The sequence below is a fragment of the Coregonus clupeaformis genome, unplaced genomic scaffold (assembly GCF_020615455.1).
Source record: "Coregonus clupeaformis isolate EN_2021a unplaced genomic scaffold, ASM2061545v1 scaf1357, whole genome shotgun sequence".
Taxonomy (NCBI): domain Eukaryota; kingdom Metazoa; phylum Chordata; class Actinopteri; order Salmoniformes; family Salmonidae; genus Coregonus; species Coregonus clupeaformis.
The window spans coordinates 2,647-70,473 of NW_025534811.1; the positions used below are offsets into that span (position 1 = coordinate 2,647).

Consider the following 67,827-nt stretch of genomic DNA (forward strand, 5'->3'; position numbering starts at 1 on the left):
AACCTGTAGATAATTGTGTCAGTGAGATAAACTGTAGATATATTGTGTACAGGGTGAGATCGGTAACTGTAGATAATTGGACAGGGTGAGATAGAAACCGTAGATACATGTGTACAGGGTGAGATCAGAAAACCTGTAGATACATTCTGTAAGGGTGAGATCAGAAACCTGTAGATACATTGTGTACAGGGTGAGATCAGAAACTGTAGATACATTGTGTAATGAGGGGATCAGAAACCTGTGATAATGTGTACAGGATGAGATCAGAAAACAGTAGATAATTGTTAGGGTGAGATCAGAAACCTGTAGATACATTCCGTACAGGGTGAGATAGTAATGGAATAATTGTGTAGCAGGGTGAGATAGTAATATAATTGTAGGGGAGATGAGAAACCTGTAGATACATTCTGTACAGGGTGAGACTCAGTAACGTAGATACATGTACATGAGAACTCAGAAACCTGTAATACATCGTTGAGATAGAAACGTAGATAATCGTACAGGGAGATCAGTAACTGTAGACATTGACATTGTGAACAGGGTGAGATCAGGATAATGTGTTCAGGGTGAGATCAGAAACCTGTAGATAATTGTGTACAGGGTGAGATCAGAAACCTGTAGATACATGTGTACAGGGGATAGAAAACTGTAGATAATGAAGGGTGAGATAGTAAATAAGGTACAGGGTGAGATGAAAACCGTAGATAATTTGTTCAGGGTGAGATCAGAAACGGAGATACATTCTGTACAGGGTGAGATAGTAACCTGTAGATACATTGTGTACAGGGTGAGATCAGAGAAACTGTAGATACATTGTGTACAGGGTGAGATCAGAAACCTGTAGGAACATTTCTGTACAGGTGAGACTAGTAACGTAGGATACATCTTGTGTACAGGGTGAGATTAGAAACCTTAGATACATGGAAGAGATCAGTAACCTGTAGATAATTACAGGGTGAGATCAGTAAAACCTGTAGATACATTGAGTAAGGGTGAGATAGAAACCTGTAGATACATTGTAAGGGTGAGATCAGAAACCTGTAGATACATGTACAGGGTGAGATTGAAACAGATAATTGTTAGGAGATAGAAAACGTAAAATTCGTAAGGGTGAGATCAGTAATGTAGATAATGGAAGGGGAGATGGAAACCGTAGATAATTGTGTAAGGTGAGATAGAAACCTGTAGATACATGTGTACAGGGTGAGACTGAGAAACCGTAGATATATTGCTGTACAGGGGTGAGATTAGGGAGAAAAAATTAAGAATAGTAACCTGTAGATACATTGTGTAAAGGGTGAGATCAGTAACCTGTAGATATACATTGTGTACAGGGGGAGATCAGTAACCTGTAGATAATTGACAGGAGATAGGAACTGTAGATACATTCGTACAGGGTGAGATCAGTAACCTGTAGATACATTCTGTACAGGGTGAGACTCGGTAAACTGTAGATAATTCGTACAGGGTGAGATAGTAACCAGATACATTGGTACAGGTGAGATTAGAAACCTTAGATAATTCGTAAGGGTGAATAGAAACCGTAGATACATTCTGGACAGGGTGAGATCAGAAACCCGGAGATACATTGTGTACAGGGTGAGATCAGAAACCTGTAGATAATTCTGTAAGGGTGAGATAGAACCTGTATATAATTCGTAAGGGTGAGACTCAGTAACGTAGATACATTGTGGACAGGAGAGATAGAAACCTAGATAATTCGTTGGGGAGATATGAAACCTGTAGATAATCGTAAGGGTGAGACTCAGTAACCTGTAGATACATTGTGTACAGGGTGAGATCGGAAACCTGCAGATACATTGGGTACAGGGTGATGCAGAAACCGTAGATACATTGTGTACAGGGTGAGATGAAACGTAGATATTGTAAGGGTGAGATAGTAACAGATAATGGTACAGGGTGAGATCAGAAACTTGTAGATACATTCTGTTAGTGAGATCTGAAACCTGTAGATACATTCTGTAAGGGTGAGATCAGTAACCTGTAGATACATTGTGTACAGGGTGAGATCAGAAACCTGTAGATACATTCTGTTCAGGGTGAGATCAGAAACCTGTAGATACATTCTGTACAGGGTGAGATCAGTAACCTGTAGATACATTGTGTACAGGGTGAGATCAGTAACCTGTAGATACATTGTGTACAGGGTGAGATCAGAAACCTGTAGATACATTCTGTACAGGGTGAGATCAGTAACCTGTAGATACATTGTGTACAGGGTGAGATCAGAAACCTGTAGATACATTCTGTTCAGGGTGAGATCAGAAACCTGTAGATACATTCTGTACAGGGTGAGATCAGTAACCTGTAGATACATTGTGTACAGGGTGAGATCAGTAACCTGTAGATACATTGTGTACAGGGTGAGATCAGAAACCTGTAGATACATTCTGTACAGGGTGAGATCAGTAACCTGTAGATACATTGTGTACAGGGTGAGATCAGAAACCTGTAGATACATTGTGTACTGGGTGAGATCAGAAACCTGTAGATACATTGTGTACAGGGTGAGATCAGAAACCTGTAGATACATTGTGTACAGGGTGAGATCAGAAACCTGTAGATACATTGTGTACAGGGTGAGATCAGAAACCTGTAGATACATTGTGTACAGGGTGAGATCAGAAACCTGTAGATACATTCTGTTCAGGGTGAGATCAGAAACCTGTAGATACATTCTGTACAGGGTGAGATCAGTAACCTGTAGATACATTGTGTACAGGGTGAGATCGGAAACCTGTAGATACATTGTGTACAGGGTGAGATCAGAAACCTGTAGATACATTGTGTACAGGGTGAGATCAGAAACCTGTAGATACATTGTGTACAGGGTGAGATCAGAAACCTGTAGATACATTCTGTTCAGGGTGAGATCAGAAACCTGTAGATACATTGTGTACAGGCTGAGATCAGAAACCTGTAGATACATTCCGTAGATACCCATAAGGCCACTCTAGAATCCACTGTAACACAACACATATTGCCTTTCAACACAATACACGCTGTTGAATAAAATTGAAAAGCAATGTTTCAGTCTGTCCTGATAAAACTCATGATCCTTCTTCTATGACCCATTTCCCATGATCCTCCAGTGAGTGCAGTGGCCCAGCAGATCCTGTGGAACTGTCTGATCGAAGATCCCGCCCTGGTGCTTAGGCACTTCCTGGAGAAGCTGACCGTTAGCAATCGACAGGTAGAGGAGCCTTCGTCCATCAAAATACTAATTTCAGTCTCATATGATAGGACCAATAGAATCCTGCCTTCAGATTGGATCACAGCTGGGCCCTCTTCAGTAGGGTACATGTTGTAAAACACTTTGCAACAGAAAACAAAAATCAATGTTGTTATGGACAAAATCTGTTGTTAGTAGACTACCTCCCTGTTTCAAAAAATTTCAAAAAAATTTCTCTATACTGAATACAAAAAATTACGGGTGGTTCTGACACAAAAATGTTTTATGAGACAGAACTCTAAAAGTTCCTTTTTCTTTTTTCATGTTTTTTTTTCATGCTTTTTACAGCAGGCAGGGGAAAAGTTGTACACAGACGTTTCGGTTTGTATCACCTTCTTCATGTATTGGTTTAAGGTTGTTTAAGGATGACCGTGATCGTACCTGCTTTTTCCCCCCATTGGAACACAACCCTCATGTTGTTAATGTGTTTTTCCGTTGAGTTTGAATTGACACGTTTCTATGTGTATCAGGATGAGCTGATGTACATGCTGAGGAAGCTGTTGATGAACATCGGTGACCTCCCGGCCCAGACCTCTCACATCCTCTTCAACTACCTGGTGAGACAAGACATCAGTCAATGTTTATCAGACAGTAGCAGTTTTGATCAATCTGATGACAAGATTAATGAAGATCTCTCTCTTCCCCCTCTACTTCTCTCTCTGTCTCTGTCTGTCTGTCTGTCTGTCTCTCTCTCTCTCTTTCTCTCTCTCTCTCTCTCTCTCTCTCTCTCTCTCTCTCTCTCTCTCTCTCTCTCTCTCTCTCTCTCTCTCTCTGTGTCTCTCTCTCTCTCTCTCTGTCTCTCTTTCTGTCTGTACCCCATTTGCCTGTTTGTCTGTCTGTCTGTCTGTCTCTCTCCCCCCCTCCGCCCTCCCTCACTCCCAGGTGGGGCTGATTATGTACTTTGTGCGTACCCCGTGTGAGTGGGGTATGGATGCCATCTCGGCCACTCTGACCTTCCTGTGGGAGGTGGTGGGATACGTGGAGGGGCTCTTCTTCAAGGACCTCAAACAGACCATGAAGAAGGAGCAGTGTGAGGTCAAGCTGCTGGTCACTGCATCCATGCCAGGTAAAGGTCACTGGATGCCCATGGGAGCCCTGTCATTTGACTGTGTCCCATAGTATAATGTTGACTGTTACATGTGGGTAATACAGTAAATCATGTATGTCCTTGTAGGAACCAAGACCCTTGTAGTACATGGGCAGAATGAGTGTGATATTCCTACCCAGTTGCCTGTACACGAGGACACTCAGTTTGAAGCCTTGCTCAAGGTAAGTTCTCATTATAGAGTTGATCTGCATTCTACAGATCATGACAGAATGAACCTTCTTAGGGATACACTGAAGCCATCCCCAATGCTTTGACCTCTTTCTCTTCACTGACAGGAGTGTCTGGAGTTCTTCCAACATTCCTGAGTCTCGGTCTGCGCACTACTTCCTCATGGACAAGCGCTGGAACCTCATTCACTATTCCAAGGTTGGACTTCCCATCCGTTTTCAAGCAGTGTTATGAACTGTGACATTATGTGTAGATGTCTAGAATGACCATGAGAGTGTCTTCTCCGTCAGTGACTACATAATGTGCTGTCTGTCTGTCTCTCCTTTAGACCTTTGTGAGGGATATCTATCCGTTCAGGAGGTCTGTGTCTCCCCAGCTCAACCTGGTCCACATGCTGCCAGAGAAAGGACAGGAACTCATTCAGAAACAGGTACAGCATGTGATTGTGTGTGTTAGTAGTGCGTTGTGTTTCAGGTTCAAAACTCACAGTTAAAGCCACACTTTGCAATGTGTGCACTACACCAAAGAGGACATACAGTATAAATGACTGAAAATATCACAACTGTGGCTTTAACAGTTTGAGAACTGTGACCAAGCAAGAGAACCTTCTGTTTGTCTGTCCATATCTTTACTGGTGCCTGTCTCAGCCTCTTGTGCATACTCAGTGTCTCCCCCTCATATCGCTCTCTCGCTCCCTCCCCTCTCTCCCTCTCTCCTCTCTCTCCCCTCTCTCCCTCTCTCCCTCTCCCCTCCCCTCTCTCCTCTCTCCCCTCTCTCCTCCTCTCCTCCCTCCCTCCCCCCTCCCTCTCTCCTCTCTCCCCCCTACCCTCTCTCCCTCTCCCTCCCCCCTCCCCTCTCTCCCTCTCCTCCTCCTCCCTCCCCCTCCCTCCCCTCCCTCCCTCCCCCTCCCCCCCTCTCTCCCTCCCTCCCCTCTCTCCCCAGGTGTTTTCCCGTAAACTGGAGGAGGTGGGCCGTGTTCTATTCCCTTATCTCCCCTAACCCAGAACATGCCAGCCATCCACAAACAGTCCCATGTGTCCATGCTCCAAGAGGACCTGCTCCGCCTGCCCTCCTTCCCCCGCACGGCCATTGACGGAGAGTTCTCTCTCTCTTCAGCGAGCCACAGGGTAAGACTGGAGTGGGACGCCTATCTTGAATGGTACCTGAATGAACAAACAAGACAATAAAGAGAGATTATAAGGTTTGGGGGCAATTCCATTTTAATTCCGGTCAATTCAGGAAGTACATCGAAATTCCAATTCCAATTCTCTTCAATGCTTTTCAATGACGACAACTTGGAATTGGAATTTGGTTTACTTTCTGAATTGACTGGAATTGAAATGGAATTGACCCCAACCCTGGAGATTAGTTGCATTTTAAAATGAAGATGTACTGCAGTAAAGTACTGTACTACATTGTGTATCTGTGGTGCATCTTCAAAGTAGACAACACAGATCACAAAACAAAAGTCTACAAACATTTGGAAAGCATAAACGCTAGATGTTTCAAAAAGTATTCAGTGCAAAGGGACTGAGTTAGCCACATATTGTGCCCTCCTCTCCCCAGGCAAGGAGCTCTTCGGCCTGGACACTCTCCACAAAGTCCTGTGGATCAAACTACTAGAAGAGATGTTTCTGGGCATGCCCAGTGAGTACCCGTGGGGGGGATGAGATCATGCTCTTCCTGAACGTGTTCAACGGCTCTGCTGCTACACCCCGAGGACAGCGCCTCCTCAGGCAATACACGGCTACTGCCATTAATACGGCCGTCCACTTCAACCACCTGTTCTCCCTGAGTGGATACCAGTGGCTCCTCCCCACAATGTTGCAGGTGGGTAGTACAGATCTAGGATCCGTTTACAGGTCCAGCAGGTTGATGTTCTCCATTAGAGGCTGAAAATGCTGAACTGATCTTAGAGCAGTTTCATGGTGCTACTTCATCCACCTGCTAAAATACATTTAGCCTCCCTAAATCCTAACCCCGACCATTAGTCACACTGTGCCCGTCGACCATTAACATCGAAAGGGTCCTTCATTTGAGTCAAATATTTGGTCTCTTGTTTTTGTGTTTGTTTATAAGTGAAAACCAATAAACAATCGATCATATGCACGTTTCTTCACGTATTCAGTTTTAGATTCGTTTCCTGGTAAAATAATTTCAAATAACTCATAATGAATGCCTGGGTTCTCAATGTGACTCATATTGGTGCTGAAAGGACAGAACTTTCAACTGTCAATGACAGTTCATTGGGGTCTATGTGTCACGCCTGCTCCCGCTCCCCCTCCCTGGCGCTCGTGGGCGCCAGGCTGCCCATCATTACGCACACCTGTCACCATCGTTACGCGCATCAGCGCTCATTGGACTGACCTGGACTCCTTCCCTTTGTTCATTACCTCCCCTATATCTGTCTGTTCCTCTGTTTGATCCCTGTGTCAGCATTGATGTTGTTTCGTTTCCCCTGTCCAGACGCGGTCCGTGTTTTGTTCCTGTCTGTTTTTTCCATTAAATATTCACTCCCTGTACTTGCTTCACATCTCCCAGCGTCTGTCCTCACACTATGTTTTCTTTCGCACGAGATCGATGAACAAAATGTATAAAGAGGTAATTGCTTATAAATATTCCTAGGCCTAGCCAAAATGGGTTTTAAGGGAACATTCACAGAGATATATTAACTAGGTTAATAATCTGTTTTCTTCGGTGGGAACCCATAGAGAACGTGCATGGGAAATGTTTAGTCCTGCATTAAACTATACCAGTTTATAATTGTATGATAGACTCAATCACAAGAAAAGATTGGAAATGAATGTTAGTGTTGCTGTTAACTGGTAGTTTAGCTGCTGAGAGAGACCCCCAGATCTGGTACATAATTTTTTACAAATTTGTTTGACGTGAAACCGTCACTTTCTTAGAGATTGATTGAAGACAGAATACAAGGATGTTAATAGGAATGGATGTTGACCTGGATGGTGTAATAGATTATTCCATTTGTTTCCACAGACGGGAGAAGACGAAAGAATGACAGAAATATCCTGATGCAGCAAAATTCAGAAGCTAGATAACTGCACAAAATGCACTAACTAATTGATAAAATAAAAAATATATCCATAGAGAGCGCCTGCATCCTAAATGTGATTGGGAATGGTTGCTGAAATGACAGCTCATGCTCAATGAGAAGTGGTCGAGCTTTTCTTTTCACCGGTCTGTCAATTACAAAATATAGATATTGAATATTGGAATGTACAGTTGATGTCAGAAGTGTTCATGTTAATGAAGCACTGTGAAGGGCATTTCTGCTCTTTCTCTGTCTGTCGCTCTGTGTGTGTGTGTGTGTGTATATACAGTTGAAGTCAGAAGTTTACATACACTTAGGTTGGAGTCATTAAAACTCGTTTTTCAACCACTCCACAAATGTCTTGTTAACAAACTATAGTTTTGGCAAGTCAGTTAGGACATCTACTTTGTGCATGACACAAGTAATTTTTCCAACAATTGTTTACAGACAGATTATTTCACTTATAATTCACTGTATCACAATTCCAGTGGGTCAGAAGTTTACACTAAGTTTACACTAAGTTGACTGTGCCTTTAAACAGCTTGGAAAATTCCAGAAAATGATGTCATGGCTTTAGAAGCTTCTGATAGGCTAATTGACATCATTTGAGTCAATTGGAGGTGTACCTGTGGATGTATTTCAAGGCCTACCTTCAAACTCAGTGCCTCTTTGCTTGACATCATGGGAAAATCAAAAGAAATCAGCCAAGACCTCAGAGGAAAAATTGTAGACCTCCACAAGTCTGGTACATCCTTGGGAGCAATTTCCAAACACCTGAAGGTACTGCGTTCATCTGTACAAACAATAGTACGCAAGTATAAACACCATGGGACCACGCAGCCGTCATACCGCTCAGGAAGGAGACGTGTTCTGTCTCCTGGAGATGAACGTATTTGGTGCGAAAAGTGCAAATCAATCCCAGAACAACAGCAAAGGACCTTGTGAAGATGCTGGAGGAAACAGGTACAAAAGTATATATCTCCACAGTAAAATTAGTCCTATATCGACATAACCTGAAAGGCCACTCAACAAGGAAGAAGCCACTGCTCCAAAACCGCCATAAAAAAGCCAAACTACGGTTTGCAACTGCACATGGGGACAAAGATCGTACTTTTTGGAGAAATGTCCTCTGGTCTGATGAAACAGAAATAGAACTGTTTGGCATTAAAGACCATCATTATGTTTGGAGGAAAAGGGGGGGGATTGCAAGGCAAAGAACACCATCCCATCCGTGACGCACAGGTGTTGCAGCATCATGCTGTGGGGGTGCTTTGCTGCAGGAGGGACTGGTGCACTTCACAAAATAGATGGCATCATGAGGAAGGAAAATTATGTGGATATATTGAAGCAACATCTCAAGACATCAGTCAGGAAGTTGAAGCTTGGTTGCAAATGGGTCTTCCAAATGAACAATGACCCCAAGCATACTTCCAAAGTTGTGGCTAAATGGCTTAAGGACAACAAAGTCAAGGTATTGGAGTGGCCATCACAAAGCCCTGACCTCAATCCTATAGAAAATGTGTGGGCAGAACTGAAAAAGTGTGTGCGAGCAAGGAGGCCTACAAACCTGACTCAGTTACACCAGCTCTGTCAGGAGGAACGGGCCAAATTTCACCCAACTTATTGTGGGAAGCTTGTGGAAGGCTACCCAAAACGTTTGACCCAAGTTAAATAATTTAAAGGCAATGCTACCAAATACTAATTGAGTATATGTAAACTTCTGACCCACTGGGAATGTGATGAAAGAAATAAAAGCTGAAATAAATTATTCTATCTACTATTATTCTGACATTTCACATTCTTAAAATAAAGTGGGGATCCTAACTGACCTAAAACAGGGAATTTTTACTAGGATTAAATGTCAGGAATTGTGAAAAACTGAGTTTAAATGTATTTGGCTAACTTGTATGTAAACTTCCGACTTCAACTGTATTTGGAAATACTTTTGGAAAGTATTGGCATGTAGGTTTAGTTGAAAATACTGAAATACACAGACGGGTGTATTTTCAAATACAAATATTGAAATACTTCATGCATTTGAACCCTGGTCTGTTTGGTCCTAGGAGTATTTGAAATGTATTTGGAAACAAGTACTTTAAAATAGTTTAAAATAGTATTTATAGAAAATTATTTGAATACTTCAAATAGAAGTAGTTGATTCGGCCACATTATTTGAAAATACTTAAATACAGTAAATAAGTATTTAAAATACAAATACTTAAACGCTCATGTATTTGAACCGGAGGACTGATGCCAAGATGCTGCTTCAACCCAGCTTTAGGAGGCCACAGAAAATGCAGCCCAAATCCCAAAATTCATTCTGAATTGTGCCTACACATGGTGTTACAATATGACAATGCCTTCTTACAAGTTCGTATGATTTCTCCCTGTAATGTGTTGTAGGCCTATGGTGACTATGAGAGTAACCCACTGTAATGTGTTGTAGGCCTATGGTGACTATAAGAGTAACCCACTGTAATGTGTTGTAGGCCTATGGTGACTATGAGAGTAACCCACTGTAATGTGTTGTAGGCCTATGGTGACTGAAAGTAACCCACTGTAATGAGTTGTAGGCCTATGGTGACTATGAGAGTAACCAACTGTAATGTGTTGTAGGCCTATGGTGACTATGAGAGTAACCCACTGTAATGTGTTGTAGGCCTATGGTGACTATGAGAGTAACCCACTGTAATGCGTTGTAGGCCTATGGTGACTATGAGAGTAACCCACTGTAATGTGTTGTAGGCCTATGGTGACTATGAGAGTAACCCACTGTAATGTGTTGTAGGCCTATGGTGACTGAAAGTAACCCACTGTAATGAGTTGTAGGCCTATGGTGACTATGAGAGTAACCAACTGTAATGTGTTGTAGGCCTATGGTGACTATGAGAGTAACCCACTGTAATGTGTTGTAGGCCTATGGTGACTATGAGAGTAACCCACTGTAATGTGTTGTAGGCCTATGGTGACTATGAGAGTAACCCACTGTAATGTGTTGTAGGCCTATGGTGACTATGAGAGTAACCCACTGTAATGCGTTGTAGGCCTATGGTGACTATGAGAGTAACCCACTGTAATGTGTTGTAGGCCTATGGTGACTATGAAAGTAACCCACTGTAATGTGTTACAGGCCTATGCTGACTATGAGAGTAACCCACTGCTGAGACAGGGGATAGAGTTCTGCTGCAGACAGTTCTACATCCTGCACCGTAAACCCTTCATCCTCCAGCTGTTTGCCAGCGTGGCCCCACTGCTGGAGTTCACAGTAAGTGTGTGTGCATCTCTCTGATTCAGAGGGCTTGGGTTAAATGCAGAAGACACATTTCGGTTGAATGCATTCAGTTGTGCAGCTGACTAGGTATCCCCTTTACATGATAAGCCTATCTGCATCTGCGTGTGTTGTCTGACCATGTGACTGTGTCTCCCTCCCAGACGTGCACCAGCACAGGCCTGTCTAAGGGGGTGTCTGCTCAGTGCCTGTTTGACCTGCTGGTCTCTCTGGAGGGAGAGACACGTGATACCCTGGATGCCCTGGAGCTGGTTAAGGCTGAGAAACCCCTACGATCCCTGGGTAAACACCACCACCTCAACCCCCCTGGGTCCCATCCCTCAGGGCTATTAGATCATTAGAGGTTGTGTCCGAAATGGCACTCTATTCAATATCCTGTATGCCATTTATCAGACGCTTCTATCCAAAGTGACTTACAGTCATGCATGCATACATTGTACGTACAGATGGCCCCGGGAATCGAACCCACCATCCTGGCACTGCAAGCACCATGCTCTACTAACTGAGCTACAGAGGATCACACTCCCTATACTGTGCTACTTGTGACCAGCCCAAATAGTTTTGCTGGCGTGGCCCATTGTTTTTTGTTATGACAGCGTGAGCTGATCAGGAGAAAATAAAAACTTAGGGACCTAGTTATAGACTCTAACTAAGGCCTGGAGTTTCTCCTTGTCAGGTTTCTCTAGTTATAGACTCTTACTAAGGCCTGGAGTTTCTCCTTGTCAGGTTTCTCTAGTTATATACTCTTACTAAGGCCTGGAGTTTCTCCTTGTCAGGTTTCTCTAGTTATAGACTCTTACTAAGGCCTGGAGTTTCTCCTTGTCAGGTTTCTTCTAGTTATAGACTCTTACTAAGGCCTGGAGTTTCACCTTGTCAGGTTTCTCCTAGTTAATAGACTCTTACTAATGCCTGGAGTTTCTCCTTGTCAGGTTTCTCTAGTTATAGACTCAGGCCTGGAGTTTCTCCTTGTCAGGTTTCTCTAGTTATAGACTCTTACTAAGGCCTGGAGTTTCTCCCTGTCAGGTTTCTTCTAGTTATAGACTCTTACTAAGGCCTGGAGTTTCACCTTGTCAGGTTTCTCCTAGTTAATAGACTCTTACTAAGGCCTGGAGTTTCTCCTTGTCAGGTTTCTCTAGGTATAGACTCAGACCTGGAGTTTCTCCTTGTCAGGTTTCTTCTAGTTATAGACTCAGGCCTGGAGTTTCTCCTTGTCAGATTTCTCTTAGTTATAGACTCAGGCCTGGAGTTTCACCTTGTCAGGATTCTCCTAGTTATAGACTCTTACTAAGGCCTGGAGTTTCTCCTTGTCAGGTTTCTCTTAGTTATAGACTCTTGCCTGGAGTTTCACCTTGTCAGGATTCTCCTAGTTATAGACTCTTACTAAGGCCTGGAGTTTCTCCTTGTCAGGTTTCTCCTAGTTATAGACTCTTACTAAGGCCTGGAGTTTCTCCTTGTCAGGTTTCTTCTAGTTATAGACTCTTACTAAGGCCTGGAGTTTCTCCTTGTCAGGTTTCTCCTAGTTATAGACTCTTACTAAGGCCTGGAGTTTCTCCTTGTCAGGTTTCTCTAGTTATAGACTCTTACTAAGGCCTGGAGTTTCTCCTTGTCAGGTTTCTCTAGTTATAGACACTTACTAAGGCCTGGAGTTTCTCCTTGTCAGGTTTCTCCTAGTTATAGACTCTTACTAAGGCCTGGAGTTTCTCCTAGTTATAGTCAACAATAGAACTTGACTGATAATGGTAATGTTCTTCCTACAGCATATCTTAAGGCCTGAAAGTGCTTCAGCATGAATTCAATTGGTTCTATCTGTTTCAGACTTCTGCTATGGTAGTGAGGACCTGGCCTTCTCCATCAGTGAGTCCATCAAGCTGTGTGTGACGGTAGTGGCCTACGCCCCAGAGTCTTTCAGGAGGTGTGGCTTCACTTCACATCACTCACCACCAGCCCAATATAGCAACATTGTACAGTAGGCTTAGTATATGTTAACACCCTCTCCTATCTTCTCCTGTGTGTGTTTTCATGCCTGCGTGTGTGTGTGTGTATGTGTTTATCGTTGTGTGTGCACTGTATCAGTCTACAGATGCTGATGGTGCTGGAGGCCCTGGTGCCGTGTTTTCTCCAGAAGCTGAAGAGCAACACCATGACCATGGAGTCAGCCTCGGCAGCGCGGGACGAGATCGCCGCCATCGCCGCCCTGGCCACCTCCCTGCAAGCCCTGCTCTACAGCTCAGAGACCCTCACACGGTCAGACACACACACGCACACACACATACATACATACACACACACACACACACACACACACACACACACACATACAAGCACAAGCTATGCATCTGATAAGCAGATATGGCCCATCATGTGTTCCAGCCCTAATTGAAAGTGACATTTGTCATTTTTCTCCTCCATCTCCCCTCCCCTCCATCTCTCCTCCCCTCCATCTCCCCTCCCCTCCATCTCTCCTCCCCTCCATCTCTCCTCCCCTCCATCTCTCCTCCCCTCCATCTCTCCTCCCCTCTATCTCCCCTCCCCTCCATCTCCCCTCCCCTCCATCTCTCCTCCCTCCATCTCCTCTCCTCCATCTCCTCCCTCCATCTCCCTTCCCTCCATCTCCTCTCCTCCATCTCTCCTCCCCTCCATCTCTCCTCCCCTCCATCTCCCCTCCCCTCCATCTCCCCTTCCCTCCATCTCTCCTCCCCTCCCACCCCTCTCAGGCCTATGACTGCCCCCCAGTTGAGTCGCTGTGACCAGGGACACAAAGGGGCAACGACTGCCAACCACGCCATGTCTGGAGGACCCAACACCAGGTGTGGAGTAGCCTACTGTAGGCATGGTCCATTAGGGTGCCATTTTGGACACAGTCCGGCAGGTGTAAAGTCCATGACTTATTTCACCTTCATTTAAGTCTCTTAAAGACACTGTACCATGTGGTAGTTGTTATGAACATATTGTTGTTTTATTACTTTTCCTAATTTTCTTAATAACTGAAATACATAAATGTAGTGTTGTTGATGTTCCTGGATGCTGTTTTGCTGTAGTGATATCAATTCACTCAAAGACAATAGAAGATGTCCCATCTGTTTATACCACAATTGGTATAAATGATCATGTTTCATGGATGCTTGTTTGTGTCGTGTACTCGTGTTGCTTGGTGTCAATGTCAGTCGCCTTGTGTCCGGCATCAGGGACAACCTTCACCTGCTGGAGGAGGGCCAGGGGATGCCCCGCGAGGAGCTGGACGAGCGCATCGCCCGCGAGGAGTTCCGCCGGCCCAGGGAGTCCCTCCTGAACATCTGCACAGAGTTCTACAAGCACTGCGGCCCGCGCCTCAAGATCCTGCAGAACGTGGCCGGGGAACCCCGTGTCACCGCCTTGGAGCTGCTGGACATCAAGTCCCACATGAGGTGACTGGTTGGATTTAGTGCATAGTGTTTTAACCAGGTGGAAACTATCCTAATTTAATGCCCATTGTGAAGCACCCACCTGGGTGACAGTGGCCACGTGTGAGATACACTTTAACCATGTATGACATCGCTATTCACTGTGACATGGTATTGACTCATACAGGGACCTGATTTGACATGATTTGCAGAAACTTCTATAATTGTGCGTGTGTGATTGTGTGTGTACAATATGTATGCCTTTATGTGTGGGAGTGAGTGCTGTGTGTGTGTGTAATTCCCTGACCCTGCGTGCGGTTGTGCATGTGTATATGATTGCGTGTGTGTTTTTGTGTATGATCGTGTGTGTGTGTGTGTGTGTGTGTGTGTGTGCGTGTGGTTATGTGTTTTCCCCCAGATTGGCAGAGATCGCCCACTCCCTCCTCAAGCTGGCCCCCTACGACAGCCTGACCATGGAGAGCCGAGGCCTACGCCGCTACGTCACCGAGATGCTGCCCATCACCGATTGGTCGTCCGAGGCCGTGCGGCCCGCCCCTCATCCTCATCCTGGAAGCGGCTCGACCGCATGTTCAACAAGATCCACAAGATGCCTACGCTCAGGTGCGCTCGCCACAGGCTCTGTGCTCCAGGTCTGTTGCCGCGCTGCGCGCCCTTTAACCCTTGCTCCTTCACAACCGTACCATACTGTGGTGTTACAGTGGAGTGAAGTACCGTACTGTGGCGTTACAGTGGAGTGAAGTACCGTACTGTGGCGTTACAGTGGAGTGAAGTACCAAACCGTACTGTGGCGTTACAGTGGAGTGAAGTACCAAACCGTACTGTGGCGTTACAGTGGAGTGAAGTACCATACCGTACTGTGGCGTTACAGTGGAGTGAAGTACCGTACTGTGGCGTTACAGTGGAGTGAAGTACCGTACTGTGGCGTTACAGTGGAGTGAAGTACCGTACTGTGGCGTTACAGTGGAGTGAAGTACCACAGCTGAAGTCAACTCTGTTCCTAGCCCAGCTTGCTGAACTAGCCAGAGTAGTGCACTGCTGCTTCCGTGGGTGTAAGTGTCATCGCTGCTGGCTGCTCACAGTTTGATTGTGTGTGTGTTGTATCTTTGTAAAGTCCTATGACTGCTGAGTTTGGCTCTGCTTATGTGTGTGTCTGTGAGCTCTGTGATGTCATCTTTCATTATGAACTGCTTTCGGCTCACATAGAGAGTCATCAGAACCTGGACCTGGTTATTGATACCTCTGCTGACTAGTGATGGGATTGTCTATTTAATAGCCTTTCCAAACCAAACGTTTTCAAAATGTGAAATTATAGTGTGGTATTTTGTTAAGTGTGTGCTGGGTTTGTGGTGGATGTGTGTATCAGTGGAGGCTGGTAGGAGGATCTATAGGAGGACGGGCACATTGTAATGGCTGGAATGGAATAACTGGAACGGTATCAAACATATGGAAAGCACATGTTTGACTCTGTTCTCCTATAGCTCCTCCCACCAGCCTCCTCTGTTGTGTATGTCTATGAGCGTGATTAGTAAGTTAATGTGTGTGTGTGTGTGTGTGTGTGAGCGAGCCTGTGTGTACGTGTGTGTTTATACTGATTGTGTGTGTGTACCTGTGTGTACCCTACAGGAGACAGGTGGAGTGGGAGGCGGCCAGTAGTCTGATTGAAGGTATCTGTCTGACTCTCCAGCGTCAGCCAATCATCTCCTTCCTCCCTCACCTCCGCTCCCTCATCAACGTCTGTGTCAACCTGGTGAGGAGTGGTCACACACACACACACACACACCTCAAATACACACTGTGCTGTGACTTAACTATGATGTTGCTTGTTTGCGTGTGTGTGTGTGTTTCTCTCTGTGTGTGTGTGTGTGTGTGTGTGTTTCTCTCTGTGTGTGTGTGTGTATTTCTCTCTCTCTGTGTGTGTGTGTGTGTATTTCTGTGTGTGTGTGTGTGTGTGTGTGAATTTCTCTGTGTGTGTATTTCTCTCTCTCTCTGTGTGTGTGTGTTTCTCTGTGTGTGTGTGTGTGTGTATTTCTCTGTGTGTGTGTGTGTGTGTGTATTTCTCTGTGTGTGTGTGTGTTTCACTGTGTGTGTGTATTTCTGTGTGTGTGTGTGTGTGTGTGTGTATTTCTCTGTGTTTTTGTGTGTGTGTGTTGTTTGTGTGTGTGTGTGTGTGTGTGTGTATTTCTCTGTGTGTGTGTGTGTGTGTATTTCTCTCTCTCTCTGTGTGTGTGTGTGTGTGTGTGTGTGTGTGTGTGTGTGTGTGTGTTTGTGTGTATTTCTCTCTCTGTGTGTGTGTGTGTGTATTTCTGTGTGTGTGTGTGTGTTTTCACTGTGTGTGTGTATTTCTGTGTTGTGTGTGTGTGTGTGTGTGTGTGTATTTCTCTGTTTGTGTGTGTGTGTGTGCGTGTGTTTCTGTCTGTGTGTGTGTGTGTGTGTGTGTGTGTGTATTTATCTGTGTGTGTGTATGTGTGTGTGTGTATTTCTCTCTGTGTGTGTGTGTGTGTGTGTGTGTATTTCTCTGTGTGTATGTGTGTGTGTGTATTTCTGTGTGTGTGTGTGTTTCAGGTGATGGGGGTAGTAGGTCCCTCCAGTGTGGCTGATGGACTGCCCCTGCTCCACCTGAGCCCCTACCTGTCCCCCCCTCTACCCTTCAGCACAGCAGTGGTACGCCTGGTGGCTCTGCAGATACAGGTGACTGACTACCGAGCCCAAGAACAGACCTCTGGGGAACTGTGTGTGTGTCTGTTGTGTGTGTGTGTGTGTGTGTGTGTGTGTATGTTGTGTGTCTGTTGTGTGTGTGTGTGTGTGTATGTTGTGTGTCTGTTGTGTGTGTGTGTGTGTGTGTGTGTGTGTGTGTGTGTGTGTGTGTGTGTGTCTGTCATAATGAAACATGTATTTTGTTCTCTTTCCTGATTGACAGGCTTTGAAGGATGACTTCCCTCTGAGCCATGTGATCTCCCCCTTCACCAATCAGGAGAGGCGAGAGGGCATGCTGCTCAACCTGCTTATTCCATTCGTGCTGACTGTGGGGTCAGGGAGCAAAGGTCAGAGCCCTGGGTCAAGAGGTCAAATGTCACCAATCTGTGTGTGTATGTATGCATACGTGCGTCTGAAATAATGGCTGTGTTCCAGCCAGACTTGAATGTCACCTTGCAGTCACCTGCCAGATCTCACAGCGCCTGGATAGGTGTTAAAAATATCAGTTACCTGCATCATATATATAACAATCTGATGCTCGCCTGCACCATCGATGACCTGGCACCCAACGAATAGTTGATATGTGTTGCACAACTGCAATGTGGTCGGCCTGGAACGCAACCAATGTGTGTGTATGTGTTTGTTCCCCCTCTGCAGACTCCCCACACCTGGAGCAGCCAGAGGTCTCCCTGCTCCTGCAGACGGTCATCAACATCCTGCTCCCGCATCATCAGCACGTCCCCGACCAAGAACTTCATGCTGGACACGTTCCCCGCCCACTGCTCCACCCCCGGGGACCAGGGCAAGGACCTGAGGAGAGAGGGCCTGGCCAGAGTCCACCAGTCAGGCTGCATACCTGGGTAGGGTTAGACTTATGCAGACTTAGACTATTTAGAATAAGACTTACACTTAGAACTTACATTTATTCTAAGGGAACTTTATTTTCCCTGCGATAGACTAGCGTCCTGTCCAGTTAGTGTACTTGTACATCAAGCTGCCTCACATTACAGAAACAGGAGATAGACTAGCGTCCTGTCCAGGGGGTGTACTTGTACATCAAGCTGCCTCACGTTACAGAAACAGGAGATAGACTAGTGTCCTGTCCAGGGGGTGTACTTGTACATCAAGCTGCCTCACGTTACAGAAACAGGAGATAGACTAGCGTCCTGTCCAGGGGTGTACTTGTACATCAAGCTGCCTCACGTTACAGAAACAGGAGATAGACTAGCGTCCTGTCCAGGGGGTGTACTTGTACATCAAGCTGCCTCACGCTCCTATGAGCCGTTCAGGCTCGCATAAACCAAGACTCGTGCATAGCTACTTAGACTTAGACTTACATTTAGAACATCCATTTTATTCTGAGGGAAGTCTGTTCTGCAGGGTTCTGATTTAGGCTCCAGTGGCAGAGTGGGAGGATGAGGTGTTGAATAATAGTGGATGGCTGGTTAAAAGATGTAGGAGCTGATGGGTTGTTGATGGAGGTGGTGTTTCTCTCTCCATTACTTTCTCTCTTTTTCTCTATCTCCCTGCCTTTCTCTTCGTCTGACTCCTCCCTTTCTCTGTCTTTCTCTCCCCCTCTCTCCACTTTCTCTCCCCTCTCTCTCTCCCCTCTCCCCTCTCTCTCTCCCTCTCTCTCCCCTCCCTCTCTCCCCCTCTCTCTCCCTCTCTCTCCCCACTCTCTCTACCCCCTCCTCCCTCCCCCTCTCTCTCCCCCTCTCTTACCCCCTCCCTCCTCCCTCTCTTCCCCTCTCTCCCCTACTCTCTCTACCCCCCTCCCTCCCTCTCTCTACCCCATCTCTCTCCCCTCCTCCCCTCTCTTCCCCCTCCTCCCCCTCCCTCCCCTCTATTCCCCCTCTCTCTCCCCTCCTCCCCCTCTCTCCCCTCCTCCCCCTCTCTTCCCCCTCTCTCTCCCCTCCTCCCCTCTCTCCCCCAGCTCTAAAGGTGGTGCTAGTGTGTTTTGAGCGGCAGCTGGGGAACCAATGGTATCGCCTCAGCCTGCAGGTCAAGGAGATGTCTCTGAGGAAGGTGGGAGGCCTGGCCTTCTGGGACTTCATAGACTTCATAGTGCGCACTCGGATCCCCATCTTCGTCCTGCTGCGCCCTTTATCCAGTGCAAGGTAGGAGTCCTGTGTAGTATTATACTGTATCCTCCATTCTGTATAGTATTATACTGTACCCTCCATTCTGTGTAGTATTATACTGTACCCTCCATTCTGTGTAGTATTATACTGTATCCTCCATTCTGTATAGTATTATACTGTATCCTCCATTCTGTGTAGTATTATACTGTACCCTCCATTCTGTGTAGTATTATACTGTATCCTCCATTCTGTGTAGTATTATACTGTATCCTCCATTCTGTATAGTATTATACTGTATCCTCCATTCTGTGTAGTATTATACTGTATCCTCCATTCTGTATAGTATTATACTGTACCCTCCATTCTGTGTAGTATTATACTGTACCTCCATTCTGTATAGTATTATACTGTATCCTCCATTCTGTGTAGTATTATACTGTATCCTCCATTCTGTGTAGTATTATACTGTATCCTCCATTCTGTATAGTATTATACTGTATCCTCCATTCTGTGTAGTATTATACTGTATCCTCCATTCTGTGTAGTATTATACTGTATCCTCCATTCTGTGTAGTATTATACTGTATCCTCCATTCTGTATAGTATTATACTGTATCCTCCATTCTGTGTAGTATTATACTGTATCCTCCATTCTGTATAGTATTATACTGTATCCTCCATTCTGTGTAGTATTATACTGTATCCTCCATTCTGTGTAGTATTATACTGTATCCTCCATTCTGTATAGTATTATACTGTATCCTCCATTCTGTGTAGTATTATACTGTATCCTCCATTCTGTGTAGTATTATACTGTATCCTCCATTCTGTGTAGTATTATACTGTATCCTCCATTCTGTATAGTATTATACTGTATCCTCCATTCTGTGTAGTATTATACTGTATCCTCCATTCTGTATAGTATTATACTGTATCCTCCATTCTGTGTAGTATTATACTGTATCCTCCATTCTGTATAGTATTATACTGTATCCTCCATTCTGTGTAGTATTATACTGTATCCTCCATTCTGTATAGTATTATACTGTATCCTCCATTCTGTGTAGTATTATACTGTATCCTCCATTCTGTGTAGTATTATACTGTATCCTCCATTCTGTGTAGTATTGTCACAAACGAGACTCCCGCTGTTCCTCCTGCTCACCACCAGAGGGAACCCTCTCCTGAGTATTAAACCCCTGAACTACATTTCCCACATACCTGGCTCTGATTACCGTTGCACCTGACTCCCATCAGTAGACTATTTAGGTGCTCTCAAACTCTCTCTCTTTGCGAAGTCTTGTTTACCCTGGTGATCATTTCTGAGCGTTTTCGCCTGTGTCTGTCTGCCCGTGGATTTACTCTGGACTGTTTTCCCTCCTTGATTCTTTGCTGCCTGCCCTGGACTATATTCTTTACTGGACTGATTTTTGTAAGCTTGCTGCCTGCCCTGACCTTATGCCTGTACTTGGATTACGAGTTGCCTTATCCCTACTGTTGTGTCTGCTGGCGATTGACCCTGTTTGTACGACCCAGATTGTAATAAAACTGCAAATGGATCCTCACTCTCCTGGAGCGTCATTACAGAAGACTTCGCCAACACACGATCCAGCAGCTCTGGTTCAGATGTCCACGGAGATCTCCACTCAAGCTCACCAACTCGCCATTCATCAACAGCAGCTAACCCATTTAACTACAGTAACAGAGGAACTCGTCAGACGCTACAGAAGTTGCCGGTGTGCGCTAACGAACCCAGCCCTCCTCCACCCGAACGGAGTGTGGGCGCTTCTCCACCACCGTCACTCACAGTTAACCCACGTCTGGCTCTCCCCTGATAAGTTCGACGGCAACCCAACTAAAAGTAAGGGATTTCTACTGCAATGTTCATTATTCATTGATCAACAACCAGCTATGTATGTCACCGATGCCAGCAAGATTTCCTTGGTATGCTCACTCCTCGCTGACAAGGCGTTAGAGTGGGTGACGGCGGTTTGGAGAGAGGATGGCACTGCTTTTCCATCGTTGGTACCTTTCTTCAACGCTTCGGGAAATATTTGAACACCCGGAGGGGAGGTATGAGAGCTGATGACCGACTACTTGCGTTGAGCCAGGGCAGGAATACCGCAGCAGAATATGCTTTGACATTTCGCACTCTAGCAGCTCAAACCGACTGGGTGGAGAGCACACTTAAACTGCTCTTTCGCAAGGGACTCAGCTTGGAGTTGCAATCCGAACTGGCCTGCCGAGATGAAGGGAAATCGCTGAATCAATTCATCGAACTAACCATTCAGATTGACAATCTGATTCGTTCACGTCGTCCACTCAGAACGGTACCCACCAGCACACAATACCCGGTCACTCTGTCTCAAACTGAACCCATGCAGCTCGGATATACTCACCTGACTCCGGAAGAACGAGAGAACGCCGCATACGTCAACATCTCTGCCTCTATTGTGGTCAACCGGGCCATCTGAGGGCGTTTTGCCCCACAAGACCACCTCCTCGTAATCCCTCTTCGGTGAGTCCTTGTGTTCAAGCACATCATTCCAGTTCTTGCATCAAAGTACCTATAGTATTATCTCTAGAGGGCAATCATATATCCACATCAGCTCTATTAGACTCAGGAGCAGCCGGGAACTTTATGTCTCACGAGTTTGCCCAACAACAACAACTCCCATTAATCTCCTGTAACTCTCAATTAGCAGTGGAGGCGCTAGATGGACGGCCTCTCGGCGATGGGAGGGTCCTGCACACCACCGTGGACCTTCAACTACAGACCGGTACCCTTCACACTGAGGTAATTCGTTTCTACGTCATCTCATCACCTCATAACCCGGTTATTCTTGGACTCCCCTGGCTACGTCAACATAATCCCCTCATCTCATGGAGGGAGGGTCGTATCATCAAATGGGACCCGTCATGTCACTCCAACTGCTTAACTGGCAGCCCTTCACTCTCCATTCAGACCGTCACGCTAAAGGACGAGCCGGTCCTTTTCCCCACTCTTCCCATTGAATACTCTGACCTCATCGAAGCTTTTAGCAAGACCAAGGCGATGGAACTCCCCCTCCACCGATCAAGCGACTGTTCCATCGAACTATTACGAGGCACAACACCACCTAAGGGCCGAATCTTCCCCTATCACAACCCGAATCAGAAGCCATGAACAACTATATCGAGGAGGAACTTTCGAAGGGGTTCATTAGAACGTCGACATCACCTGCAGCCTCTGGCTTCTTCTTTGTTAAAAAAAAGACGGTGGCCTACGCCCCTGTATCGACTACCGGGTCTCAACGACATCACCGTCAAGTTTGATATCCTTTACCGCTGGTACCAGCTGCCCTAGAACAACTCCGCGAAGCCAAGTACTTCTCCAAACTGGACCTCCGCAGCGCCTACAATCTCATTCGCATCCGGGACGGTGATGAATGGAAGACAGCCTTCTCTACCAGCACTGGGCACTATGAGTATTTGGTGATGCCTTCGGGCTGTCCAATAGTCCGTCCGTATTTCAGTCGTTTATCAATGACGTCTTTCGGGACATGCTTAATCGTTGGGTAATTGTTTACATCGGTGACATTCGTCTATTCCAACACCTATGAGGAACACGTGCAACACGTGAGAACAGTATTACAACGACTCATTGATCACCAATTATACGCCAAAGCAGAGAAGTGCGAATTTCACCAGACTTCACGTCTTTCTTGGGCTACATCATCAACCAGGAGGGAGTCGCCATGGACGAGAAGAAGGTCAAGGCCGTTTCTAGACTGGCCACTGCCAGTAACCTTAAAGGAGTTACAACGCTTCTGGGATTTGCGAACTTCTACCGACGCTTCATCAGGAATTTCAGCTCGGTAGCCTCTCCCTTAACCTCTATGACTAAGAGAAATGCACCACACCTCACCTGGTCAACTACAGCACAGGAGGCTTTCGGAGAACTCAAGTCACGTTTCACATCTGCCCCCATCCTCCACCACCCTAATCCTGAAATCCCGTTTTACAGTTGAGGTGGACGCTTCTAATACGGGCATTGGAGCCATCCTCTCACAGCGGCACGGATCCCCACTCAAGCTCTATCCGTGCGCCTATTACTCCCGCAAACTTAGTCCAGCCGAACAGAACTATGACGTCGGAAACCGAGAACTGTTGGCCATGAAAGCAGCTATGGAGGAGTGGCGTCATTGGCTGGAGGGAGCTAAACACCCGTTTGTGATTCTAACTGACCACAAGAATCTGGAATACTTGCGATCTGCCAAGAGACTGAATCCCAGACAAGCGAGGTGGGCTCTCTTCTTTACACGATTTGACTTCACCGTTACCTATCGTCCCGGTTCAAAGAACACCAAAGCAGACGCATTATCACGCCAACACGACGGTGTAGTTCCCACTGAATCCAAGGAAACCCTGCTTCCTGAGTCATTAATCGTGGCCCCTATTCAGTGGGACATCATGACAGAGCTCACCCAGGCCAATTCACAAAAGACCCCTCCTCCCGAATGCCCCCTAACAAAACTTTTGTACCTCAGGATCTCTGTCAGAAAGTGCTACAGCAAGTTCACTCCGTACTCAGCTCCGGTCATCCTGGAATCGCTGCCACTGTTCACCTGCTTCAGAACAGCTTTTGGTGGCCAACCTTGCGGGCAGACACAATAAAATTCATTAACGAATGCACCACCTGTAACACAAGCAAACATCTCAGACAACTACCATCGGGCCCACTGCAACCACTGCCAGTTCCCCCACCGACCATGGTCCCATCTTGCCATAGACTTTATTACCGATCTTCCCAAGTCCAATGGGAACACCACAATACTCACTGTCATAGATCGCTTCTCCAAGGCCTGCCGGTTGATTCCACTTCCCAAACTGCCCACAGCATTGGAAACAGCCGAACTCATGTGCAACCTTGTGTTTCGCTTCTATGGCCTGCCTGAGGACATCGTGTCGGACCGGGGGCCCCAATTCACATCCAGAGTATGGTCAGCATTCTTCCAACAACTCAACATCAACATTAGCCTCACTTCAGGATATCACCCACAATCTAATGGTCAGACAGAACGCCTCAATCAGGAGATCACCCGGTTTCTCAGAGCCTACTGTCATCAGAACCAAGCAGACTGGAGTCGATTCCTCATGTGGGCGGAGTATGCACAGAACTCACTCCAGAAACCCTCCACCGGTCTAACTCCATTCCAATGTGTCATGGGCTTCCAACCTCCCCTATTTCCATGGTCAGGGGAACCCACCGAGGTACCCTCTAATTATCGTATCTCTCCCACTTTTCATGTATCACTTCTCAAACCCGCTGGTGGTCCGAGAGCGGAGGAGGAGGAGCAGACCAGTGATCAGGGCCCCCCACCCATCTTGGTGGACGGCGAGGAGGCATATCAGGTTCGAGATCTACTCGATTCCAGACACCGCGGGGCAGGCTCCTCCAATATCTGGTGGATTGGGAGGTGGGACCCGAAGAGCGATCCTGGGTTAATACAGAGGACATACTCGACCCCGCACTCATGACTGAGTTCCATAGGACGCACCCGGAGAAACCGGCCCCCGACCTCGAGGAAGACCCCGGCGTCGTTCGCCTCTTGCGTCAGGAGCCGCTCGCAGGGGGCTCTGTCTAAACGAGACTCCGCTGTTCCTCCTGCTCACCACCAGAGGGAACCCTCTCCTGAGTATTAAACCCCTGAACTACATTTCCCACATACCTGGCTCTGATTACCGTTGCACCTGACTCCCATCAGTAGACTATTTAGGTGCTCTCAAACTCTCTCTCTTTGCGAAGTCTTGTTTACCCTGGTGATCATTTCTGAGCGTTTTCGCCTGTGTCTGTCTGCCCGTGGATTTACTCTGGACTGTTTTCCCTCCTTGATTCTTTGCTGCCTGCCCTGGACTATATTCTTTACTGGACTGATTTTTGTAAGCTTGCTGCCTGCCCTGACCTTATGCCTGTACCTGGATTACGAGTTGCCTTATCCCTACTGTTGTGTCTGCTGGCGATTGACCCTGTTTGTACGACCCAGATTGTAATAAAACTGCAAATGGATCCTCACTCTCCTGGAGCGTCATTACAAGTATTATACTGTATCCTCCATTCTGTATAGTATTATACTGTATCCTCCATTCTGTGTAGTATTATACTGTATCCTCCATTCTGTATAGTATTATACTGTATCCTCCATTCTGTGTAGTATTATACTGTATCCTCCATTCTGTGTAGTATTATACTGTATCCTCCATTCTGTATAGTATTATACTGTATCCTCCATTCTGTGTAGTATTATACTGTATCCTCCATTCTGTATAGTATTATACTGTATCCTCCATTCTGTGTAGTATTATACTGTATCCTCCATTCTGTATAGTATTATACTGTATCCTCCATTCTGTATAGTATTATACTGTATCCTCCATTCTGTGTAGTATTATACTGTATCCTCCATTCTGTATAGTATTATACTGTATCCTCCATTCTGTGTAGTATTATACTGTATCCTCCATTCTGTATAGTATTATACTGTATCCTCCATTCTGTATAGTATTATACTGTATCCTCCATTCTACTACCTTGTATAGTATTATACTGTATCCTCCATTCTGTATAGTATTATACTGTATCCTCCATTCTGTATAGTATTATACTGTATCCTCCATTCTGTATAGTATTATACTGTATCCTCCATTCTACTATCTTGTATAGTATTATACTGTATCCTCCATTCTACTACCTTGTATAGTATTATACTGTATCCTCCATTCTGTGTAGTATTATACTGTATCCTCCATTCTGTATAGTATTATACTGTATCCTCCATTCTACTACCTTGTATAGTATTATACTGTATCCTCCATTCTGTATAGTATTATACTGTATCCTCCATTCTGTATAGTATTATACTGTATCCTCCATTCTACTATCTTGTATAGTATTATACTGTATCCTCCATTCTACTACCTTGTATAGTATTATACTGTATCCTCCATTCTGTGTAGTATTATACTGTATCCTCCATTCTGTATAGTATTATACTGTATCCTCCATTCTGTATAGTATTATACTGTATCCTCCATTCTACTACCTTGTATAGTATTATACTGTATCCTCCATTCTGTGTAGTATTATACTGTATCCTCCATTCTGTATAGTATTATACTGTATCCTCCATTCTGTATAGTATTATACTAGAGATTCGAATGCAGGCTCTGTCGCAGCCGGCCGCGACCGGGAGACTCATGGGCGGCGCACAATTGGCCCAGCGTCGTCCAGGGTAGGGGAGGGAATGGCCGGCAGGGATGTAGCTCAGTTGATAGAGCATGGCGTTTGCAATGCCAGGGTTGTGTGTTCGATTCCCACGGGGGGCCAGTATAAAAAAATATGTATTCACTAACTGTAAGTCGCTCTGGATAAGAGCGTCTGCTAAATGACTAAAATGTAATTGTAAAAATGTATCCTCCATTCTACTACCTTGTATAGTATTATACTGTATCCTCCATTCTACTACACTGTGCCTCTGTAAGAGCCCTGCAAAGTGTTCCCCTCTATATACCTCTTCTTCTATGTTCTTTCTAGGGCTAGAATCACAGAATCCTTTATTCAGCTTTCTCTGTCTCTCTCTTTCTCTCTCTCTCTCCCCCCCTCCCTCTCTCTCTCTCTCTCGCTCTCTCTCTCTCTCTCTCCCTCTTTCTCTCTCTCTCCCTCTCCCTCTCTCTCTCTTCTTCTTCTTCTTCTTCTTCTTCTTCTTCTTCTTCTTCTTCTTCTTCTTCTTCTTCTTCTTCTTCTTCTTCTTCTTCTTCTTCTTCTTCTTCTTCTTCTTCTTCTTCTTCTTCTTCTTCTTCTTCTTCTTCTTCTTCTTCTTCTTCTTCTTCTTCTTCTTCTTCTTCTTCTTCTTCTTCTTCTTCTTCTTCTTCTTCTTCTTCTTCTTCTTCTTCTTCTTCTTCTTCTTTTCTCTTCTTCTTCTTCTTCTTCTTCTTCTTCTTCTTCTTCTTCTTCTTCTTCTTCTTAACCCCTCCCAGCTCCTGACCCAGCCAGCTGACTCCCAGGAGGAGATCACGGCCCGCCACCACATCGCTGACCAGCTGGAGCGCGCTTCATCCCCGCCCCCTCTGCAAGAGCTCCCTGTTCGCAGAGTTCAACAACGAGCTGAAGATCCTCAAGGAGGCCGTGCACAGTGGCTCTGGTTGGTGACCTACTGATTAGTACACTGGCTATTAGTAGACTAGCCGTTAGTATACTACTTTTTAGTGCACTACTCATTTAGTACACTACCGTTAGTCACTACCCGTTAGTACACTACACTACCCGTTAGAACACTACACATTAGACACATAGCCAACTAGTAAACAACTGCTATGTTAACCTTTCATTATTAATGGATAGGTTATGATAAGAGATTGGTTAAGGTGACCTATGTGTCTGTTCCACAGCATACCAGGGCAAGACATCCATCAGTACAGTGGGCACGTCCACCTCTGCCTACCGCCTGTCGCTGGCCACCATGTCCCGGTCCAACACGGGCACGGGCACGGTGTGGGAGCAGGAGAGCCAGCCGTCCCGCCAGCCCTCCCAGGACACGCTGAGCCGCACCGACGAGGATGACGAACAGGAGCAGGAAGAGAGTCAGACACTCCTCCTATCTATTACTAATACTATCACTCTATCACTGAGTCAGACACTCCTCCTATCTACTACTACTATCACTCTATCACTGAGTCAGACATTCCTCCTATCTACTACTACTATCACTCTATCACTGAGTCAGACACTCCTCCTATCTACTACTACTATCACTCTATCACTGAGTCAGATACTCCTCCTATCTACTACTATCACTCTTTTACAAAAATGGAGAGAAATAAGCTTTTTGTGTGTATGGAATATTTCTGTGATCCTTTATTTTAGGGACCAACACTTTCCATGTTGAGTTTATATTTTAGTTCAATGTATATAAAACACAGAAAAGTCTGTTTTTTTGTCTGCACTGGGCCTTTAATGAATTATATCTCCCCTTTCATATTGGTTTTGTTTTTCTCTCTCCCTCCCTCTCTTTCTCTCTTTCACCCCCTCTTTCACTATCTGAATGGTCTGGTTGTTGCATGTTTGGGTTTGCCTGCATGTCATTTTCACCCCCCACTCCCCCCAACCTGCACCGGCATTTTGATCGCCCCCTTTCCTCTCTCTCCCTCTCTCGCTCTACCTCCTTTCATCCCTCTCTCTCTCTCTCTCTCTCTCTCTCTCGCTCTACCTTTTCCTCTCTCTTCTCTCTCTCTCTCTCTCTCTCTCTCTCTCTCTTCTCTCTTTTTTCTCTCTCTCTCTCTCTCTCTTTCTCTCTCTTTTTTTTTCCCTCTAGATGACTCTATCAGTATTCCCAGTGTGGTGAGTGAACACGAGGTCTTCCTACCCAGGCTCATCACGCAGCGACGCTTCTCCAGTCACGCCACGGGCAGTGCCCAGCCTGAACCAAGCACCCGCAGCACCATGCTGCCCAGCCACAGGTAACACACACACACACCCCTACACACACACACACACACACACTCACAGTCTTGTACAACTAACCTTGTGGGGACACACAATTCAGTCCCATTCAAAATACTATTTTCCCTAACCCCTAACCCTAACCCTAACACTTACCCTAACCTTAACCTGAAAACGTAACCCTAGCCCTAGCTCCTAACCCTAACCCTAAAACTAACCCTAGCTCCTAACCCTAAAACTAACCCTAGCTCCTAAGCCTAACCCTAAACCTAATTCTAACCCTAACACTAATTCTAACCTTAACCCCAAACCCCCTAAAAATAGCATTCTAGTCCCCACAAGTATAGTTAAACACGTCCACCCCTAGACACACACCCCTACACACACACACCCATACACACACACCCATACACACACACCCCTAGACACACACCCCTACAACCACACACCCCTACACACACACACCTCTCCCTACACACACAACACATATGCACGTGCACACCCACGCACACCTCACACGAGCACACGCGCTCACATCACCTCACTCCTCGACACTGGATTGTACTATGATTGTCCACACATCACCTCACTCCTCGACACTGGATTGTACTATGACTGTCCACACGTCAGCACGTTCAGTACATGTAACACACCGTCACTTCAGAAGACACAATCACAGTCATACTATTTCTGTTGTTTTAAAGCTGTTTATTTGTGTTAATTTGTGTAACCTTTTCTGGAGAACAGTATGCTGGATGAATAGCTAAGAAGTCAGGCCTGCTACCAGGCATAGTCGTTTTAGCAGAGAGATTGTCTCTGAATACTTTAAAAACACACCCTTCCTGCCAAGGATTTCTTTAAGTAAGTAAGTATGGGAGGGAGGAAGGGTGCATATTTAGAGTATTCAAACAGGGCCCTAGATCAATGGAAAGTTCCTGACTAGCTGGTCCAGCTACTGTACCATAGGAGACCCTTCAGAGGAGAAGCCTTGGACATGAGGCAGCATGCTCTCCTCTCTCCCTAAACCCCTTCTCTCCTTCCTGCCCCCTCCTCTGCAGTGAACCCAATGTGCTAGATGAGTCTCAAGGACTGGAAGAGGGTAACCTGTCTAGGTACAGTGTCACGTCACAGTCCCCCTGTGTGTTGCGTCTCTCTATGTGCAGTTTGGGGGGGGCTCGGCCAATCGGACGGCCTCCTCTGACTACTTCGTTTTCCTCACTCATTATCTCATCCAATCAAAACCGCCGTTGGTCCATCACCCTTCCTCCTTGTGTAGGTATAATTTAACGTAGTCTCTTGTTCCCCCTCGAAGCTACCACACTGACACCACCCATCTCAAGCCATCCACTGTTGCCTCTTTAACCCTTTAAATCCCTGGGCGGTGTGAGGACGCTGGGGAGCGGGTGGGTAATGTACTGTGTCTCAGCCAGCTCAGTCCATCGGTGCCATCATGGTCTTCATACTGTTTCAGGCTTTTCAGTGTTCAAATTGGACGTCCTCTCCAGGATACCAATCTGTGGGGCATGGGGTACTGGAGTGGCAATCGATCAATGAAATTATTATATTTATCTTATCAAGAAGTTAGACATTACCAGATAGGTTCATGTTCTAGTTCTGTGCACTGGGAATATGGTACAAGCTGTCTACATAAGAACACAGATCACTCCAGACCCCATAACCCCCTTTGTGTTTTGGTGTATTCTTGCGCTGTGATTGGGTGTCCTTGATTGGTGGGTGTGTCAGTGTCGTGTGCAGTGGAGTGATTGGGTTAGTGGGGAGAGATGGGAAGAATGTGAGGAGCAGTGGACAGACACACCTCCTCTTGACTCTCCTGTGTGTCTCAGTGAAAGAGAGAGAGTTCATTAGGAGAAACACCACGTCTGTGTTGTACTGACTGGTTCTGTCTGTCTGTGTCTTTGCCTGTCTGTCTCTTTTCCTGTCTTTGCCTGTCTGTCTTTGTGTCTGTCTTTCTCTGTCTGTCTCTGCATGTCTGTCTGTCTGTCTCTGTGGTTCTGTCTGTCTCTGTGTTTCTGTCTGTCTGTCTGGTTGGGTGGTGTAGGGTGGCCAGTGTGCAGAGTGAACCAGGCCAGCAGAACCTCTTAAACCAACCTCCGCTGGGACGCAAAAGAGGACTAAGACAGGTGAGAGTGGTCTTCAAAGTGGAACTATAAATGCTCCTTTTCAGTTTATTGAGAAAATATTTTGTTTTTCAAATGCATTATTCACAATTATTGAATTGGAATTTCAGTTTACTTCCTGAATTGACTGACTTCAATTTACCCTGGTTTATACTGGGGTGCATTCAGTTTGATTGAACGTTTGCTAAATTGAGGAACGGTTTGTACTGAATGGCACCATTCCCCAAAACGTTCTTGAACCGACTTTGAGGTCAGTTTGCTCCATTTGGTGGGTGTGGCGGGGTGTGGCTTGAAGCAATGAATGACGTATTTAAAGGGAAGCAGTGCATTTTGAACACACAATCCAACCCCTCCCGGTTTTTCAACAGGTCGCTCAGTACAGCACCGTTTCCATTTCATTGAACGTTCCACTAAGTTTTTTCGTACTGAACGTAGCCCTGGTCTTGTCACATGATCAGGGAAAACTCTGTCCCTAATTGTGGATAATGATGAAGAGGCTATCCACATTGACATTCACAGTGGAAATTATTTGTGGATTGGTTGATTGATTGGTTGATTGATTGATATTTCAATGCAGTTGCGACGCCCCCTGCTGTCCCTTCCAAAGAGTGAGCTGCGAGGGCCAGGTCGCTCTGGAGCCCGGCTCTCCACCACCCGCAGGAGCATCCAGCCCAAGAACAAACCTCTGGGTAACTGTGTGCACATGAGTGTGTGTGTGTGTCTGTTGTGTCTGTTGTGTGTGTGTGTGAGAGAGATTCTGTAACTACAGCAAACTTGCCCTACACTTCAGATCAAGCACACTTCAGTTCAAATGTAGACCTTGTGATATTAACTATTAATACTAAATATTTTCTCATGAACGTATCTCTGACAATCTGATTCCTCCCACTCTGTGTGTTGACTTGATCTGACATGTACCGATCCTCCTCATTCACAACCGTTGTCTCTGTTCCAATGTGTCTTAATCCCCTGTCACTTCCGACCCCAATAACTGACTCTGTTCATTCTGTGTTCTGTTTATGCCTTTGTTTCGATTCGAATAAAGAAACTTTATTGGACTGCGAAGGTGAGACACCTATACTTCCTCCCTCTCCTCTTGCAACGTAATGACGCCATCTCTCTGAAACCTCTCACCTGATACGTTGCTCTGCATGTCTGTCTTGCATCCCCCCCACGCTCCCGCCCCTTCCACTCCTCTCCCTCACCCCTGGTAGTGGTTGTGGTAATGTGTCCGCTAGTCCCCAAGGTGGTGCTGTGATGAACTATGAGTGTGATAACTGTGATGATGTCTCCTCAGCAACCCATGGGTGGGACCAGAAAAGGGTGGTCACCTTCACAGAGAGCCAGCAGGCTCAGGCGAAGAGCCCCACCCCCGGTGGCGCCGATGCCCACCCAGAGGGCAGGAAGGCCAGCCCGGCCCCTCCACTCGCTCCCCCTGCTGCCCCTGGTGCCTCCTCCTCAGCCATCATCAAAGCTGACCTCCACAGCCCTGCCAAGAAACAGGTACGAATGGGGGAGTAAGGATATTTTATGACATTGTCAATTCTCTCTCTGTAGTTTGGGTCATGTCGATTTGGTAAGAAGGTACGCAGAATGGTCCTTTTGTGTAGCTTGCATTTTGTACGTTCCTACGATATATAAATTAAAGGGAAAATCCACTCCAGAAATGAAACTCATGAAACTCCTCTCAATGTGGTGTTCTATAAGTGGGTAAAATACCTATTTTCACCATGATTTAACTTCTAAGTGGTCAGTCTGTGAAATCAGGAAATCGTGTTGTAACGCGTCATCACGATAAGGTTCTTGTTACTGGAGATAAGGAATATCACATTTCATAATGCTTTTTAAATATTTTTCTTAACTCTATTTCTTGAACTGCGTTGTTGGTTAAGGGCTTGTAAGTAAGCATTTCACGGTAAGGTCTACACCTGTTGTGTTCGGCGCCTGTGACAAATAAAGTTTGATTTGAAATGTCACTCTTCTTGTTTCCTGGTTGTAGTTATCGATGGAGAGCAAGGAGAAACAAGAGCAGTGGGGCCTCCGCAGCAGCCTCTCTCCTCGGCCCTCCATCTCCCGCGCCTCCACCCCCACCCCACCCTCCTCCTGCTCTCCTCTCCCTCCACCGCCTCTCCCCATCTCTCGCACCTGTTCTCCCCTCCCCCCTCTGCCGATCCTGGGGATCCAACCCCCGCTCACCTCTCCCATCCGGGTCCGTCCTCCCATCAGACCCCGGAGAGCCCAGAAGGACGAGGACACGACTGCCCTGCTGGGAGATACACAGACACCCTCCTCCACATTTCAGAGGACAATGGGGGCACAGAGAACCCCTGCTCGCCCCCTGCTCTCCCCCCGCCGCTCGCCCGCCCTGCCCCCCCGCCGCTCGCCCGCACGGCCCCCCCGCCACTCCCCTCTCCCCCTCCCCCTCTCCCCCGTTGACCTGGACCTGGATGAGTCCCACGTCTGAGAAGCGTCCCTGTAACGTTTCAGTAATGTTTCGTTAACATTTCAGTAACGTAACTCGGAGCAAACGTTATAACTAGGGCCAGGAGTTTTTCCCTGACTGACCTTGTCGTGACTGCACTAGGAAAAATCCCTGACCCTAGTTACAAGGCTCTAAACTACAGACGTAGGCTATAACTAGGGCCCGGAGTTTTGACCCTTTAGATTAGATCACATGGTCCTGCTGGGGAAAACTCCTGGCTCTAGTTATGACCCTGGCAGGGTAGCTTCTCTGTGTCAGTCCCCATCTATATCTTTGGAGTCTGTCGTTAGACATTGAACTGCAGATAACTCTGTATCCTGTCCTTCAAGCTAATGGAGGTCATTATGACATAAAATGATTGGTGAAATCAGTGCAGTAGAATCCTTGCTCTCACCTATCCAATCACGTTAGATTAGTGATTACCTTGAGAAAAGAAGGGAGGGAAGGTGCATCTTCAGAGTATTAGAACAGGGCCGAGGACCAATCCCTGTTAGTGTTCTCCTCTTGCCCCTCCCCCTCTCTGCTCTATTCTGTCCTGTTAGAGCACCAAGATGACATTTCCATTTACGTCATTTAGCAGACGCTCTCCATACTTCACTACGTCTACAGTACCAGTGCCAGTGTATTCTCACCTCTGACATTTTAACCCATCTCATACCAAAGTACTCATATCAAATGGAGAATCTACATGCCTTCACACGTCAGGGTCAATTAAACCATGGTGTCCAACAGGGGATCAAGTGGGACTGTTTCTATTGCTAGGTAGATCACATTCTATTGGTTGTGGTCTACAGACAAGTGAAGGGTGATGTTTCCAGCCATTGGCTGCTACAAACAGACATCCGTCTACCTATAGGTTGACATTGTCACCTCCCAAGAACTGTTTACAGTGAAGCTACTGAAGGGTAAACTGTTGACTAGAGAAATTAAATGTATATTAGCTATAATATTATATATAATATTGTGAAATTATGATATTTAATCCTGAAGACAATTTTTAAAGAAAGATTTAATGTATATGTGATTGCACAAAGTCAAAGTGTTGCAGAGGCATATTATGTTTGTCATTATGATAATATATTGGAAAGTTTATTTATGAATAGATGGATAGATTGATTACATATTTATTTATATTTAATATTTATAAAATATTTATCCTCTTATGTATCCTTGGGGTTTCTAGGTTTGATTTATTGACCATCGACACTGGGTGGTTGTACTTTTCCTATGGAGGTTGTGTCTGTCGGATGAAAAGAGGTTCTTTATGGAGGTTGTGTCTGTTAAATGAAAAGAGGATCTTTATGGAGGTTGTGTCTGTTAAATGAAAATAGGATATTTATGGAGGTTGTGTCTGTTAGATGAAAATAGGTTATTTATGGAGGTTGTGTCTGTTAAATGAAAATAGGATATTTATGGAGGTTGTGTCTGTCAGATGAAAAGAGGTTCTTTATGGAGGTTGTGTCTGTTAAATGAAAAGAGGATCTTTATGGAGGTTGTGTCTGTTAAATGAAAAGAGGATCTTTATGGAGGTTGTGTCTGTTAAATGAAAATAGGATATTTATGGAGGTTGTGTCTGTTAGATGAAAATAGGTTATTTATGGAGGTTGTGTCTGTTAGATGAAAATAGGATATTTATGGAGGTTGTGTCTGTCAGATGAAAATAGGATTTTAATGGAGGTTGTGTCTGTTAGATGAAAAGAGGATCTTTATGGAGGTTGTGTCTGTTAAATGAAAAGAGTCCAAAGCTCTGTAGGTGGGGCAGGTCATACTTGGAAGCCAATCCTAACATCCACTGAAGTAAAATGAGGGGCTGGATTCAATCCGTATAGCTGAGGTTCAGCACTGTAGCGCTTGAAATTTCAAGGTAATTTGAGCCGACATATTTTACATTTTAGTCATTTAGAAGACGCTCTTATCCAGAGCGACTTAAAGTTAGTGAGTGCATACATTTTTCATACTGGCCCCCGTGGGAATCGAACCCACAACCCTGGCTTTGCAAGCGCCATGCTCTACCAACTGAGCTACAGGAGGCCCTATGCAGCGTTTGCCGTGAATACAGTCTCCGCTAATGCGAGAACGTTGCCTTTAAATGTCAAACGGGCTACAACGCGGAACTTCGGCGACACGGATTGAGTCCAGCCCTTAGTCGTTTATTGATGTCAATGGGAGACTAAGTGGACATTTTGTAAAAGTTAGGTTTCGCACCCTCGAGGGAAATGGTCTTGTTTAGTATGATGAATGTGAAACTACCATACCATACCACAACTAACTGCTCACTGGGCACAGACGTCAGTTCAATGGTTAAAAGTTGGGTAAAAAAAAAGGCAAATGCCCTTACGTTGATTCAACGTCATCGCATTGATTTTTTTGGTTGAAAAGACACAGAAACAACATTGATTCAACCAGTTTTTGCCCAGTGGATGGATGTTGTTTTATGTGTAACCAAATAGATTTTTCGTTTTGAATAGCCTCCAAAGTAATAATGACCTTCTGTTGTACTGAAAGTATCATGCATAAAGAATAGGTAACTGGTTATGGGCAGTAATGTTGAAAATGCTGGTTTTTGTTGTTGTGTTTTCAATGTCTTGAAGAATATTTATAGTACTGAAAACATTGTGGCAACAAGATCCCTGATTCTGAGTTCTAGCAGTTAGGATACCTCCTTGTTCAACTTATGCCTTAAACTAGAGAACTGGGAGGACCCCTCTAGCTCCTTTATAATGGTCTATTCCCTGACTGAGCTCCCCTTATGTGCTATGGGGCTTGGTACAGTCCGAACCTGAGATGGGCGTGCTGCAATCTACTATCTTCTGGTCAATGTTTGTTTTGCACCAGATCAGTGAAAATATTATGTAGTTATGAACTATACTGTGTACAAAACATTAGGAACACCTTCCTAATATTGAGTTGCACCCTCTTTTGCCCTCAGAACAGCTTCAATTCGTTGGGGCATGGACTCTACAAGGTGTTGAAAGCATTCCACAGGGATGCTGGCACCTGTTGACTCCAATGCTTCCCACAGTTGCCAAGTTGGCTGGATGTCCTTTGGGTGGTGGGCCATTCTTGATAAACATGGGAAACTGTTGAGCGTGAAAAACCCAGCAGCATTTCAGTTCTTGACACAAACGGTGCGCCTGGCACCTACTACCATATCCCGTTGAAAGGAACTTAAATATTTGTGTCTAGCCCATTCATCCACTGAATTGCACACATACACAATCCATGTCTCAATTGTCTCAAGGCTTAAAAATACTTATTTAACCTGACACCCCCCCCTTCATCTACAATGATTGAAGTGGATTTAACAAGTTACATTAATCTGGATTCACCTGGTCAGTCTATGTCATGGAAAGAGCAGGTGTTCCTAATGTTTTGTACACTCAGTTCTATGTGAAAGGAAGAACTGGGCTTTTCCTGAATATCTTCTATCTTCTACCATTTCCTCCTGTTTGACGGCATCAGTGCAGAGGCGTTAGTAGTGATATGAATAGGTGCCAAAATGCACATATGACTATTCCACTGTGAGTTGGTCTCATACTTGTGTCTGCTTCTGTGTGTGATCTAAATGTACTGCTAGTATGTCCTACAGAGGAGGCTGGTTATCAGATCTATAGTGCCCATATCATTAGAGGGGGGGTTCTATTTCTATGGTAGCACCACTATGGTTAATGCTAGAACCCACGGGGTGATGGTACACAAGTGTATTATATAAGCCAATTATACTGTGTGTTGTCTTGTCAGTGTGTGTCCATGTGTGTAGTGCCAATTTGCTCTGCTACTGAGCTGTCCTTGTGCATATGCTTTCTGGGAGGTTGGCATGGAGGCTTATTCATCAAACTTGCCATATATTCCAAAGTCATCTGCATTCTGCAGTTTGCCCCATGTAATGCACTGTTGAAGTGCTCAACTGTTTTGGATGTGAGTTCTATTTAGGATTGTAAAACGTCTGTAACTTTCCCAAAATGTGCAGGTTTTCCAGAAATCTTGGTTGGAGGATTCTGGATTTTTTGTTAATTACTTTCTGATTCCTTGAATCTTCCAACCAGTATTTCAGGAATTTGGGGAAAGTTACCAGAATTTGGCAACCCTAGATCTATTGCATTGTCAATTGCCATTTGGAGTACTGTTAAGCACACTGTATTGCTTTGAACATAATCAGAAAATGATCTTATTAGATGATCGCCAACTCATAGCTAACGTGTGCGTAACATTCTGTGGCAAATTTGTTAATTGATGATGTTCGTCGCAATTAAATATATTTCTAGTTTGTTTAGTTTTTACATGTTATGGAGGATAGCTAGATCTGTGTTATTGCTCTGGGAATAACCTTTCCATAAACTAGGAAGTTTACCTCAAAGACCTTTCCACGTACTGTATGTTGGGGATGTTAGATATTCAGAGAGAGAGTGTGTGTGTGTGTATGTGTGTGTCAAATGCAGGGGCACCCAGGGGTGGAAAGCGGTGGAGGCTGGTGGGAGGAGCTATAGGAGGACGGGCTCATTGTAATGGCTGGAATGGAATGAATGAAACAGATTCAAACAACCATTCCATTCCAGCCATTACAACGAGCCCATCCTCCTATAGCTCCTCCCACCAGACTCCTCTGGTGGAAAGAGGAAGTGACACATTGTGGTCTAGATACATATATTATATTTTCATATTTTCTTTCTCCAAATATATTTTAACATCAGCATTTGTTCACGTGAAGATTAGCCTCATATTCAATCATTGTTCCATTGACATATTTTTTTCTCTGGGTGATCCTGAAATATAGCGAATTATATATTTAAGATATTTATTTCAAATGATTTTGTATTGTCCTGTGTTCTCAATCTATTCTAAAATATAGCTATATCAAAGTATTTATGAAATATTTAAAGAATAAATGGATATTGTTGTATACAATGTTATTTATTTTCCGTCCCTAATTTTCTCCTTTTCTTGTAATATCTTCAACTAACTGTCAACTAAATGTCAGTTTAGAGGGCATTTCATTCAGATAAAACTACCACACAATCACCCACAGATGGCAGTAGAATGGATACTCTGAGGCAATTTCCTGTTTGGAGTTGATAAAAGGAAGGGTCTGGCTCTTTGGTTAACGATTTCAACAGTGCCGGTCAGAAGCTGGAGAAGGTAAGCTCAGAGACAGAAAAGGAAGCGAGACATCTCACTCACTCCTTTTTTCTGGTTCATATACATACGGTCAATGAACTAAGCAGACCAGACCCAGCTGCTAATGCATTGGTGCCTATGGGGGAGCTACCAACTATCAGGTTATACTGTAGACGCTAGAGGCCTCAACTATCAGGTTATACTGTATATATACTATAGACCCTAGAAGCCTCTTCAACTCTGGTCCTGGAGGGCCCAAACACTTTTGGTTTTTGTTTCTACCTGGTAGTGAATTACACTCACCTTGTTAGGGGCGGACTGGGACCAGAAATTGGCCCTGGCATTTGTAACACAATTCTTTGCCTCGATGCCACCACACCGACACGCTTTCTTTCCCCCTTGAAGCCCCCATTATTAGCCATGCAGATAATTATAATTTTGTGCAAAAAAAAAAGTTAGACAGGCCCTAGGCAAAAAACGGACCAACCCATCTGGCATTTGTCTAAAATGCCAGATGACCAGTCCGCTCCTGCACCTGGTGTCCCAGGTCTGAAACAGTCTCTGATTCGAAGGAAAGGGTGAAAATCAGAAGTGTTTTGGCCCTCCAGGACCAGAGTTGAACAGCCCGGGGCCCTAAACAAAGAGTTGAACAGCCTGGGGCCCTAAACAAAGAGTTGAACAGCCTGGGGCCCTAAACAAAGAGTTGAACAGCCCGGGGCCCTAAACAAAACGAGTGTGGGCTTTTCAGTAGTCTGGCTAACTGGTTTCATAACACAGCCCTCAACCTGCTGTCTACATATACCCTCATACCATCATACTGGGTCAACCTCAACCTACTGTCTTCATATACCATCATACTGGGTCAACCTCAACCTACTGTCTCCATATACCATCATACCATCATACTGGGTCAACCTCAACCTACTGTCTTCATATAACCTCATACTGGGTCAACCTCAACCTACTGTCTCCATATACCATCATACTGGGTCAACCTCAACCTACTGTCTTCATATAACCTCATACTGGGTCAACCTCAACCTGCTGTCTCCATATACCATCATACTAGGTCAACCTGATAGAAGAATTTGGTAATGACTAATTATTAATGACTCATTATTACACCCTGAAACTGTGTGAAAAGTGTTAGAATCATAAGACTATAATCTGATCATATGTACATGTACATTTATGTGTAGCTTAGTTAGAAGTACAATGAGGCAGTCAGAATATTGTGAGAACGGCGATAACTAAAAAATGCAGCCTGCCCGAGCAAGGAGTAGACTATGATAAGAATATGTGTGTGTGTGACCTGATGGTCAGGAGAGCAGAGGAAAACATCAGCTAAACCCATGTACAGTGGAACAATACAGCCCGCCTGAAGCGGGGTGGGATTTTTACATGACGTGTGTGTATAAAAGATGGACTCTGAAATTGTGATAACAGAATTCTCTGAATAAAGACCTGGCTATTGCACTGAGGCTCTGTCCGTTTCTTGAACCAAAGTCTTACAAACTTTGGGAAACGCACAGAGACACTGAAATAGTTAGTTAATAAATTATCTTAACACAACCTCAACCTGCTGTCTACATATACCCTCATAGTGGGTCAACCTCAACCTACTGTCTCCATATACCCACATATTGGGTCAACCTCAACCTACTGTCTCCATATACCCTCATAGTGGGTCAACCTCAACCTGCTGTCTACATATACCCTCATACATGTAGGGCGGCAGGTAGCTTAGTGGGTAAGAGCGTTGTGCCAGTAACCGAAAGGTCGCTGGTGCTAATCCCCGAGCCGACTAGGTGAAAAATCTGTCGATGTGCCCTAATTGCTCATGTAAGTCGCTCTGGATAAGAGCGTCTGCTAAAATGACTAAAATGTAAATACCATCATACTGGGTCAACCTCAACCTGCTGTCTACATATACCCTCATAGTGGGTCAACCTCAACCTGCTGTCTACATATACCCTCATAGTGGGTCAACCTCAACCTACTGTCTCCATATACCCTCATAGTGGGTCAACCTCAACCTACTGTCTCCATATACCCTCATAGTGGGTCAACCTCAACCTACTGTCTCCAAATACCATCATAGTGGGTCAACCTCAACCTACTGTCTCCATATACCCTCATACCACCATCAACATAACATGTGTGGTAGCCTGAGGAACCGTAGCTGTAGGAATATGGTAGAAGACAATATTTTTATTAAAACCATAAAGCTGAATATACAATTCAGTATAACTGTTATTTCAGTTCAACTTGGATAAGAATGTTATTATTGATGTACATGAATGATGATAAAATCTGACCTTAAATCACATTATTACTGCAAGTCACAATGTATAAATAGGATGTTTTCTTTAAGAAACCATTATTAAAATAGTGAATTAATATTTGGCTTCAACCAACAAACACCAGGTTAGTGTTCACTGTTGTTAATATATTTACATAGATGGACACGTCAAAGTATATAATATTCTTATATAAATGTACCTTGAAATTTCTGAATATCATCTTCTCCAATATTCACATACCAGACATTATGATATCATGTGCTTTAAGAGAGAGAAAAGGCAAGGTCCTTTGACAGTTGATTCAGTTTCTTTTCCAGTTCAGTTCATAGAGGTAAACCAAGGTAACAGCATCATGCTGATAACTGACGTCACGCTGCTTGCTTAGCGAGTACTGCTTTCTTCTGATTGGGCTAGCACACGTGATTGCCCTTCCGAAGCGTCTTACCAGTCGGCGCCATCGAAAACGTTAACAATTCGGCTGAGGAGGAAGTTTCACACATCCCCATGTTCTACACTCTCACCATACAACCTTTATCCCGCTGATACTACAGAAACGTTCTCTTAATAAATAAATACAAAAGGATATGTTTGTGCCGTATATCTCATTGTAAAATATAGACGTGGGCTGCATCAGGCCTTGAAAGGTTTCCTTGCCTCCTCTCCTTACCTGGAGAGAAGCCAGTATTGGACTGAGTATTGAGACGCAGCCCTGTAACTTTATGCCAGCTGCCTCTGTCGCCCTCGGGGGGGTTGGGGGCGGGTTGCCATGACAACAGTGGTTCTGTTTCCATCTGAAGGTTTAAGGTGAAGTTGTTGTGCTCTCGTACCATAGACGTCATTGCTGACCCACGGCCCGACCCACTTACATCTTGTGGAAACATTCCTTAGCATTGGTCCACACTTGAATGCCCTATACAGACAGAGAGGAGAACATAAAACACAGAATTCGAACTAGGTCCTAACAACATTGGCCTTTGATTTTAACAAGCGGGTTGTGTTCAATAGGGCACACCGTTGCAACGCGTTTTGAAACAAAAGTCTCCTTGGACAAGTCCAGGTAGTCCCTCTCTCTTTAAGTCTGTGTTCTTCAGTTTGGTGCCTAATGAACACAACTCTGAGTGTGGCACTTAAAGCAACAGGAAAAATACAGTTTCTTATTGGACAAGTCCAGGTAGTCCCTCTCTCTTTGAGTCAGTTTTTGTCTGTTTGGTGCCTAATGAACATAACCCTGATAGATACTAGGAACATTTCCTGAGTGTGACGCACCTTCTTACACATGCTGATCTGCATGACGGCGTAGCCAATCAGAGCCTCCCTCAGATCCCTGTCCTTCTGCTCCTTGAAGCGCTGCATGTCCACCCACGCACCCTTCACGTACTCCCTGCACACACACACACACACACACACACACACACACACACACACACACACACACACACACACACACACACACACACACACACACACACACACACACACACACACACACACACACACACACACACACAGAGCTCTATGTTAAGTCCTCGTCGACTCACCACCACCAATGTTGAATCAGAGGCACATGGATTATATGACATACTTTATCGATTTGTTTTTTTTCCAGCATGTGGCCTATCTATGTATGTATTACTGCATGGGTTAACATGAGGGACTCACTCGCACTCCACCGTTTTCTCTTTGACCGTCTCCTCTCCCTGGACGATCTGCTCCTCTAGTAGGTGGAGCTTAGCCTCTCTCTGCTCTGGAGTCTCCTGACCAAACAGCTTGTTGCTCATTCCTTTGAAGGAGAACGTCCGTACCATCTGAGGATGGACGGACAGACAGAGGATGGAGGGGCTTTACTAGCCTGGTGGTCAGGGTTTGGGTCAAATTCCATTTCAATTCAAGAGGTACACTGAAATTCCTATTCTCTTCTATGCTTTTCAATGAGGAAAATGTGGAAATGGAATTTGGTTTACTTTCTGAATTGACTGGAATTGTTGATGCTTCGGACTCTGTGTGTTCGTTGTCATGACAAACATGTATGGCATGCAATAGAAGAGTTGGCTGCGGTACAGTATGGGAACATGCTTTACATGTCCTTATATAGGGGGGTTTGAAGAACATATGTAGTCAAAGATTCTGAGAGGACATGACAACTAAGACCTCTTGGGCCTTGCCAATGCTCTTGAGACCTACACTGTACCAATATTGGAAAGACAAGAGCTTGCCTCTTACAAGAGATCACCATCTCAGTTGGAATCCCCTAGTTTTCCTAGAACAGGATACAAACAGTAGATAAACTAGACCTTCCCCTAAACCTATGGCTTTCTTCATTGCCCCTGAGGGTATCGATAAAGTTGTATTGAACTGAATACCCCAGTGGCCAGCTCCTCCCGTTGCTGCTTCTTGGAGATGAGGTCTGAGGAGGCCGTCTCCAGCTCATACTGGGTCAGCTCGTGTTTCCTACACACGGCCCTGTAAGAAACAGGGAGCAGTAGCTTTACAGCAGGCCCAATATCACAACACCATACAGCGTTACTTCCTGGGACACCAGTTGTACCAGGCCCGTTTAGATTCGAGTTTTTTAAACTGTCAAAAACGTTCTACTTGGTGCATTATGCTCTTTCCTTGATTACAGGGACAGGGATATGTAAACCCTTTACAAAATATGATTGGTTGGTTGGTTGATTGATTAGCCATAATGTGGAACAGGACCAACCTTAAGGCTTCAGCATAGAAAAGGTATTCCTTCAGTTGGTCAGCATAACGCTCCTCTTCCTCCAAGATATCATCTACTGAGGCAGCATAGCTGTGGACAAAATGACAACTTGATTAATTGATTTTATTAGCCAGTTAAAAATATATCCTTATTTCCATTGTGGTTCCTAAATTACTTGTTGTGTGCACTCTGCATTAGAATAGCAGGCTGATTTGATTAGCCAGTTGAAAATATATATACTTATTTCCATTGTGGTCCCTAATTTCCATTGTGGTTCCTAAATTGCTTGTTGTGTGCACGCTACATTATAATAGCAGGCTCAGCACAGGTTAGATAAAACAGCTGTTGGTGGATGGAGAGTACTCACGCATCCATATGGTGTCCAGCACTCTGTAGACCGTCTCCCATCTCTTTCTCGATGGCACTCCACTCACTGACACACAGTCAGATCATCCCACAACAATATCACATCAGTCTTTCTTCAATATTCAGATACAACATGTTTGATTGTTTTACAGTTTTGTCATTTAGCAGACGCTCTTATCCAGAGCGACTTACAAGAGCAATTAGGGTTAAGTCCCTTGCTCAAGGGCACATCGGCAGATTTTTCACCTAGTCGGCTGGGTTAAATCCCAACACTCTTAACCGCTAGGCTACCTGACACCTATTGTTCCTACCTGAATACTCTTCCGTAGTTCCCATGGACTTTGTATACGCCGTAGAGCCTGTCTGCTACTCTCTGGAGAATGAAACGGGAGTTGTTCAATGGATAACAAGAGGTGAGCGCTAAATAAAAGAAGTTGTTGTTCCAAAGATATAACTTTAGACTAATAAGAGAAGCAGACTTACTGTGGTCCTAAAGCATCTGATAAATGGTATATGACTTACTGCTCTGACTCTGAGCAGCTGGGAGGTGAGAGACTGAAGCTCATCGCTGTAGTGTTTCATCTCTGTGAACCGCCTAGATAGAGGAGGACAAATGGCAACCTTAACATACCTTTACACAAACAACTTCAACTTTACACAAATTCAAATGTACCCAACTTCAACTTTACACAAGTTTAACTTTATACAACTGAACACAATTTATACTTTACAGAACTTCAAATTGACAGAATTTCAACTTTACACAATTTCAACTTTACACAACTTCAACTTAACACGACTTTAACTTAACTCAACTTTAAGTAAAATGTATGTAATACATGTATAATACCACTAGGTGTCTGACAACTGTTGGCTGTAAATGGGAAGGAGTGACTGACTTGTCAGGGTTCTTCACCCTGAAAGTTGCGCTCAGAGCTTTAATCCTGGAGTCTGCCTAGAAAGAAAAAAAACAATTTAATTAGAATACAATTGGTGTCTACCACTGGATGTTCCACTGGATGTACCACTGGATGGATCAAAATAGATTCAATACGTTTTTTGTTTTATTTTATTAGGATCCCCTTTAGCTGTTGCTCATCCAGCAGCTACTCTTCCTGGGGTCCACACAAAACATGATGTAATACAGAACATCAATAGACAAGAACAGCTCAAGGACATAACTCCTGTAATAAGTGGTAGTAACTGAGTAAAGCTCATATAGGGGTAAAAGATAAAGACCTCGGAGGTACCTTGGCTTGGAACCCTGTCTCATACACCACCTCCTTCCATCCGTGTTCCTGGGAGCGGAGGAGAGGAGAGTAAATTAAAGTTCAAAAGTAGAGTATGAATAAATAAATAGATAAAAATGTTAAATCTCTCCAAAACATTCCAAAACAACATCAACGTGACGGAGTGAGCTGATAGGCTATCGTACCTCAGTCAGGAAGTGGTATAGGATTTTGTCATTGGACAGAACCGAATGGGAGGCCACGCGATGTAGGAAGTTATCCAGACCAACCCTGCGCCTCTCTACAAAGTCTGGGTCCATGTTGTCTGCCGACAGCTTGTGCCAAACAAACTCTGCCTGTAGAAATCAGACAAGGGTTATTACACAAAGATATCTATAGTAACATTTATTGAATATAATATATAATATAATGTGTTCTATTCAATTATGTGGGTATTAAGGCACAAACACTGCAGTGTGGTGCTTGTGACTACTAGCTATAGATATGGCCATCAGCTTTGAATGTAACTTACCCTCTTCTCTGGCAAAGGCGGCACCACGATAAATGGATAGGTGACTAACAAATAGTTCCGGAGAATCTCAAATTCACTGTATCTCCTCCAGAGAGAGTCTGAGGCTGTGTTGTGGCCTTCTGTTATTGCATCTATGGGTCTGAAAGAAGAAACACCAACATCTAGATCAGATCCCTCTTATTTTACACATTCAGAAAAATCCAGGCTCAAGAGCGTCATTGTACCGAAAACATGTTTTCTTTTGGGAGCAACAAGGCAATATTTTGCAGATGCTGGCTTCATTTTCTAAAGGGGTCCCACTCTCTCACCGAGTTTCTATGAGGTACACTGTGAATGTCTCTTGCATGTTCACTGTATTTTTCCCAGTTCTTTTCTCTGCCTCGGCCACACTGATCTCCATTCTCCGCAGCGGTGTGGATCCTTCCTCCACCATCTTTACAAACAGAGTGCGTGGGAGAAATGTGTAGTGATTAGTGAACAGAGACCTAGAGCAGTATTTCCCAAACTCGGTCCCCGGGGCCCCACCTGGGTGCACGTTTTGGTTTTTGCCCTAGCGCAACCCAGCTGATTCAAAAACCAAAACGTGCAGTTTGGGAAACCCTGATCTAGTGGACTGAATATGAATACAACAGAATATCAATACATTTAGAATGTTCCTATCCTTTGCCAATCATTGGACCTATTAAGAAATGTTCTAGTAATAAACACATATGTGCCTATAGACGTCCATGTATCATAATACCGTGACGTCATCCTCTGGATGCTGCCAGTGGACCAATAACGTGCCGAGTAGCTTCTGGCCACGTAGCTCAGATCTGGTTTTATTTAGGTTAGATATGTCTTTCAATCTTCAAAACATTCATATTTTGTCCAATATTGTTACAAACAAGATTATATTGTAGCCAACAGCAGCGCGTGGTTACAATGTATCACGTGGCTTGCCTGATGTTCGACGGCTACATCTGTATGGTCAAACCAGGATTTTCTGTTTATGTACGCATCCATCCAGCCCTTTGCCGTGGACAAAGGCCACGAGTTCGTTCGCAGAAATACAATATCCAAACACAGACAGAACCTATAAATGATTGCTTTACTACCGTGTTACTCTTGTTATTCTCCAACTCTGTGTTGGTAAATTCAACTCCTCCAATCGGCCCTGACTCTTTACATCCAGCATCCGCCATCCTTCTTTCCAGCTGTGTTATGCAAACAAGAGTAAGCGATTCTGTGTCACTGGTTTTTAATCCTTCAAAATAAGAGTCATGTCCTGTAAACTGTAGAAGATCGGAATCAGAATGACCTTTACTCGCCAAATACATTTAGCATGTACAGGAATTTGACTTGGTGAAAATGGTGCTGCCACGATAAACAGAATACACGGGCAGAAGGTAAACAGGATACAAACATATGTAGAAGCAGAGATTACACAAATCCACATGCTGTATGTACACTTTGTACACTGTAAGCTAAGAACTACAAACTTCACTATAAAAACTAAGCTACGTTATAAATGATGTATGTAGAGATGTATAAATAAAACACGACTTTACAGGATGATGATGCGTTGGGGGAAATATGTACATGAAGAGAGGCAGGTGCATATGAGGATCTGCAGCGAGTACAAAGATGAATGTGCCATTCTAGGATGATAGTGCAGAATGCGTAGTCCATTAATGAGAAGATCACCGTGGACCAGGTGGCCGGTTGATGAGGTTAATCTGGAGGCGGAAGAAACGCACACCTGTTGAGGCGAGGTGCTGGCTAGCGGAGTAGAACACTTGGAAAAGAAAAGGAGAGCCGTACACACTAGGAGCTCAGATGCTGGTTTATGAGGAAGAAGCTGTTCAGGAGGTTTTAGTCGTGATTGATCTGAACCGTTTGCTAGAGGGGAGTCTTTGGAAGAGGGGGTGACAAGGGTGGAAGGTGTCGGCGATTATCTTTCCTGCATACTTCCTTGCCCTGGAGTCGTGTAGGACCTCGATGGTGGGCAGGTGGCAGCCTCTCAGCAGACCGGACGATCCATTGCAGTTCGCAGTTCGCGCTTGGACCGGGCAGACGCATTCCCATACCAGACAGTGATCGAGGAGGTGAGGATGGACTCAATGATGGTTGTGTAGAACCAAATCAGTATTGTCCGTGAGAGTTTGAATTGCTTCAGCTGACATAAGAAGTACATCCGCGGGTGAGACCTCTTGCTGATCGCTGTAACGTTGTCCTCCCACTTGAGGTTGTGGGAGATGATGGTCCTCAGGAATTTGAATGTCTCAGCCATACTTACAGCTGAGCCATTGATTTCAAGGGGGAGAGATGGTGAGGGGACACTTCCTGAAGTCAATCACCATCTCCACGGATTTGACAGTGTTCAGCTCCAGGTTATTGTGACTGCACCAGACCACCATCCGGTCAACCTCTCTCAGGTACATGGTCGCCGTTGGAGACAAGGGTGTCTAGGGTGGTGTCATCTGCTTCTTGACAGACGCATCTTTGGAGATAGAGTGACTAGAGGAGAAGGGAGAGCACGCAGCCCTGCGGCGCTCCCATGCTGAGGGACAGAGCGTCTGACAGATGTTTCCCCAGCTTCACGTATTGTGTCCTGTTGGTCAGGAAGTCGGTGATCTACCGACAGATGGAGTCAGATACGTTCAGCTGGGTAAGTTTGTCCTGCAGCAGCTCTGGGATGATGGTGTTGAACGCTGAGCTGAAGTCCACAAACAGTATCCTTGTGTATGTCCTTGGGTTGTCGAGGTGCTGAAAGGTGTAGTGGAGGCCCATGTTGACAGCATCGTCCTCAGACCTGTTGGCTCTGTCAGCGAAATGCAGGGGGTCAAGGAGGGCGTCAGTGATGTCTTTGAGGTGGGATAGGATGAGGCACTCGAAGGACTTCATGATGACTGAGGTGAGTGCTACAGGTCTGTAGTCATTCAGGCAGGATACTTTCTGTTTCTTAGGCACGGGAACAATGATGGATGATTTAAAACAGGCAGGAACAGTGCATAGTTCAAGTGATTGATTGAAGATGTCCGTGAATATAGGGAGAGCTGGTCAGCGCAGTGCTTTAGTGTGGCTGGGCAGACCCACTCTGGGCCTTCAGCTTTCCTACAGTCCTGTTTCTTAAAGAGCCTGTTGACTACTTGCTCTATGATGACAATGGGTGGGGGAGGGGGGAGAGGGCAGCCTGGGACAGGCTGGGGGGAGAGAGGGAGGGAGAGAGGGAGGGAGGGGGACGGTGGCAGAGGGGCAGAGGAGAGGGTAGTCTGGGACAGGCTCGGGGGAGGGAGGGAGGGGGACGTGGCAGAGGGGCAGAGGAGAGGGTAGTCTGGGACAGGCTGGGGGGAGAGAGGGAGGGAGGGAGGGAGGGAGGGAGGGGGACGTGGCAGAGGGGCAGAGGAGAGGGTAGTCTGGAGAGGAGTGGGTTCAGCTGGTTTGGCAGTAGGGTGTCGACTGAAGCATGGAGGCAAAAACGATTGGAAACTATGCACAACATAATCTTAAACCAAACACATTTTGTCCTAGTCCATAATTAGTTTTCGCTAGACTACCTTTTTTAAAGAGAACCTCCAATACGTGACACTCAAAAAACTTTGTTGACCATTTTGGTTTAAAATTAAACAAAACTAGTATATCTCAAAATCACTTAAATAAATCCTTACTTGATAGCTAATTATAATTAATTATGTGTTGGTAATTGTCCAATAATCTTTGCCTTTATTCATTTGACACAGTTTACAGGACATGATGACTCTTATTTTGAAGGATAAAAAAACGTGACCCGGAAGTGCCTCATAATTCTTGTTGCCTGAGTATGTGGCTCGTGCTCGTGTGGCATTTAAGCCCTGAAGGACGCCTGACAGATAGCCCAATCTCCCAGGCTGCGTGCCGCCTCCAAGACCAGAGACAATCGCATGCAAACTAACTTGGCTATCTAGTCTTGTGAGTTAGCTAGCTAGGTAGTCTTGTTAGATAGCTTGCTAGTTATCTATGCTGGTTGTTAGCTTGCATAACTCAAATCTATATACAACTTTACAGTGAAATGCTTACTTACAAGCCCTTTCCCAACAACGCAGAGTTAAAAATTAAGAATGTTTTTATAAATTAGCAAATAAGAAAAAATAAGGAAATAGTAACACAATAAAATAACAATAACGAGGCTATATACAAGGAGTACCGGTACCAAGTCAATGTGCAGGGGTACGTGGTAATTGAGGTAATATGTACATGTAGGTAGTGGTAAAAGTGACTAGGCAATCAGGATAGATAATAAACAGAGTAGCAGCAGTGTGTGAAAGTGTGTGTGTGTGTGTTTTGTGTGTGTGAGCATATGTAACTGATATGTGTATAATTATAAGGGGATATACGTCATGTTTTGTGGATAATATTTACATTTACAGAGTGGGTGAGCTCCATTCCTGACAGGCTGATCAGATGAGCTTTCAGCCTCAGAGCTTGACCGGATTCAATAGCAGCCTCATAGACTGAAATAGGCTGCCTTGTAGGCTGTTTCATGAGCAAAGCTCCTTGCAGGCATATTAGCAGTCAAAGTGCCTTATAGGCTGATTCATATGCATCAGCTCCAAAGGCAATTACCATCGTCGACCAGAGCATTGAACAGGTGGGGGAGTATAAGAACCTTGGCACAATAGTTGATAACAAGCTGAACTTTGGGGCCAACTGTGGGCGAGTGTTATCAAAATGTCGATCCAGATTATACTTCCTGTGCAAATTTAGAAGGCTGAGTGTTAATCATTCTGTTTTACAATCGTTTTACAGATGTTCTATTGAGCCTGTCTTAACATTTAGTGTAGTTGCCTGGTTTGTCTCCCTCACATGGGCAAGTCAGAATACCCTAGAGAGAGTTGTGGTAAGATTGTAGGGAGAAAACAAAAGGCTCTCCAAGACATTTACAAAGAGCGCACATGTAAGAGGTAAAGAAATACATTCACTGAACATCAGGGTGCAGACTCAGGTCTTCACCTCTTAAAACCAAGAGAGACACTAACAGTTGACCATCATCAGTAAGGCTTTTAAATGAAAATGGATTTATGTGACTTGTGTTTATTTTGTATAGCACGGCTCTTAAATTAAAATAGATTTTTGTGTTATACATTTTGTGCAGCATAAAAGCAACATTCACACTTGACAGATACATGCTTACAAGGTATATACAGTGGGGAGAACAAGTATTTGATACACTGCCAATTTTGCAGGTTTTCCTACTTACAAAGCACATAGAGGTCTGTAATGTTTATCATAGGTACACTTCAACTGTGAGAGATGGAATCTAAAACAAAAATCCAGAAAATCACATTGTATGATTTTTAAGTAATGAATTTGCATTTTATTGCATGACATAAGTATTTGATCACCTACCAACCAGTAAGAATTCCGGCTCTCACAGACCTGTTAGTTTTTCTTTAAGAAGCCCTCCTGTTCTCCACTCATTACCTGTATTAACTGCATCTGTTTGAACTCGTTACCTGTATAAAAGACACCTGTCCACACACTCAATCAAACAGACTCCAACCTCTCCACAATGGCCAAGACCAGAGAGCTGTGTAAGGACATCAGGGATAAAATTGTAGACCTGCACAAGGCTGGGATGGGCTACAGGACAATAGGCAAGCAGCTTGGTGAGAAGGCAACAACTTTTGGCGGAATTATTAGAAAATGGAAGAAGTTCAAGATGACGGTCAATCACCCTCGGTCTGGGGCTCCATGCAAGATCTCACCTCGTGGGGCATCAATGATCATGAGGAAGGTGAGGGATCAGCCCAGAACTACACGGCAGGACCTGGTCAATGACCTGAAGAGAGCTGGGACCACAGTCTCAAAGAAAACCATTAGTAACACACTACGCCATCATGGATAAAAAAAAAGAATGATGTTTCCATCTCCATGCTTCACGGTTGGGATGGTGTTCTTGGAGTTGTACTCATCCTTCTTCTTCCTCCAAACATGGCGAGTGGAGTTTAGACCAAAAAGTTATATTTTTGTCTCATCAGACCACATGACCTTCTCCCATTCCTCCTCTGGATCATCCAGATGGTCATTGGCAAACTTCAGACGGGCCTGGACATGCGCTGGCTTGAGCAGGGGGACCTTGCCTGCGCTGCAGGATTTTAATCCATGACGGCGTAGTGTGTTACTAATGGTTTTCTTTGAGACTGTGGTCCCAGCTCTCTTCAGGTCATTGACCAGGTCCTGCCGTGTAGTTCTGGGCTGATCCCTCACCTTCCTCATGATCATTGATGCCCCACGAGGTGAGATCTTGCATGGAGCCCCAGACCGAGGGTGATTGACCGTCATCTTGAACTTCTTCCATTTTCTAATAATTCCGCCAAAAGTTGTTGCCTTCTCACCAAGCTGCTTGCCTATTGTCCTGTAGCCCATCCCAGCCTTGTGCAGGTCTACAATTTTATCCCTGATGTCCTTACACAGCTCTCTGGTCTTGGCCATTGTGGAGAGGTTGGAGTCTGTTTGATTGAGTGTGTGGACAGGTGTCTTTTATACAGGTAACGAGTTCAAACAGATGCAGTTAATACAGGTAATGAGTGGAGAACAGGAGGGCTTCTTAAAGAAAAACTAACAGGTCTGTGAGAGCCGGAATTCTTACTGGTTGGTAGGTGATCAACTACGTATGTCATGCAATAAAATGCAAATTCATTACTTAAAAATCATACAATGTGATTTTCCGGATTTTTGTTTTAGATTCCGTCTCTCACAGTTGAAGTGTACCTATGATAAAAATTACAGACCTCTACATGCTTTGTAAGTAGGAAAACCTGCAAAATCGGCAGTGTATCAAATACTTGTTCTCCCCACTGTATATACAGTATTTAGTCAGCCACCAATTGTGTAAGTTCTCCCACTTAAAAAGATGAGAGAGGCCTGTAATTTTCATCATTGGTACACGTCAACTATGACAGACAAAATGAGGAATTTTTTTCTCCAGAAAATCACATTGTAGGAATATTAATTTATTTATTTGCAAATTATGGTGGAAAATAAGTATTTGGTCAATAACAAAAGTTTCTCAATACTTTGTTATATACCCTTTGTTGGCAATGACACAGGTCAAATGTTTTCTGTAAGTCTTCACAAGGTTTTCACACACTGTTGCTGGTATTTTGGCCCATTCCTCCATGCAGATCTCCTCTAGAGCAGTGATGTTTTGGGGCTGTCGCTGGGCAACACGGACTTTCAACTCCCCTCCAAAGATGTTCTATGGGGTTGAGATCTGGAGACTGGCTAGGCCACTCCAGGACCTTGAACTGCTTCTTACGAAGCCACTCCTTCGTTGCCCGGGCGGTGTGTTTGGGATCATTGTCATGCTGAAAGACCCAGCCACGTTTCATCTTCAATGCCCTTGCTGATGGAAGGAGGTTTTCACTCAAAATCTCACGATACATGGCCCCATTCATTCTTTCCTTTACAAGGATCAGTCGTCTTGGTCCCTTTGCAGAAAAACAGCCCCAAAGCATGATGTTTCCACCCCCATGCTTCACAGTAGCAATGGTGTTCTTTGGATGCAACTCAGCATTCTTTGTCCTCCAAACACGACGAGTTGAGTTTTTACCAAAAAGTTATATTTTGGTTTCATCTGACCATATGACATTCTCCCAATCCTCTTCTGGATCATCCAAATGCACTCTAGCAAACTTCAGACGGGCCTGGACATGTACTGGCTTAAGCAGGGGGACACGTCTTGCACTGCAGGATTTGAGTCCCTGGCGGCGTAGTGTGTTACTGATGGTAGGCTTTGCTACTTTGGTCCCAGCTCTCTGCAGGTCATTCACTAGGTCCCCCTGTGTGGTTCTGGGATTTTTGCTCACCGTTCTTGTGATCATTTTGACCCCACGGGGTGAGATCTTGCGTGGAGCCCCAGATCGAGGGAGATTTTCAGTGGTCTTGTATGTCTTCCATTTCCTAATAATTGCTCCCACAGTTGATTTCTTCAAACCAAGCTGCTTACCTATTGCAGATTCAGTCTTCCCAGCCTGGTGCAGGTCTACAATTTTGTTTCTGGTGTCCTTTGACAGCTCTTTGGTCTTGGCCATAGTGGAGTTTGGAGTGTGACTGTTTGAGGTTGTGGACAGGTGTCTTTTATACTGATAACAAGTTCAAACAGGTGCCATTAATACAGGTAACGAGTGGAGGACAGAGGAGGCTTTTAAAGAAGAAGTTACAGGTCTGTGAGAGCCAGAAATCTTGCTTGTTTGTAGGTGACCAAATACTTATTTTCCACCATAATTTGCAAATAAATTCATTAAAAATCCTACAATGTGGTTTTCTGGATTTTTTTCCCCTCAATTTGTCTGTCATAGTTGACGTGTACCTATGATGAAAATTACAGGCCTCTCTCATCTTTTTAAGCGAGAGAACTTGCACAATTGGTGGCTGACTAAATACTTTTTACCCCCACTGTATATACAGTGCCTTGACTTTTTCCACATTTTGTTACGTTACAGCCTTATTCTGAAATTGATTAAATATTTTTTTAAATCTCAGCAATCTACACACAATACCCCATAATGAAAAAGTGAAAACAGGTTTTTGGATTTTTTTTGCAAATTATAAAAGATTAAAAAAAGAAATACCTTATTTACATAAGTATTCAGACCATTTGCTATGAAACTCGAAATTGAGCTCAGGTGCATCCTGTTTCCATTGATCATCCTTAAGATGTTTCTACAACTTGATTGGAGTCCACCTGTTGTAAATTCAATTGATTGGACATGATTTGGAAAGGCACACACCGGTCTATATAAGGTCCCACAGTTGACAGTGCATGTCAGAGCAAAATCCAAGCCATGAGGTTGAACGAATTGTCCATGAAGCTCCGAGACAGGATTTTGTCGAGGCACAGATCTTGGGAAGGGTACCAAAAAATTTCTGCAGCATTGAAGATCCCCCAGAACACAGTGGCCTCCATCATTCTTAAATTGAAGAAGTTTGGAATCACCAAGACTCTTCCTAGAGCTGGCCACCCAGCCAAACTGAGCAATCGGGGGAGAAGGACCTTGGTCAGGGAGGAGACCACTCTGACAGAGTTCCTCTGTGGAGATGGGAGAACCTTCCAGAAGGACAACCATCTCTGCAGCACTCTACCAATCAGGCCTTTATGGTAGAGTGGCCAGACCGAAGCCACTCCTCAGTAAAAGGCACATGACAGCCCACTTGGAGTTTGCCAAAAGGCACCTAAAGGCTCTCAGACCATGAGAAACAAGATTCTCTGGTCTGATGAAACCAAGCTTGAACTCTTTGGCCTGAACGTCTGGAGGAAACCTGGTACTATCCCTATGGTGAAGCATGGTGGTGGCAGCATCATGCTGTGGGACTGGGAGACTAGTCAGGTTCAAGGCAAAGATGAACAGAGCAAAGTACAGCGAGATCCTTGATGAAACCCTGCTCCAGAGCGCTCAGAACCTCAGACTGGGGCGAAGGTTCACCTTCCAACAGGACAACGACCCTAAGCACACAGCCAAGACAACGCAGGAGTGGCTTCGGGACAAGTCTCTGAATGTCCTTGTGGCCCAGCCAGAGCCCAGACTTGAACCCGATCGAACATCTCTGGAGAGACCTGAAAATAGCTGTGCAGCAACGCTCCCCATCTAACCTGACAGAGCTTGAGAGGATCTGCAGAGAAGAATGGGAGAAACTCCCCAAATATAGGTGTGCCAAGCTTGTAGCGTCATACCCAAGAAGACTTGATGCTGTAATCGCTGCCAAAGGTGCTTCAACAAAGTATTGAATAAAGGGTCTGAATACTTATGTAAATGTGATATTTCAGTTTTTTATTGTTAATAAATTAGCAAAAATTTATAAAAACCTGTTTTGGCTTTGTCATTATGGGGTATTGTGTGTAGATTGAGGGGAATAACATTTTTTAATCAATTTTAGAATAAGGCTGTAATGTAACAAAATGTGGAAAAAGTCAAGGGGTCTGAATACTTCCCAAAGGCACTGTATATATACTGTGTGTGTGTGTGTATGATATATATATATATATATATATATATATATATATGTATAGTACCAGTCAAAAGTTTGGACACACCTACTCATTCAAGGGTTTTTCTTCATTTTTACTATTTTCTACATTGTAGAATAATAGAGAAGACATCAAAACTATGAAATAACACCTATGGAATCATGTAGTTACCAAAAAAGTGTTAAACAAATCAAAATATATGTTATATTTGAGATTCTTCAAATAGCCACCCTTTGCATTGATGACAGCTTTGCATACTCTTGGCATTCTCTCAACCAGCTTCATGAGGTAGTCACCTGGAATGCATTTCAATTAACAGGTGTGCCTTCTTAAAAGTTAATTTGTAGAATTTATTTCCTTCTTAATGCGATTGAGCCAATCAGTTGTGTTGTGACAAGGTATACAGAAGCTAGTCCTATTTGTATCTGTCATGTGTGAATGTTGCGGTTTATATATTTACTGTATATGATTATCTTATCCGACTTGCCACAACTGAAGTTACCTTCTGGAAAAATAAAGTTATTCTATTCACTCTGTAAATGTAAATATTACCCACAAAACATGAAGTGTCCCTAACAATTATACACATATCAGTTATGCAAGCTAACAACCAGCATAGATAACTAGCTATCTTGCTAGCTAACAAGACTAGCTAGCACAGTTAGCTTGCAAACGATTGGCTCTGGTCTTGGGGGCGGCAGGCAGTCTGGGAGATCGAGCTGTCTGTTAGGCGCCTTTCATGGCTTAAATGCCCCAGGAGCTCATATCTCACAGAACAGGGGAACTCAGAGAATAAGAAGCCTACCCAGCTGACCGTTGACAGGCACGCACGGCGACCAGAATGTTGGGATTGGGGAAGATGGCGGAAGCGGATGATGAGGTGGAATCTGAATACAATGGCGGTAGAATCAAGAAGAATTGGAGTGTTGTTCAAAATAATGGAAAACAGAGCAAAGTAGGGTACAGTGATGAGAATGACCCTTCGTATCTAGTAGGAGTACGGTTAATAAGGAGCAGCTGAGCAGAGTACCAATATTGAAGAAACCTTTTGAGTTATCCAAACTGGTGGAGAGAATGCTGGGTAAAGTGAAGGATGTGAGGATCACGAGAGACGGGCTTGTTTAGATTTTTTGTGATTCTGTCTTAATCGCACTGTATCTGTTATTTTGTTTTTTGAAATGGAGTCTCTCCCTAATGAAGTGCGGTTAGGGTATATAAACTACAGAGTTAGATAATTTATCCCAAGAACAATGCAGTGTGAACATTGTAAAGCTTTTGGTCATGTAGAAAGTGTTTGCAGAAGGGAGAAGCCGAGATGTACAAGATGTGGAAAATATCATATTATGTGTTGTAAAAGTGAAGAAAATGTGACATTGTCATTGCGGTTGGAATCATGAAGCCACGTCTTCTGAATGCCCCACAAGGGAAAAAGAGAATGAGGAAGTCAGTGTTGTACAGAGCATTTCATATGCAGAAGCTGTGAATAGGGTTGAGGGTTTGAATGTTGCACCAGAAGAGTCCATGGTAGTGGATAGGCCTTCACTGCAGACTACAGGGGTTGTCTTACACCAAGAGGATCCTGACATTTTAAAGGTTAAAAAGGTGGACTTTGTGGCCTTTATCGCAATGGTGATAAATGGGCACTGCCATGGTGGAGAAAAGATCTAGGAAGATAGAAATCATTGGGATTGTGGCAGAGCGGTTCCTGGGGATGAAAGATTTCACAGCAAAGGAGTTACATGGAATATTAGCAAAAGTCGTACCACCTTCTCAGGTCCTAGAGCCTGAGAAGGGAGATATGGAGAACTAAAAGAGGGAGAAGTGGGAGTTTTGTTTGTTTTGGCAATGTACTATTTTTATTAGGGTGGATTGTTAGAATCACTTAAGTATGGAATTATTTTTCTTTATTTATTTTTTGGTTTCAAATCGTCCAGTTGCTGGCGGCAATACAACTTTTGGATGTAGTCCGCCATACAACCCATAGAAGAAGAAGAATCTCACAGAACACGACATTAGCTAGTGTAGTGTTGAGATAATGATGCTGAGATGCTGTGATGACAAGAAATCCGCTGACACTGTCCTTGATTATAATGGTTTATTACATCAAAGATTTTAGCGTCAATTTACAGACTCCTGCAGACATCTGGAGAACAACCGACCCAATCTCTAATATGTTGTTGCTCCCCGTCCTTTGTTTCAACCATGGTATTTATAATCTGTAACATGATATGAGTGGTTTCCCCATAAACCAATCCCAGGACGCCACATAACAGACTTCCTCTAACACACCATTTGCAAACATCAGCAAAGTCATAAACTGTTTAGACACTACACTAGCAGTATCTGAAGGAATGTCTAAATTAGAGTTGTAGAGACAGATTCTGAAACAGCGATGTACAACGGCAGCGGAGGAGATATTCAGAGCCATTGCAAAAACTATATCAAAGTACCAGGACAAAGTTTCTGTCGAAAGAAGAGAACGACCGTCTGCAGAGGCTGCTTGATGTCATCCTGAAACCAGAGATAAAGTTGTATAGAACAGGTTTGTTTATTACTCTTGTCTCTTATCAACATTAATGTTTATCAACATTGGCAATATTTATCTTTTAATATGAGAAGAAAATATCCACAGGAAAGTATTATTAAACCAACTTTACAAAACGCTTGTACAGACATTGAGATTTCTATCACCTGGCACATGCGCAAAACCATGTAAATACCTGCAAGATTTCGGTTAGTAAGCATGCGTCATACTTCTGTCTTGTGCCTTAGGTGATGAGCAAACAAATCGTGATAGTCACACAGATTTGAAGTCGGTTTAATAATACTTTCCTGTGGAAATTTGGCCTCAAATTTACACAGGCAGAATAAAGAAATCGTCAGACAACATGTAGAGTAAGTTCAAATTAAGTTTATTCAACATTCTGACTTGTAAAGGGACTGTTTGGAATTTTTAAATCTAAATGTTAGAGAGGAGAGTGGAGGCTCGTGAAGTGAGGTCTTCAAGACAAGTAGAAACTCTAAACCTCTGCGTTAAACTTAACGTAAGTTATTTGCGTTAACGCAGAATTCTGTGTTTTTCTCACACAAAAGAGAAGATAAAACGCAGAAACAATATCTTGCTGCGTTTTGTAAACGCATATCTAAAATGTATTTTATTGTAATCTCGTTTTTAGACCAATCAAATTCTTGCATTAACAAATGGCGTTTCTATCAGCAGACAGCCTTCTGACTGAAATTCTTAGGTGAACATTTTCTCCGGTCCGGTAGCAACTTAAAATGCAATATTAACTTCAAGCAAAACATTAAGAAATGTAGCTGGCTACATTTTTTCTATGGTAAAAATAAAATGGCCATGCATCGTCTTTACAAGAAATACCTTGATCTTTCATTGTAAGCTAATTTACTTTTCTGTGGCTGCTAGCCAAATAGCGTTGCACATCTGTTGTCATCTGATGAATACGAAGTTACTTTCTGCCGACTGTTTTGTATTCATTTATTTTGTCAGATGAAAAATTGTAGTTGTACGCCTCTTATCATTCTATTGAAGCAAAAAAACACTTGACTTTCATTATAAAACCCAGGTGAAATGGTGATTTCTGAAAGCTAACGTGACCCTGGAGCTTCTTATTCGTCTTATGACGCCTGGCAACAAGGGCACATCCAATTCGTTGCTATTGTTTTCCTCCTTCCGGCCCATTCACAAACAAGCAAAACGTTGTTAAATATGAATGAAATTTGTCAACTATTAAATAACATGCTCAGAATTTGAAAGATATGTTCATTCTAGGTTGAGGAAAATTATTTTAACAAATACATTTAAAAAAGTGTAACAACATTGCAATTTCAAGCATTGATCTTTGATACCGCCTGTATGGATAACAACCATTAGATACAGTCTAATATGTTAACTAGCTAACAGAATCTTTCAAATTCTGTGCATGTTATTTAATAGTTTTGAAAAATGTAAATCAATACAGCAAGTTTAATTAAGTGATTCTCGTCTATATGAATCATTTTACTTGTGAATAGAATAAACAAATGTAAAATACATATGTACAGCCTCTGAAGACAGTCGCTTGCTGTACTACCCTTGCATTTTCTAAATGGACATTAGTGCTGTTTAGATGAGAAATGTGTTATTCCCCACCATTATAATCAGTCCAGTCAGATAGCCGCTGCTGACAATACTGATTGACCATTATCTACACTTAAACAACTATTTGGATCAATCAACAACAGCACATAAGTGGGAAATCCTGAAGATAGGCTATCCTATCCTAGACCCCATTATCTTAGGTGTTGATGTTGCGCTTCATCTGACATATCTCATCTGCAACTAAATTCTAATGTATCCTTTCTCCTTCCCTTCAGATTTCCAGCATTTCATTGTCTCTGAAGAGGAGTTGTCCCCTGTACAGCAGCACTGTGAGCAGGATTGGAGCCCCAGTCTGGGAAAAGATGACTGGAACCCCATACAGATGAAAGAGGAACAGGAAGAACTGAGGATCATCCAGGTGGATGAAGACTCTGTATTCACTCCTGCCTGGGTGAAAATTGACTATGATCAGTACCCGACTCAGTCTTCACAAATCCAAAGTGAAGAATACATAGACAAAACGGCTTCAACTGACAGATCAAAACAGAACCTAAGGAAGAGGATTCCTCAGAGCCAACCAGTGACTCTCAGCCCCTGCGCAAATCAAAGAGGACACGGACAGAAAAAGGAAAAAAATCCATCAGCTCCAAGGGTAGAAATCACCAGTGCATAGGTGCAGTCGCACAGAAGAGAGAGACAATTTTCCTGTAGTGATTGTGGTGAACGTTTCACTCTGATGGGAAAACTGAATTCTCATAGGATCATGATACACTCTGGAAAGAATCCGTATCGCTGTGATGAATGTGGGAAATGTTTTGTTCAGCGAGGAGCTCTGGATTCTCATATGAGGGTCCACACAGGTTTGAATCTGCATCGCTGTCGGGATTGTGGCAAAGGTTTTGTTTATGTTAGAGGTCTGAATTCTCATTGGAAGATTCACACAAAGGAGAAACTCAAAGGCTGTCATATAACAGAGTGAACACCTGAAATAGCATGAAAGGTTTCACACAGGCAAGAAATCGCATTCTCATATACAGATCCACACAGGAAAGAAATCATATCACTGTCAGGATTGTGACAAATGCTTTGTGTCATAAGAAGATTCACACAGGGGAGAAATTCATTTACTGTAATGTGGCAAATGTTTTCACATGTTGGGTATCTGAATTATCACATGATTCACACAGGGGAACTATTGGAATTTCGCCTAATTTCTCCTTGATAATTTTTTTTTTATGTGCACATCAGTGGAGGCTGGTGGGAGGAGCTATAGGAGGATGGGCTTATTGTAATTGCTGGAATGGAATCAATGGAACGGTATCAAACACAAACATATGGAAATCACGTTTGACTCCATTCCATCGATTCAATTCTAGCCATTACAATGAGCCCGTCCTCCTACAGCTCCTCCCACCAGCCTCCTCTGGTACACATGTATGATACCTACTTACTTGGGTGTGTAGTTATTGTGTTTTGCCCTCTAGTGAGTACTGTCTCCCTTATAAGTCATGATACAAATGTTAATGGAAAAGTTATAGAAAATGATTTCTTATAAAGAGTGGGAACCCTTTAAAAAAAAAAAAAAAAAAAGTGTAAAATATGTTGATAATTGTACATACAGTATGTTCCATCAATTCTGCCATTATTAACCTGGATGTATTGTGTTATTACCGTGTTTTTCTTGTTGTTCTCCAATTCTGTGTTGATAAGTTCATATCAGCGTCTCATCAGCAACAATAAAAAAGCACTTCCGGGGTCACTGAATTTTAAGAAATGTCTAACAAAGTCCCCCATGTAATAGAAAAGTGTCACCCTGTATTTATTCAAAATATATGAAAAAGTCTTAACATTACCATCATATGTTCTTATTTAAGTGACATTTGTAATACATTTAGGTTTTAAAACATGTTCCAAGGTCAAATAAAGAAAACATTTGTTTACATTACACAAATATAGCACTGTACAAGAAAATATTGATTGTGTGTCCATAAAACTAGAGTCCAGTCTACTCACCAGAGTCTCTAGAATACAAAAAACTATTGATTGTGTGACCATAAAACCAAGGTCTAGTCTACTCAACCTAGCTAGCTACCTAACTAGCCCGCCAGCCTGCCCAGAGAGCATTGCGGGTTTTGTAGTCGACGAGTTTCAACCTATGGCTGCAAAAGATTTAACGATCTTCACATTTTGCTTACAATATTATTATAAGATCAAAATGAAACATTTTATCACAAAATAATGTTTGTACATGGTAAGACATTTAACAGCGTAAAGCATAGGAAGAAGTCATTTAGGATTATTTAAATTTATTGACAAATACTGTATTTTTCATATCATGAATAAACACGTTATTTACACTTTTCCATTACTGCGTGTGGGACTCTTCGTTTGACATTTTTCACAATTCTGTGACGTGGAAGTGACTCGCTATTGTAGAGCGTCTGCTAAATGATGTAAATAAGACGCCAGTTAGTTATCCGTCTTCAATTGCCCAGCCTGTTTAGTGTTGAGGCCCTGTCAGATTAGATCACTCCTGCAACTCACTGAAGGGGTAGCCATCATGTTGGGGATGTTGCCCTCATATATGGTGTAGCTACTCTGTAGAAGGAGCAGAGAATAAACTGCATAACAGAGAGTAGGTTTTGAAATTGCAGCATTTACATTTTCATTGAGTGGATGCTTTCATGGTCGTTGCTGAGGAACCCAAATCAGAGGGACCTTCTTCATTGTGGCCTCATGCATAGCAATGGATGCCTGGTCCCAAGCATTAGTCTTCAACATCTCCACAATTCCTATGTGGGTACAGACATTATGATTTACATACAGTCTGGACTAGCCACTGAAACACACAGTTTCAGTCTATAAATGGAAATGTGCCCTTAGTGGGTGAAACTGACAGTATCAAGGCTCTTACTGGTAGTCTGTCTCCCCCATCATGGCCATGTATGCATGCATGTTTGGCTCGCTCCAGCATTTGTCGACACTGATGGCTGGGTAGTAGACAATAAAGGCTAGACACATCTCATTAGTGGTGGCCAGACCCAACTGTGTGACTCCTTTGCGATTGGCTGTGTAATAGGTGCACTCCACCACAATCTCGTCACCCTGCATTGGGAAGGAGATACTGCTTTAAGATCTTATGATTAACAATATCACAATACCACTGTTGATCTGATAAAGAATCCCATGACAACCATTTGAAATACAGAAAGTACATGGATGCTTACCGGTTTGATGGTCTTAATGGTCCCCAGGTTGATGCCCCCTGCATCTCAAAGTTATAGTTATCATCCACGGCTAGGAAGTCAATCTGCGTTCCATTCCTGCAGAGGGTAGAATCAAGAGCACATCAGTGGGGAGAGTGAAGAACCATCAACAACGATCATCAAAGCTTATCGCTGTTTATCCTGACAATGACACTTTACTTTGTTGATCTGGATCGCAGACAAGGGGCAGCTGTAGAAAAGCATGTAGTGGACCAGGTCCATGTTCTAAATCACTGGCTCCATCTGAGACCGACAGAGAGGCAGGGAGAGGGAAGAGATGCCAGAAACCTCTATGGACTCTAATGACAAACGTATGTCGTAATTGTAAAATTATTAGACCATGAAATGAGAGAGGGGTCATTTACCCGAATGATATGACGTTTCCCATTGAGCTTTGGTACCTTCATGACCTTGCAGTTGTAGTATGTATGTTGTGAAGGGACAGTAACCTGCAATGGAAGAGGAACCACTGTGTTAATACTATCTGTGTTGCCAGTCCATTCTGTTCCAGTCACATGTTGTAGGCTAAGGATACTACCTCCTGTATAACCAATATCAATTCAATTTCATTTAATTCAATCATCTGACCTGTTCCACTTCAAGAATAAACTAAAATACTTCAAACTAAAAGTCCTCCTGTGCCTGATCTAGAGAGTCAACATGCTTCTGCTACAGGATGTGTGAGGTTACTCTTACATTCTTCATAACGAAGTCCAGCGAGTTGCCGTCCTGGGGGCTGGATCTGGCCATGAACTTGAGCAGGTTCACCTCCTTGGTCCCCCTTGTTTTGGAATGGTACCAGTGGTGGAAAAAGTACCCAGTTGTCATACTTGAGGAAAAGTAAAGATGCCTTAATAGAAAATAACTCAAGTAAAAGTGAAAGTCACCCAGTAAAATCCTACTTGAGTAAAAGTCTAAAAGTATTTGGTTTTAAATATACTTAAGTATCAAAAGTAAATATAATTGCTAAAATATACTTAAGTATAAAAAATAAAAGTATAAATCATTCCAAATTCCTTATATTAAGCAAACCAGATGGCACCATTTCCTTGTTTTTATTTTATTCATGGATAGCCAGGGGCATGCTCCAACACTCAGACATAATTTACAAACAATGCTGTTTTAGTGAGTCCGCTAGATCAGAGGCAGTAGAGATGACCAGGGATATTCTCTTGATGAGTGTGTAAATTACACAATTTTCCTGTCCTGCTAATCATTCAAAATGTAACAAGTACTTTTGGGTGTCAGGGAAAATGTATGGAGTAAAAACTACATTATTGTCATTAGGAATGTAGTAAAGTAAAAGTAAAAGTTGTCAAAAATATAAATAGTAAAGTAAAGTACAGATACCCCAAGAAACGACATAAGTACTTTCAAGTATTCTTACACCACTGAATGGTACCCGATGCCAGCAGTTTTCCCGTAGCCTTAGATCAGCTTCACTGGACTGTCCTATGAGAGGAGATTGAACAAAACATACAAGATCACATAACTAAAATAACAGGTTGAGGACTACGACAGAACTACATAATGTTGAGACATTGATGTTACGATACTTGTTATGACACCATTGTCTTTATTAATGCTTCTTTGATTTTTGAATCCCCTGGGAACCATGTAGGGTTAGGACATGTTGGTTTGGATATGTAGGGTTAGGACATGTAGGATTAGGACATTTTGGGTTAGGGACATTTAGGGTTAGGGACATTTAGGGTTAGGATATGTAGGATTAGGACATGTAGGGTTAGGTACATGTAGGTTTAGGGACATCCAGATGCAGCGCTCCTAGTGGCCGGGGACTTTAATGCAGGGAAACTTAAATCCGTTCTACCTAATTTCTACCAGCATGTTAAATGTGCAACCAGAGGAAAAAAAACTCTAGACCACCTTTACTCCACACACAGAGACGCATACAAAGCTCTCCCTCGCCCTCCATTTGGCAAATCTGACCATAACTCTATCCTCCTGATTCCTGCTTATAAGCAAAAACTAAAGCAGGAAGCACCAGTGACTCGGTTAATAAAAAAGTGGTCAGATGACGCAGATGCTAAGCTACAGGACTGTTTTGCTATCACAGACTGGAACATGTTCGGGATTCTTCAGACAGCATTGAGGAGTACACCACATCAGTCACTGGCTTCATCAATAAGTGCATCGATGATGTCGTCCCCACAGTGACCGTACGTACATACCCCAACCAGAAGCCATGGATTACAGGAAACATCCACACTGAGCTAAAGGGTAGAGCTGCCGCTTTCAAGGAACGGGACTCTAACCCGGACGCTTATAAGAAATCCCGCTATGACCTCCGACGAACCATCAAACAGGCAAAGAGTCAATACAGGACTAAGATTGAATCGTACTACACTGGCTCTGACGCTCGTCGGATGTGGCAGGGCTTGAAAACTATTACAGACTACAAAGGGAAGCACAGCCGCGAGCTGCCCAGTGACACAAAACTTCCAGACCAGCTAAACCACTTCTATGCTCGCTTCGAGGCAAGCAACACTGAAGCATGCATGAGAGCACCAGCTGTTCCGGATGACTATGTGATCACGCTCTCCGTAGCCGATGTGAGTAAGACTTTTAAGCAGGTCAACATTCACAAGGCCGCAGGGCCAGACGGATTACCAGGACGTGTACTCCGAGCATGTGCTGACCAACTGGCAAGTGTCTTCACTGACATTTTCAACATGTCCCTGACTGAGTCTGTAATACCAACATGTTTTAAGCAGACCACCATAGTCCCCGTGACCAAGGACTCTAAGATAACCTGCCTAAATGACTACCGACCCGTAGCACTGACGTCTGTAGCCATGAAGTGCTTTGAAAGGCTGGTCATGGCTCACATCAACAGCATTATCCCAGAAACCCTAGACCCACTCCAATTTGCATACCGCCCCAACAGATCCACAGATGATGCAATCTCTATTGCACTCCACACTGCCCTTTCCCACCTGGACAAGAGGAACACCTACGTGAGAATGCTATTCATTGACTACAGCTCAGCATTCAACACCATAGTGCCCTCTAAGCTCATCACTAAGCTAAGGATCCTGGGACTAAACACCTCCCTCTGCAACTGGATCCTGGTCTTCCTGACGGGCCGCCCCCAGGTGCTAAGGGTAGGTAACAACATATCTGCCACACTGATCCTCAACACGGGGGCCCCTCAGGGGTGCGTGCTCAGTCCCCTCCTGTACTCTCTGTTCACCCATGACTGCATGGCCAGGCACGACTCCAACACCATCATTAAGTTTGCCGACGACACAACAGTGGTAGGCCTGATCACCGACAACGATGAGACAGCCTATAGGGAGGAGGTCAGAGACCTGGCCGTGTGGTGCCAGGACAACAACCTCTCCCTCAACGTGACCAAGACAAAGGAGATGATTGTGGACTACAGGAAAAAAAAGAGGACTGAGCACGCCCCCATTCTCATCGACGGGGCTGTAGTGGAACAGGTTGAGAGCTTCAAGTTCCTTGGTGTCCACATCACCAACGAACTATCATGGTCCAAACACACCAAGACAGTCGTGAAGAGGGCACGACAAAGCCTATTCCCCCTCAGGAGACTGAAAAGATTTGGCATGGGTCCTCAGATCCTCAACAAAATCTACAGCTGCACCATCGAGAGCATCCTGACTGGTTGCATCACCGCCTGGTATGGCAACTGCTTGGCCTCCGACCGCAAGGCACTACAGAGGGTAGTGCGTACGGCCCAGTACATCACTGGGGCCAAGCTTCCTGCCATCCAGGACCTCTATACCAGGCGGTGTCAGAGGAAGGCCCTCAAAATTGTCAAAGACTCCAGCCACCCTAGTCATAGACTGTTCTCTCTGCTACCGCACGGCAAGCGGTACCGGAGTGCCAAGTCTAGGTCCAAAAGACTTCTCAACAGCTTCTACCCCAAAGCCATTAGACTCCTGAACAGCTAATCATGGCTACCCGGACTATTTGCACTGCCCCCCCACCCCATCCTTTTTACGCTGCTGCTACTCTGTTAATTATTTATGCATAGTCACTTTAACTCTACCCACATGTACATATTACCTCAACTACCTCAACTAGCCGGTGCCCCCGCACATTGTCTCTGCAACGGTACCCCCCTGTATATATAGCCTCCCTACTGTTACTTTATTTTACTTCTGCTCTTTTTTTTCTCAACACTTTTTTTGTTGTTGTTTTATTTTTACTTTTTTTGTTAAAAATAAATACACTGTTGGTTAAGGGCTGTAAGTAAGCATTTCACTGTAATGTCTGCACCTGTTGTATTCGGCGCATGTGACCAATAAAATTTGATTTGATTTGATTTGATGTAGGGTTAGGACAGCTGACTTTAAAAACGGTTTGCCTGCCTCTGTGGTTAGGCCATTGATCTACTCCCCTTATTTTTTGTGGTGAAACTCTAAATAAAAGAACCAGCAGGTGGACGTAAACTGGAGATGGTACAGAAGGTTGAACACACTGGACAGAAGAGAAAATAACCAGGGTTTCAGGAGGAAATTGGAGCTTTGCATGGAGGCCTGCCCTGTACTGAGATGATGAGAAGGTAGAACATTACAAACAATGAAAAGCCAGAGCACAATCTACTGAAGACACCTGGGGCTGAGTGTAGAGAAAAGATTCTGCTCCAAACAACAGAAGGTAACACACTTTAAACTAGGGATTGAACCTTGGGAATGGTCATAGGAGCAGATCCTATTTCTCAGGGATTTGAGCTTCCTTTTGGTGTCCTTGGGAATAATATTTTAGACCACCCGCACTTGAGAAACCACCTGCTCTAACTTTGTTCTACAGAATACATCACATTAGGTAAAAGGGGAAAAATCATACCAGTCTATCATGATAAGGGAACGCGAGTGTCTGCTTTAATCCTTTTAAACTTTAAGTACACATTATTTTGCAACAATTTGTGTCTCTGTGTAAAAAGGTTGACTCACGGTGATGTGGAAGTCTTCCTCATCACATGACTGGATGGACCTCCAGAAGGTCATGGTGGTTAGACCATCTGCCTCAATCAGGGACAGGAGGGTGTAGCTCTGTTTCTCATCCACCAGGGGAAACCCATTCCCTGTGGC

At 44.1% G+C, this 67,827-nt stretch overlaps 1 protein-coding gene and 1 pseudogene across 2 annotated transcripts; one reads left to right on the forward strand and one right to left on the reverse strand.

The window, feature by feature from the left end:
• Positions 1 to 3,113: 3,113 nt before the first annotated feature.
• On the forward strand, positions 3,114 to 33,126 carry LOC123486937 (annotated as a pseudogene).
• Positions 33,127 to 40,450: 7,324 nt separating this feature from the next.
• On the reverse strand, positions 40,451 to 46,597 carry LOC121575662 (sorting nexin-4). Of its 2 annotated transcripts, none has more exons than XM_041888910.2 (14): positions 46,491 to 46,597; positions 45,702 to 45,826; positions 45,394 to 45,532; positions 45,068 to 45,217; positions 44,883 to 44,930; positions 44,532 to 44,587; positions 44,155 to 44,227; positions 43,944 to 44,005; positions 43,634 to 43,699; positions 43,267 to 43,356; positions 42,923 to 43,022; positions 42,222 to 42,367; positions 41,829 to 41,943; positions 40,451 to 41,472 (listed from the first exon to the last, which is right to left on the reverse strand). In XM_041888910.2, the coding sequence occupies exons 1-14, from the start codon at positions 46,575 to 46,577 to the stop codon at positions 41,425 to 41,427; spliced, it is 1,305 nt and encodes a 434-aa protein (XP_041744844.2). In that variant the 5' UTR covers positions 46,578 to 46,597; the 3' UTR covers positions 40,451 to 41,424. The 2 variants fall into 2 exon arrangements, with proteins under 2 accessions (XP_041744844.2, XP_041744845.1); XM_041888911.2 differs by lacking the exon at positions 46,491 to 46,597 and adding an exon at positions 46,336 to 46,436.
• Between the last annotated feature and the right edge of the window lie 21,230 nt (positions 46,598 to 67,827).

What these genes read in the sequence shown, in the direction of transcription:
- LOC121575662 (XM_041888910.2), bottom strand. Translation starts at nt 46,577, where the DNA reads ATGGCGGATGCTGGATGTAAAGAGTCAGGGCCGATTGGAGGAGTTGAA. An exon ending in TATACCACTTCCTGACTGAG is followed by an intron (nt 44,931 to 45,067) that starts GTACGATAGCCT and finishes CTCCGCTCCCAG; the next exon opens with GAACACGGATGGAAGGAGGT. An exon ending in GCTGGACACCATATGGATGC is followed by an intron (nt 43,357 to 43,633) that starts GTGAGTACTCTC and finishes TTTTGTCCACAG; the next exon opens with CTATGCTGCCTCAGTAGATG.